General features: G+C 42.2%; 2 protein-coding genes across 2 annotated transcripts in view; both read right to left on the bottom strand.

The window, feature by feature from the left end:
- LOC308290947 (uncharacterized protein) overlaps nt 1-19,282 on the bottom strand; it is a gene marked incomplete at its 3' end in the record, with an annotated part of 25,263 nt that extends 5,981 nt beyond the window's left edge. Inside the window, exons 1-12 of the mRNA XM_080732862.1 lie at nt 19,237-19,282; nt 18,404-18,472; nt 17,872-17,991; nt 16,370-16,438; nt 15,806-15,874; nt 11,731-11,799; nt 8,595-8,708; nt 7,306-7,374; nt 7,065-7,133; nt 6,879-6,944; nt 6,690-6,773; nt 6,126-6,245 (exon numbers count right to left, since the gene is read on the bottom strand). Coding sequence (XP_080588988.1) covers nt 6,126-6,245; nt 6,690-6,773; nt 6,879-6,944; nt 7,065-7,133; nt 7,306-7,374; nt 8,595-8,708; nt 11,731-11,799; nt 15,806-15,874; nt 16,370-16,438; nt 17,872-17,980 — 838 coding nt within the window. The 5' untranslated portion in view covers nt 17,981-17,991; nt 18,404-18,472; nt 19,237-19,282. The remainder of the gene's footprint in view (nt 1-6,125; nt 6,246-6,689; nt 6,774-6,878; nt 6,945-7,064; nt 7,134-7,305; nt 7,375-8,594; nt 8,709-11,730; nt 11,800-15,805; nt 15,875-16,369; nt 16,439-17,871; nt 17,992-18,403; nt 18,473-19,236) is intronic.
- A 17,427-nt stretch (nt 19,283-36,709) lies between these two features.
- On the bottom strand, nt 36,710-70,757 carry LOC308290946 (uncharacterized protein; the record flags this gene model as incomplete). Its single annotated transcript, XM_080732861.1, has 18 exons — nt 36,710-36,813; nt 38,562-38,639; nt 39,059-39,127; nt 46,191-46,301; nt 48,531-48,650; nt 49,088-49,171; nt 49,277-49,342; nt 49,463-49,531; nt 49,704-49,772; nt 55,651-55,719; nt 56,006-56,074; nt 59,502-59,567; nt 63,905-63,973; nt 64,120-64,188; nt 64,343-64,399; nt 64,555-64,623; nt 66,669-66,805; nt 70,675-70,757. 18 exons carry the CDS (start codon nt 70,755-70,757, stop codon nt 36,710-36,712), a joined length of 1,458 nt encoding a protein of 485 aa, XP_080588987.1.
- Nucleotides 70,758-72,089: the final 1,332 nt, after the last annotated feature.

Genomic DNA, 72,089 nt, shown 5'->3' with positions numbered 1-72,089 from the left:
CCGTGGGCTTATCAAGTGGTCCATGGTCGGTTCTCAAAGTGAGATCGGGGGACCCTCAGAGGGACACTGTGGGCTTATCAAGTGGTCCATGGTCGGTTCTCAAAGTGAGGTACATCCTCAAAGTCCCTCCTTCCCAAACAAAGACGAACCAACCAAGGGTGCACAAGGCAGCGGTGTGCGATGGACTAGAAATATCCATTTAAAACTATTGGTCATGTACACACAAACTAAGGCTCCTGTACACAGTGTTTGGTCTCAATTGTGTGAGCAGCTAAAGGGCAGACAACGGCCTAGAACAACCTAATGGTGCCTATTAAGACTCTAGTACACCCTTTGGCCTCGACAAGCCTGATCATCCTACTATAGCTAGTACCCCCCTCACCAACTTTGTGCTCCCACTTGATAAGCCCAGTGTCCCTCTGAGGGTCCCCCGACCTCACTTTGAGAACCGACCATGGACCACTTGATAAGCCCATGGTGTCCCTCTGAGGGTCCCTCGACCTCACTTTGAGAACCGACCATGGACCACTTGATAAGCCCACAGTGTCCCTCTGAGGGTTCATGTAAAACTACTGGTGACTTTGTACACGCCTGTGTACATTTCCCATAGATTCTATGGGACTTGAACACTTGCTCCTGCCCTTCGTGTACACGGTCTGTGCCGTGTCCCCTCAGAGGGACACTGTGGGCCTCCCGACCTCACTTTGAGAACCGGCCATGGACCACTTGATAAGCCCACAGTGTCCCTCTGAGGGTTCATGTAAAACTTAAAACTATTGCCCGTGTACACAGTGGTTAATCGCATGTGCAAGGATCTACAGAGCTGGCTGGAGCAGCCTGGTGGAGTCTGGTGCAGTCCTGTCTACCCTGGTCTGGCCTATTCAAGCCAGATCTGGACAGTAATGGCCTGGTGGAGTCATCTAACTACCCCCTTTCCCCGGTCTATACTCCTACTCGGCAGGACTGGGCTGGACTTAGGTTTGCTGGACTCTGTTGGGCTCTGGGGGGCTGTATTGGGCTCTGGTGGGCTGTGCTGTTCTGTGCTGGGCTCTGTTGGGCTATACGAGGCAGTACAGTACTAAAGCCTAGACATGTTCATGTAAAACTATTGGCCGTGTACACAAAGTCATGTAAAACTATTGCCTGTGTACACAGTGGCTTTTTCCTTGACCTTTCGAGTTAGGAGTGTCGTAGAGACACGAGACCGGGTTTGTTGGATTCAGCGTCAAAAAGTAAGTCAGAATAAGTGTCTTTTATCCGAATGAATGTGTAATCGTGTTGGTGGCGTGCAAATTTCGTGTCTTTTTCGCAATCATAAAGGGTTCAAAGTGTCGGAGAGACACGAAACCCATTCCATCGGATCAGGCATCCTTCAAATATGAAAAGTGTTTCCTGCGTAAAACAAACAGATTTTTTTAGATTTTTTTATTGATTTTAAGGACAAAAATCCGGGTTTCGGTGTCTTTTTCGCAATCGTAAAGGGTTCAAAGTGTCGGAGAGACACGAAACCCATTCCATCAGATCGGGCATGCTTCAAATATGAAACGTGTGTCCTGCCTGAAACAAAACATATTTTTTTGATTTTTTTATTCATTTTAAGGACAAAGGGCCTGTTTTGACGCCTAAAACGACCCTTTTCCTTGACCTTTCGAGTTAGGAGTGCCGTGTACACAGGATCTACAGAGCTGGCTGGAGCATGGAGCAGCCTGGTGGAGTCTGGTGCAGTCATCTAACTACCCCCCTTCCCTGGTCTATACTCCTATTGGGCAGGACTGGGCTGGACTTAGGTTTGCTGGAGTCTATTGGGCTCTGGTAGGCTGTATTGGGCTCTGGTGGGCCGTGTTGTGCTGTGATGGGCTCTGTTGGGCTACACGAGACAGTACAGTACTAAAGCCTGAACATGTTCATGTAAAACTATTGGCTGTGTACACAAAGTCATGTAAAACTATTGCCCGTATATACAGGGGTTAATTATTATAATTGAATTTAAGGACACAACTGTTCAAGTGTGGAGAGCTACAGAGCTGGCGAGAGCCTAGTGCAGTGTTCCAGACGGATCCAGCCTCATATACTCCCCTTATAAGTCAGTGGTTCAACTATGGGACCCCTAGAGGGGTCTCCATACTCCCCTTATAAGTCAGTGGTTCAACTATGGGACCCCTAGAGGGGTCTCCAAATGATCTTGGGTGGTCCCAAATGTTTAGCTTAATGTGAAACATTGTTTTTCCACTCAACAGTATACAGAGGCTATCTGCACATTTCTAAAGAGACAATTTAAGGACTTTTTAATACTTTTAAAATGATAAATTAAATATTAGGGGCAGAAATTGTGAAAATATCAGATCTACATGCTCACGCCGCCCTGCGTTGTGAGGTGTTGTGAGCATGTAGATCTGCTATTTTCACAAGGCCGTGTTTTACAAAATGTAACGCCTCAACTCTTTGTCCAAACAGTGAGGCATTGTGAGCTTGAAGATTAGCTATTTTCGCTATTTCGCTATTTTTGCACTGATCTGAAACATTCTCTCCCAGTGAACTTGACTGACCAGGGAACAAAGACAGACTGGTGCCACTCATCAAGCAGAAGCCACTGATCAAAAGAAGGCACTAATTGACCACACCTGGCTTGGTGGCCTGAGTGGTGTAGTATAGTGTGTTGACAGCAAGGCTTATGCAGGCCAACCTACTCTGTCCCTGGCATGTGCGAGGTGCTTGTAGATCTGTGAGGTGCTTGTAGATCTGCTGTATTGGGTTTTTTAACTAGTTTGAAGTGTTGGTGCCGTGCTGTGACAGCTTGAAGCAGGGATGGCTCCCCACAAACCCAATTGTGATGAAAAATATGTGAAAGTGTGTGAAAGACAACTGACTTTTATGTAAACCATACTATATGGACAGTTTGTTCTGCATGTCACTATGCTGGAAAGTGTCCTAATCGGGAGATAAGCCCTGGGGGTCCCTGGAGGGGTGGAGGTTGTGGATTGGCAGGCAAGGAGTGTGTGTGCAAAGTTTGGCATTGAGTAATATGCTGGCTGTGTACACATGTTCACAGCGGCGTCAGTTCAGGAAAGGCTAAGGTATGGCAACATGACTGGTGTCTTGCAAGACACCAATCATGTTGCCATACCTTAGCAACAGGCACGATGAAAAGTACATTTAATTATTTCCCCCCTGTAGCCAACGTATGGATAAGCCCACAGTGTCCCTCTGAGGGTCCCCCGACCTCACTTTGAGAACCACCACGGACCACTTGATAAGCCCACAGTGTCCCTCTGAGGGTTCATGTAAAACTACTGGTCGTGGACACCACCTAGGGCCTGTGTACATATGGCTCTCTGCTGCCCCCCATTAAGAAACTATAGACGGCACAGACCGTGTACACGAAGGGCAGGAGCAAGTGGTCAAGTCCCATAGAATCTATGGGAAATGTACGAAGTCGTGTACAAAGTCACCGGTTGGTCCACGAGCCATAGTTTTTTCCATTGTAGCTCCCTACAGTGTACACGACTTTGATTATTATAATTATTTTACAAAAAAAACATGGGCTTCATTTTCAGAATAAATTATTTTGTACTAATATATGTTTTAATTGTTTATCCATTCTATGCAGCTCAACTCTGATGAGTTTATCCGAAGTGTTCCTCTCATCGCATCTGCGCTGGACCCCTGACACTTTCGCCAGCACAAAGAGTCTAAGTTACAACTAAATTGCATGAAATGGCAAAAGATGTGGATTCTGCAACAAGTGCAACAAGCAGTGGAGCGGAGGCCACTACTGCTGCTGGAGATGACGACGATGATGACGACACAGTGTGTGAGTGAGGGAGACCACCTTTACGCACAGATGACAACGCGAACAACAGTGCAATGCGACTGCTCCTTGGACATAATTACGCTACGTCCTCGGACAGTGGGTCAGCAAACAAAGTGGAGAGCTACTTAAGAGAATTCTGCTGACTTGGTAGTAAAATGGTAAATGGTGCATTTATATTGCACTTTTATCCAAGGCACTTTATAGACCTTTTCTCCGCAGCTAATTTGACAATTCACCGTTTGTCAGCCTTCTGATTGGTCCATGAGACTCCCTGACTGGCCAACCAGAAAAATACATTCACTTTTTGCAAGCGGGGGTGGAGTTCTGCAGTCGGAGAAAGTGGGAGCCGTCTTTCACCGGCTGTCCGCACTGCGGAGCACGGCCAGGCACTCGCGACCATAGCGTTTGCGATCATTGTAATGAATAAGCTTCAACAGACTAGTTCACATGGACCTTATCAATGGTCTAACTTGTTACGTTTGGGTACATATATTTTAAATGGGCAGAATTACGAAAAGCCAGCCTATTATGTGAGGAGATGTTGGAGGAGAACAGATTATAGTTCTCCTCTTCCTACCCAAGATGCAATGCGCGATTTCTATTCTCTCTCTGATCCAGAGGATTAAACTAATTAAAACATATATTTTCGGGGGGAAATTACTCTTTTGCTATGTAATTACTGTACCTTTTTCTTCCCTTTTTATTAATATCACGTAGATGTGTTTTTTTTGGTACTTTATATAGCTGTAATGAGGCTATGAAGGAAAAAAAAATCCCATCCACTTCCACTATAAAAGAATCTGCAATAGTGATTCTGTCCCACTGGGATTAAACAAATTAAAACATATATTTTCGGGGAAACCCCCTGTTTTGCAATGTAACTACTGTACCTTTGTCTTCCCTTTTTATTAATATCACCTAGATGTTTTTCCTTTGGTACTTTATATAGCTGTAATGAGGCTATGAAAAAATAAAAAATCCCATTCACTGCCACTATAAAAACAATCTGCCCAGGGTTAATGTCCCAGCCTAGTAACAGGGCAGAATGGGGCGGGATTTGCAAACTAGTGAATTAACAGACTGTGTACGCAACTGACACTAACTGTTTATTAACCAGATACTGCAATGCTGTCACTCCCATAACACACCAACTCCTCCAGCCTCCAGGTATCAACTAAAAACGGCAATGTTTCCCAGGCTCTGGAGTTGGATGTCGCTCATTCACTTTCTATTTTTGTTGACTCGTCGAATCTCGAGGGTCCGGTCATGCATAATTGGTTCTCAAAGTGGGTCCGGGACCCCCATGGGTCCTTGAGGGAGTTCCATGGGTCCCTAGCTAAGGTTAGGAAACAAATGGACCCTTATATGTAACTCAGAGTGTACAAATGGAACCACACTCTCAGAGTTAAATTAACATTGATTTTACAATATAAATTGGTCTCTCAGAGATAGAAATGCCATTAAATGGGGGTCTGTAGCGGCATGCATGTCAAACAGGGGGTAAAATGGTTGGGAATCACTGCTAAAGCCTTAAAAATATTATCTTATGGGGGACCTTGGAATATCTTTTGAAATGGGGGTCCGCGGGCTAATAAGTGTCAATTTGGGGGTCCTTGAAAAGTTTGAGAACCTTTGCTGCTTCACTGTCCCGCAATGAAGGAGAGAGAATCTTATCTCTATTGCATATTGTTTTGATTTTGTCAACATGTGTATATACTTAGATAGATACCTTTATTATCCCAAGGGGAGTCTGTAGGCCTAAAGGCCCATTCCCACTGGGCCAGATAACAGATAAAAAAATATATTTTTCTCCATTCAAGTGGATGGTAAGATACAGATAAAAAAAGATATCTGTCACAGATTAAAAAAAAAAACATATCTGTGACAGATATTCTTTTTATCTGTATCTTACACTTTGTATCTGGAGAAAGATTTTTTTTATCTGTTATCTGGCCCAGTGGGAATGGGCCTTAATGGATATAAAACCCTTGTTCTCCCTCTTTTTAAATGTAACTGTCCTATTGTAGCCTACAGTTTATTTAAAGTAATCGGACCCCTATTACTTATTCTGTAATTAGATTTGAATAAGCCATGACTTGACATGAATTGATGCAAGGACGCAGTATACACTCGTGCACTTGTCATGTTGCTCAGCAGTGCTCAGAAGGTTGGAGTGTTTGCTCAGACCGATGAAAATTTCGAGGGAACATGGTGTGTGTGTGTACATTTTATTGTAACAAAAACAACTTTATTGTTTAAGAAAGAAAGAAAGAAAGAAAGAAAGAAAGAAAGAGAGAAAGAAAGAAAGACATACTTAGGTCCTGGTGGTCTTCCACTTCCACTTCAACTTCAGCTGGTTCCTGTTTAATAGAAACATCGATAGCCGTCACAGGAGAACTCATCTTCACCTGCTGGCTGGACATTACAGATTGGTCTGGAATAGAGAGAAATGTGGTGCATTAATACAGTGCCTTTATTATTATTATTATTTTAAGTCTAGAATCAAGCCATCTAGGACCATGATAAAACCGTTGATTCGGTGAAGGAGAAGAAAAGGTAAAATAAAGAAAAACAAACAAACAAAGAAACACACACATATATAAGTATACTCTTTGAATGTTCTCTCTTGGTCAACACTAATGAGGGCATGATTGGTTCTGTAATACTGGTTCTGTGTGCAAGTGTCTAGTCAGTAACCCCAAAGAACAGAATAGAACCTATAGGGGTCAGACTTGGGTGTGTACCCTGATGGCTACTAGCACAAAGGACTGACCAAATCATGTTGTGCTGACCCAGGGAGGATGTTGATACAGTAAATGGCAATTTGTGTCAGGGAATACAATGGCGTGGGGGGTAATAGGATGACGTGCATAGTTACCTGAGGTTGAAGGCTGTTGCAGTGAACTTGTGTGTGTTTGAGTGTGGACTGTGTGGCACTGTGTGTCACTGCGGCTGTGCACAGCTGGAAATTGATATGGCAATTGTGACTTTGTTAGTCTTCTGTAGGTTTTGTTGGAAGGCTGTGCTGTGATTTTGACACTTGAGAGCGTGAATGGAAAGTAGTCACCTGTGTTTTGGGGTGACTCCAATGATGTGTGACTCATTCTGTTGAGACTGTTGTCATGGTGTTCAGCTGAGAAGCAAAGACAGTTGGGTTTGTCAAGTAATGTCTTAAATTAGCAATGTGATGTGCACAGTGCAAGTGTTATAGTAAGTATAATAGTAATGTAAAAAACACGAGTACTTATTGTACCTGAGATGTAGGGTGTCTCTAATGACCGTTTCCTCTGACGTGCCATTCGGGCCTTTTCAAGACGTTGAACTGAGAAATGAAGAGATGGATGTGAGGTCCTTGTGAGCAGCAATGATATGTATATGTAATCTATGTAAGAAGTAATGTGTGGTGTTGTTGTATTTGTATAGAGGTAATAAATGTGAAGATGTCAGTGTATTGAAGGCAATGTATAACAGAGTCAATGGGAAAGTATAGTCACCTCTGGCGTCTGCAGTTTCCAATGAGCGTTTGTGTCTTGCTGCCTTGCTTAGTTTCTCCAACCGTTGAGCTGAAAAGTTAAGACATTGTGATGTGAGGTACTTGTATGAACAGTATGATATATAGTATACGTAATCTATGTAAAAAGTAATGTATGTTCGTGTTATTGTGTTGATTTAGTAAATATCATTAAATGGTGATGGGTTTTTGGATTAATTCCCATATTTGTAATTCCTTTAGAAAGTTATCCTTTCACAGAAGACTCAGCTTCCACCCACAGTGTAAAATCACAGTTAGAGTCAGAGTCCAAGAAAGGAGACCACACCAGTGTACGTCGGTTTGAAATAATTGTAATAACAGGATAGTTCAGAGTTCAACGTACAGTACAGCAATTCACCCATAGTGCCTTCTGGTCTAATAGACAGTTGACATGATTTTATATAGTTACTGTAAGACAGTAGGATGGGTCCTGTCGTGATGATGTAATATCGTGACCAGTGATCACCTAAAAGGGCTGTGATGACCTTTATCAGTGGACAGAACACAACAGAGTTGTTGACATGGTCTAATATTGTTGTTGACAGCTTCCTGCCGTCACCTGCTTCACTGTCCCGCAATGAAGGAGAGAATCTTATCTCTATTGCATATTGTTTTGATTTTGTCAACATGTGTATATACTTAGATAGATACCTTTATTATCCCAAGGGGAGTCTGTAGGCCTAAAGGCCCATTCCCACTGGGCCAGATAACAGATAAAAAAAAATCTCTTTCTCCAGATATAAAAAATCTTTTTCTCCATTCAAGTGGATGGTAAGATACAGATAAAAAAAAATTATCTGTCACAGATAAAAAAAAAAAAAAACATATCTGTAACTGTATCTTACCATCCACTTTGTATCTGGAGAAAGATTTTTTTATCTGTTATCTGGCCCAGTGGGAATGGGCCTTAATTGATATAAAACCCTTGTTCTACCTCTTTTTAAATGTAACTGTCCTATTGTAGCCTATTGTAGCCTACAGTTTATTTAAAGTAATCGGACCCCTATTACTTATTCTGTAATTAGATTTGAATAAGCCATGACTTGACATGAATTGATGCAAGGACGCAGTATACACTCGTGCACTTGTCATGTTGCTCAGCAGTGCTCAAGTTGTGCTCAGAAGTTTGGAGTGTTTGCTCAGACCGATGAAAATTTCGAGGGAACATTGGTGTGTGTGTGTGTACATTTAATTGTAACAAAAACAACTTTATTGTTTAAGAAAGAAAGAAAGAAAGAAAGAAAGACATACTTAGGTCCTGGTGGTCTTCCACTTCAACTTCAGCCGGTTCCTGTTTAATAGAAACATTGATAGCTGTCCCAGGAGAAGTCATCTTCACCTGCTGGCTGGACATTACAGATTGGTCTGGAATAGAGAGAAATGTGGTGCATTAATATAGTGCCTTTATTATTATTATTATTTTAAGCCTAGAATCAAGCCATCCAGGACCATGATGAAATGTGATTATAATTACATCTAACGATGCTTCTCCATTCACGTTTGGTGAATGTAGCCTTGGCCAGGAAAATTTGATGTCTTCAGGTGGTAACCATCGATCATAGGTGGTGTTTCGACCCGCAAACCACAACACCCTCCTGATGGCCGGGTCGGCAGTGGTGGCCAAATCACTGCCCATCTCCTCCTCCTGACCAAGGCTAAACTCCCCTCTCCTGCTCTATTTTTTTCCCAACAAGAGGCTTCTCTGGGGAGGTATTGGGTGGGTCCCTCCTGAGGTCTTGAGGTGACACAGGTGCGTAGAGTTCTCCAGTACTGTGGGGTTATTCCTGCCTGGAGTTCTCTTTCGTCTCACCAACTCACCAACCAAGTTGTGCGCTGCACCTGTGACCCCTCTTCTCCACACTTGGTCCTGGCTTGATGTATTTTTACCTTTTGTGTTCCTGCAGATGTTCTCGCAGTGACACTTTACTTCCAATTTCTCCCCAGCTGATGTTGTTTAGGTGAGCCATCTCGTTAGCTGTGATTAGTTAAGGGCTGTTACCGTTATGTTTGTATTGTTGAGTCTCACATACTCCCCCCCTCTCGGGAGACTCTGAGGGTATCTGAATAAATGTCTGTAGCTTGAGTTGGTGCCCTCTCGCGAGTGCTGTGCATGAGGTTGCTAACCTCATACACCCACGCCAGGCTCTTCCTGGTGGTCATCTGTCTCTCCAGCGTCACCAATCTTCCTCGGTTTCCATCCAGACTTTCCTGGAAGTCACTGGTTGCCCAGAGTTCTATGATTATAATTACATCTAACGATGCTTCTCCTCCATTCACGTTTGGTGAATGTAGCCTTGGCCAGGAAAATTTGATGTCTTCAGGTGGTAACCATCGATCATAGGTGGTGTTTCGACCCGCAAACCACAACACCCTCCTGATGGCCGGGTCGGCAGTGGTGGCCAAATCACTGCCCATCTCCTCCTCCTGACCAAGGCTAAACTCCCCTCTCCTGCTCTATTTTTTTCCCAACAAGAGGCTTCTCTGGGGAGGTATTGGGTGGGTCCCTCCTGAGGTCTTGAGGTGACACAGGTGCGTAGAGTTCTCCAGTACTGTGGGGTTATTCCTGCCTGGAGTTCTCTTTCGTCTCACCAACTCACCAACCAAGTTGTGCGCTGCACCTGTGACCCCTCTTCTCCACACTTGGTCCTGGCTTGATGTATTTTTACCTTTTGTGTTCCTGCAGATGTTCTCGCAGTGACACTTTACTTCCAATTTCTCCCCAGCTGATGTTGTTTAGGTGAGCCATCTCGTTAGCTGTGATTAGTTAAGGGCTGTTACCGTTATGTTTGTATTGTTGAGTCTCACATACTCCCCCCCTCTCGGGAGACTCTGAGGGTATCTGAATAAATGTCTGTAGCTTGAGTTGGTGCCCTCTCGCGAGTGCTGTGCATGAGGTTGCTAACCTCATACACCCACGCCAGGCTCTTCCTGGTGGTCATCTGTCTCTCCAGCGTCACCGATCTTCCTCGGTTTCCATCCAGACTTTCCTGGAAGTCACTGGTTGCCCAGAGTTCTATGATTATAATTACATCTAACGATGCTTCTCCTCCATTCACGTTTGGTGAATGTAGCCTTGGCCAGGAAAATTTGATGTCTTCAGGTGGTAACCATCGATCATAGGTGGTGTTTCGACCCACAAACCACAACACCCTCCTGATGGCCGGGTCGGCAGTGGTGGCCAAATCACTGCCCATCTCCTCCTCCTGACCAAGGCTAAACTCCCCTCTCCTGCTCTATTTTTTTCCCCAACAAGAGGCTTCTCTGGGGAGGTATTGGGTGGGTCCCTCCTGAGGTCTTGAGGTGACACAGGCGCGTAGAGTTCTCCAGTACTGTGGGGTTATTCCTGCCTGGAGTTCTCTTTCGTCTCACCAACTCACCAACCAAGTTGTGCGCTGCACCTGTGACCCCTCTTCTCCACACTTGGTCCTGGCTTGATGTATTTTTACCTTTTGTGTTCCTGCAGATGTTCTCGCAGTGACACTTTACTTCCAATTTCTCCCCAGCTGATGTTGTTTAGGTGAGCCATCTCGTTAGCTGTGATTAGTTAAGGGCTGTTACCGTTATGTTTGTATTGTTGAGTCTCACATACTCCCCCCCTCTCGGGAGACTCTGAGGGTATCTGAATAAATGTCTGTAGCTTGAGTTGGTGCCCTCTCGCGAGTGCTGTGCATGAGGTTGCTAACCTCATACACCCACGCCAGGCTCTTCCTGGTGGTCATCTGTCTCTCCAGCGTCACCGATCTTCCTCGGTTTCCATCCAGACTTTCCTGGAAGTCACTGGTTGCCCAGAGTTCTATGATTATAATTACATCTAACGATGCTTCTCCTCCATTCACGTTTGGTGAATGTAGCCTTGGCCAGGAAAATTTGATGTCTTCAGGTGGTAACCATCGATCATAGGTGGTGTTTCGACCCGCAAACCACAACACCCTCCTGATGGCCGGGTCGGCAGTGGTGGCCAAATCACTGCCCATCTCCTCCTCCTGACCAAGGCTAAACTCCCCTCTCCTGCTCTATTTTTTTTCCCAACAAGAGGCTTCTCTGGGGAGGTATTGGGTGGGTCCCTCCTGAGGTCTTGAGGTACGTAATCTATGTAAGCAGTAATGTGTATTTGTGTTTATGTAGTCAAAATTAATGTCAATGTAGTGAAGGCAATGTATTAAATGGTTAATGGGGAAACCTGATTAATTACCTCTCGCATCTAGCGACTCCACTGAGTATGTCTGGCGTCGTTTCGAGGTGAAGATAGTTGGATGTGAGGTACTGTACGTGAGTTTTCAGTAACAATGTATATGTAAGAACTGAAGTGTGCTGGTGTTTTTTTATTGATGTAACAGATGTGAATATGTCATTGTAGTGAGTATTACAGTCGTCGGAAAAACAGTACCTTTGGCTTCTGCAGTTTCCAATGAGCGGCGCTGTCTGTCTGCCTGTCGTCGTTTTTCCAGCCGTTCAGCTGAGAAGTGTAGATAGTTGGATAATTAATATATATTAATTAATTAATATAGTGCCTTTATTATTATTATTATTTTAAGCCTAGAATCAAGCCATCGAGGACCATGATAAAACCGTTGATTCGGTGAAGGAGAAGAAAAGGTAAAATAAAGAAAAACAAACAAACAAACACACACACACACACACACACAGGGTTGTTAGGGTTACTTTTAAAAAGGAATCCCCTACAGTTACAAGTTACTTGCAAAGAAAATGTAGTCAGTAACGTAATCTGATTATCACAATTTAAAAAGTAACTGCTAGTTACTTTCAGTTACTTTTGGATTACTTTTTAGCAAAACTCTATTTAATTAAATAAAACAAGTTTTACCATTGATAACTAGACAAGAATATTGAGCCTATGAAATTAGGAAAAGGACAACAGAATTTTACTTAAACAAAGTGGCAGTACTTTACGTTGATTCGACTTGATTATTATTGTTTGGCGTTATAACTTATTTGTAAAATTGATGAGGGCAAGGGGAGAATGTAATCCAGCATGTAACCCCCATCATTCAGATCCGTTACTGTAATCCAGATTACACATTTTAAAATGTAACCTGAGACTTTACAAGTTACCAGTTTTTTGTAATCTGATTACGTAATCCCGTTACATGTAATCCGTTACTTAACAACCCTGCACACACACACACACACACACACACACACACACACACACACACACACACACACACACACACACACACACACACACACACACACACTCTTTGAATGTTCTCTCTTGGTCAACACTTCTTCTGTAATACTCTGTGTGCAAGTGTGCCAGAGAGACTAGCAGAAGTCAGTAATCCCAAAGAACTAAATATAACCTATGGGGGTCAGACTTGGTTGTGTACCCTGATGGCTACTGGCACAAAGGACTGACCAAATCATGTTGTGCTGACCTTGGGAGGATCAATATGTGGCTGACTGTGCTCCTCATCCCCACTAGCACATCATAGAACAGATGTGAGATAGAGCCTTTTTTGAGCGGTGGTCACACCGTCTCCATAGCGTGGCCGTGTGTGTGTGTGTGTGTGTCTGTCTGTATGTAGCCTGAGGAATGTGTAGCCTGAGGAATGTGTAGCCTGAGGAATGTGTAGCCTGAATACCACTGAGTGACCAGAGAGGTTGAGCATCAACTGCAATACACACACACACACACACACACACACACACACACACACACACACACACACACACACACACACACACACACACACACACAGGCCCCCCCCACCACCACCACCGCTCAGTTCACACGGGTGTGATTTTTAAATTACGGACAGCCATGAACCCTTTAGTGCAGGGGCCACTTTTCAGGCCAGGGACCCCCAAACTGATGGTGTATTATTATTACTATTATTATTATTTATTGTTATTTCAACATATCAAGACAAGCTCAAACGTGTAGGTAGGAGATAAGGGGACTGGTGTGATGTCACACCAGGGCGGTAGGAACTGTAGTGTGGTGAGGTTGTTGTATTGATGTAACTAGAGGTTCGCGGCCCTTCGGGCCGCTCACATCTAGAGATCGCGCCTGCTTTGCAGGCGCTCACAGCTACGTTGCAGCAGTGATCCACCCACATCCATCCATCCATCCATCCACATCCATCCATCCATCCACACATCCATCCATCCATCCACATCCATCAATCCACATCCATCCATCCATCCATCCATCCATCCATCCATCCACACATCCATCCATCCACATCCATCCATCCATCCATCCACATCCATCCATCCATCCATCCACATCCATCCATCCATCCATCCATGCATCCAACCACATCCATCCATCCATCCATCCACATCCATCCATCCATGCATCCATCCATCCACATCCACCCATCCACATCCATCCATCCATCCACATCCATCACATCCATCCATGCATCCATCCATCCACATCCATCCATCCATCCACATCCATCCATCCATCTGTCTGTCTGTCTGTCTGTCTGTCCATCCATCCATCCATCCATCCACATCCATCCATCCACATCCATCCACATCCATCCATCCATCCATCCACATCCATCCACCCATCCACATCCATCCATCCACATCCATCCATTCGCATCCATCCATCCATCCATCCATGCATCCATCCATCCATCCATCCATCCACATCCATGCATCGATCCATCCATCCATCCATCCATCCATCCATCCACATCCATCCATCCATCCATCCATCCATCCATCCATCCATGCATCCATCCACATCCATCCATCCACTTACTGTACTGTACTTTACTGTACTCTACTGTACTGTACTTTACTGTACTCTACTGTACTCTACTGTACCTTACTGTACTGTACTTTAATGTACTCTACTGTACCTTACTGTACTGTACTTTAATGTACTCTACTGTACCTTACTGTACTGTACTTTAATGTACTCTACTGTACCTTACTGTACTGTACTCTACTGTACCTTACTGTATTGTACTTTGTACATTAATGTACTTTAATGTACTCTACTGTACTCTACTTTACCTTACTGTCCTGTACTTTAATGTACTCTACTGTACCTTACTTTACCTTACTGTACTTTAATGTACTCTACTGTACTCTACTTTACCTTACTGTACTGTACTTTAATGTACTCTACTGTACTCTACTTTACCTTACTGTCCTGTACTCTACTGTGCTCTACTTTACCTTACTGTACTTTGCTGTACTCTACTGTACTCTACTTTACCTTACTGTACTTTGCTGTACTCTACTGTACTCTACTTTACCTTACTGTACTTTGCTGTACACTACTGTACCTGACTGTACCGTATTGTACTGTACTGTACTTTGCTGTACTGTACTGTACTGTACCGTATTGCACTGTACTCTACTTTACCTTACTGTACTTTGCTTTACTCTACTGTACCTGACTGTACCGTATTGTACTGTACTGTACTTTGCTGTACTGTACTGTACTGTACCGTATTGCACTGTACTCTACTTTACCTTACTGTACTTTGCTTTACTCTACTGTACCTGACTGTACCGTATTGTACTGTACTTTGCTGTACTCTACTGTACCTTGCTGTACCGTATTGTACTGTACTATGCTGTACCTTGCTGTACTGTATCTTACTGTACTGTAATCTACTGTATCTTACTGTACCGTATTGTACTGTACTCTACTTTACCTTACCTTACTGTACTTTGCTTTACTCTACTGTACCTGACTGTACCGTATTGTACTGTACTTTGCTGTACTCTACTGTACCTTGCTGTACCGTATTGTACTGTACTTTGCTGTACTCTACTGTACCTTGCTGTACCGTATTGTACTGTACTATGCTGTACCTTGCTGTACTGTATCTTACTGTACTGTAATCTACTGTATCTTACTCTACTGTACCTGACTGTACCGTATTGTACTGTACTTTGCTGTACTCTACTGTACCTTGCTGTACCGTATTGTACTGTACTTTGCTGTACTCTACTGTACCTTGCTGTACCGTATTGTACTGTACTATGCTGTACCTTGCTGTACTGTATCTTACTGTACTGTAATCTACTGTATCTTACTGTACCTCTCTCTCTCTCTCTCTCTCTCTCTCTCTCTCTCTCTCTCTTTCTCTCTCTCTCTCTTCTCTCTCTCCTCTCTCTCTCTCTCTAACCCCCCCCCTTCCCTCTTGAAACCCGATACTCTTGTGACCATGATGACAAACTCACTCTACAGAGGATTGCGCAATAGGTATTGCGAAATAAGCATACAAACACAAACTGTACGGTAAATATGCATTTTGAAAAGATGACACTAAGTGGATTACGTTCAGCATAGCATGCAGTATATATTTCTGTAATAATGGTGACTTCCAACACGACCGAATGTCGGGAACCGCCGAACAGAATCCGTCTTTGGCCGTTTTGAGTTGGTGTGGCTGAGATAAATGTGAATATGTCATTGTAGTGAAAGCAATGTATTACAGAGTTGATGGGAAAACAGTAGTTACATGTGGCCTCTGCGGTTTCCAATGAGTGCCTCTGTCTCTGTGCCTGCTGTTGTTTTTCCAGCCGTTGAGCTGAGAAGTGTAGATAGTTGGAATGAGGTACTTTAATGAGCAGTAATAATATATACTGCACGTAATCTATGTGTGTTTGTGTTATTGTGTTGATGTGGTCAATATCAATGTCAAAGTAGTGAAGGCAATGTATTAAATGGTTAATGGTAAAACAGTATTGTGTGTTTGTGTTATTGTGTTTATGTAATAAATATCAATGTCAATGCAGTGAAAGCAATGTGTTACAGAGTTGATGGGAAAACAGTAGTAACCTGTGGCCTCTGCAGTTTCCAATGAGCGCCTCTGTCTCTGTGCCTGCCGTTGTTTTTCCAGCCGTTGAGCTGAGAAGTGTAGATAGTTGGAAGTGAGGTACTTTAATGAGCAGTAATGTTACATACTGTACTTCATGTATGTAAGCAGTTATGTGTGTTTGTGTTATTCTGTTGATGTAATAAATATCAATGTCAAACTAGTGAAGGCAATGTATTAAATGGTTAATGGGAAAACAGTAGTTACCTGTGGCCTCTGCAGTTTCCAATGAGCGTCGGCGTATCTGTGCCTGCCGTCGTTTCTCCAGCCGTTGAGCTGAGAAGTGTAGACAGTTGGAAGTGAGGTACTTTAATGAGCAGTAATGATATATACATAATCTATGTAAGCAGTAATGTGTGTTTGTGTTGATGTAGCACATATCAATGTCAATGTAGTGAAGGCAATGTATTAAATGGTTAACGTGGCATCTGCCGACTCCATTGAGCGTGCCTGCCGTAGTTTCTCCAGCCGTTGAGCTGAGAAGTGGAGATAGATATGATGTACTTTAACGAGAAGTAATGAAATATATGTAATGTAAGAGATAATGTGTGCTGTTAACCCAGCCCAGCCCTAACAAGTAGCATCAGTTTAGGCCCAAAGCCCTAAAAAGCCTGAGCGAATAAAAAATAAATGAAATGATAGCTGGATGCGAGGTACTTAAATGAGCAGTTATGAGTGGAAGCTGCACTGAGCTGAGGGAGTTCCATGGGTCCCCAGCTAAGGTTAGGAAACAAATGGACCCTTATATGTAACTCAGAGTGTACAAATGGAACCACACTCTCAGAGTTAAATTAACATTGATTTTACAATATAAATTGGTCTCTCAGAGATAGAAATGCCATTAAATGGGGGTCTGTAGCCTAATGCATGTCAAACAGGGGGTCCTTGACATTAAAATGGTTGGGAATCACTGCTAAAGCCTTAAAAATATTATCTTATCGGGGACCTTGGAATATCTTTTGAAATGGGGGTCCGTGGGCTAATAAGTGTCAATTTGGGGGTCCTTGAAAAGTTTGAGAACCTTTGCTGCTTCACTGTCCCGCAATGAAGGAGAGAATCTTATCTCTATTGCATATTGTTTTGATTTTGTCAACATGTGTATATACTTAGATAGATACCTTTATTATCCCAAGGGGAGTCTGTAGGCCTAAAGGCCCATTCCCACTGGGCCAGATAACAGATAAAAGAAATCTCTTTCTCCAGATATAAAAAATCTTTTTCTCCATTCAAGTGGATGGTAAGATACAGATTAAAAAAAATATCTGTCACAGATAAAAAAAAAAAAAACATATCTGTATCTGTATCTTACCATCCACTTTGTATCTGGAGAAAGATTTTTTTATCTGTTATCTGGCCCAGTGGGAATGGGCCTTAATTGATATAAAACCCTTGTTCTCCCTCTTTTTAAATGTAACTGTCCTATTGTAGCCTACAGTTTATTTAAAGTAATCGGACCCCTATTACTTATTCTGTAATTAGATTTGAATAAGCCATAACTTGACATGAATTGATGCAAGGACGCAGTATACACTCGTGCACTTGTCATGTTGCTCAGCAGTGCTCAAGTTGTGCTCAGAAGGTTGGAGTGTTTGCTCAGACCGATGAAAATTTCGAGGGAACATTGGTGTGTGTGTGTGTACATTTAATTGTAACAAAAACAACTTTATTGTTTAAGAAAGAAAGAAAGAAAGAAAGAAAGAAAGACATACTTAGGTCCTGGTGGTCTTCCACTTCCACTTCAACTTCAGCCAGTTCCCGTTTAATAGAAACATTGATAGCTGTCCCAGGAGAAGTCATCTTCACCTGCTGGCTGGACATTACAGATTGGTCTGGAATAGAGAGAAATGTGGTGCATTAATATAGTGCCTTTATTATTATTATTATTTTAAGCCTAGAATCAAGCCATCCAGGACCATGATGAAATGTAATGATATGTACGTAATCTATGTAAGCAGTAATGTGTATTTGTGTTTATGTAGTCAAGATTAATGTCAATGTAGTGAAGGCAATGTATTAAATGGTTAATGGGGAAACCTGATTAATTACCTCTCGCATCTAGCGACTCCACTGAGTATGTCTGGCGTCGTTTCGAGGTGAAGATAGTTGGATGTGAGGTACTGTACGTGAGTTGTCAGTAACAATGTATATGTAAGAACTGAAGTGTGCTGGTGTTTTTTTATTGATGTAACAGATGTGAATATGTCATTGTAGTGAGTATTACAGTCGTTGGAAAAACAGTACCTTTGGCTTCTGCAGTTTCCAATGAGCGGCGCTGTCTGTCTGCCTGTCGTCGTTTTTCCAGCCGTTCAGCTGAGAAGTGTAGATAGTTGGATAATTAATATATATTAATTAATTAATATAGTGCCTTTATTATTATTATTATTTTAAGCCTAGAATCAAGCCATCCAGGACCATGATAAAACCGTTGATTCGGTGAAGGAGAAGAAAAGGTAAAATAAAGAAAAACAAACAAACACACACACACACACACACACACACACACACACACACACACACACACACACACTCTCTGAATGTTCTCTCTTGGTCAACACTTCTTCTGTAATACTCTGTGTGCAAGTGTGCCAGAGAGACTAGCAGAAGTCAGTAATCCCAAAGAACTAAATATAACCTATGGGGGTCAGACTTGGTTGTGTACCCTGATGGCTACTGGCACAAAGGACTGACCAAATCATGTTGTGCTGACCTTGGGAGGATCAATCTGTGGCTGACTGTGCTCCTCATCCCCACTAGCACATCATAGAACAGATGTGAGATAGAGCCTTTTTTAAATTACGGACAGCCACGACCCCTTTAGTGCAGGGGCCACTTTTCAGGCCAGGGACCCCCAAACTGATGGTGTATTATTATTACTATTATTATTATTTATTGTTATTTCAACATATCAAGACAAGCTCAAACATGTAGGTAGGAGATAAGGGGACTGGTGTGATGTCACACCAGGGCGGTAGGAACTGTAGTGTGGTGAGGTTGTTGTATTGATGTAATAAATGTGAATATGTCATTGTAGTGAAAGCAATGTATTACAGAGTTGATGGGAAAACAGTAGTTACCTGTGGCCTCTGCGGTTTCCAATGAGTGCCTCTGTCTCTGTGCCTGCTGTTGTTTTTCCAGCCGTTGAGCTGAGAAGTGTAGATAGTTGGAATGAGGTACTTTAATGAGCAGTAATAATATATACTGCACGTAATCTATGTGTGTTTGTGTTATTGTGTTGATGTGGTCAATATCAATGTCAAAGTAGTGAAGGCAATGTATTAAATGGTTAACTCTCCCAACGCTTTGAACGTTCACGTTCGCCCGATTGCGCAAGACCTCTCCGCCAATACGGCGCTCGTTCGGTTCGTTCGTCTGATGACTGTAAGCTGATGAGGGGTCGCGCGGCCGTCTACTGTAAACACATTTTCCGCGGTGATGGTGTAAAAAATCCATTATGCGTTAGATCAACGGAGAACAATTCACTTCCTTGTTGATTCCCTCAGGCTGTAAGGCTCTGTGACCAGTGACTGGTCTTCTTCTTCTTCAACACATAACAGGCAAATTCACATTCATTCTCGCATGACGCCGCCCTCTGCTGCCTGGCAGACCAAAGTGCACTATTGCACAACCCAAAAAAATAAAAATAAATAAATAAATGTCTGTCTGTCTATCTACTATAACGTCGCAAAGGTAAGCCGCTTTTTGATGGCACCAGACCCAATAAATAAATAAATAATCTGGCAGTAGGTGAGTTAATGGTAAAACAGTATTGTGTGTTTGTGTTATTGTGTTTATGTAATAAATATCAATGTCAATGCAGTGAAAGCAATGTGTTACAGAGTTGATGGGAAAACAGTAGTAACCTGTGGCCTCTGCAGTTTCCAATGAGCGCCTCTGTCTCTGTGCCTGCCGTTGTTTTTCCAGCCGTTGAGCTGAGAAGTGTAGATAGTTGGAAGTGAGGTACTTTAATGAGCAGTAATGTTACATACTGTACTTAATGTATGTAAGCAGTAATGTGTGTTTGTGTTATTCTGTTGATGTAATAAATATCAATGTCAAACTAGTGAAGGCAATGTATTAAATGGTTAATGGGAAAACAGTAGTTACCTTTGGCCTCTGCAGTTTCCAATGAGCGTCGGCGTATCTGTGCCTGCCGTCGTTTCTCCAGCCGTTGAGCTGAGAAGTGTAGACAGTTGGAAGTGAGGTACTTTAATGAACAGTAATGATATATACATAATCTATGTAAGCAGTAATGTGTGTTTGTGTTGATGTAGCATATCAATGTCAATGTAGTGAAGGCAATGTATTAAATGGTTAACGTGGCATCTGCCGACTCCATTGAGCGTGCCTGCCCTAGTTTCTCCAGCCGTTGAGCTGAGAAGTGGAGATATATGACGTACTTTAACGAGAAGTAATGAAATATATGTAATGTAAGAGATAATGTGTGCTGTTAACCCAGCCCAGCCCTAACAAGTAGCATCAGTTTAGGCCCAAAGCCCTAAAAAGCCTGAGCGAATAAAAAAGAAATGAAAAAAACACCTCCAGGTGGCGCCACATCGTGGTGACCATGCTATGTGGTTCCCTTAAAATTAGCGGAGTAGTAGTAGAGACTGAATAGAGACCTTCCACTTTTGGTTTGTCAATGTTAGCATGCAAAAGTTTTTTTTTCTCATGCAAAGTTGTTCACATCATGCAATGCATGCATCTGTCAGCAATCTGCATTTCTCTAGCCCTCTGTCTCTCAACTCTCTCCGTCGAGTTCTCTTTCTCTCTCCTTCACTCTTTTGTTTTGTTTCTGAGTCTTATCTGACCTGTAGTTAATCTATAGCTTAACATCAGGTCCTGGTGGTCTTCGACTTCAACCTCAACTTCAGCCGGTTCCCGTTTAATAGAAACATCGATAGCAGTCACTGGAGAACTCATCTTCTCTGCTGGCTGGACTCCACAGACTGGTCTGGAATAGAGAGAAATGTGGTGCATTAATATGTGAATGTTTAATTATATGACATTACTACATTTAATAAATACCCTTTGTTTAGTGGTTTTACATGGGTTTTCTTTTCAAAGAATCAAAGGTTTTATGGTCATGATTCGCCAGGATCCTGGATGGCTTGATTCTAGGCTTAAAATAATTGAAATACATATTTGTGTTAATCTCTATGGGGAACATGGAAGGCGGATTGTTTAGTAGCATCAGTAAACCACGCCTGTGTGTTATTGCCTTCATCCAATCTTTTAGTCTTCATATTTGTGGGCCACTGCAAACTCCTTGGAGAACGCTCCCACCTAATTAACCATATGTCATTAAGCTGCAAGCATATTTTGAGATGCGTTTTGAGATGCGTTTTTTAAAAAACAATCATTTGTTATTTTATGGTGCAATTTTGGGCTAAAATAAACTAAAATAAACCTTAAGTATGAATTATAAGTGATATATTTTGTAATGATGACTAGACATTTTTGCCATGCAACTTTGATAAGGACAGAGAGAGAGAGAGAGAGTTGCACATATTCTTATCTACTATCACATAGCATGTGTTTTGTTTACCTATGCCCTATATTTGAAAACAAAGTAAACGATTACATTGTATTTCATTCGTATGAATATAAAATGTAATTCTGTGTAACACTTAAATACAATTAAATGATGTCGCTTTCTTATAACCTCATGGTTACTATATACTCACACATTTTAATAGCCAGAAAACTTCCACTAGAGTCAGAAAATTTCGTTTTTTGAGGGCGCCTTTTGAGGCCATTTTGTGCACCTGGCTGCACTGGAAGGCCAGCAGCACTTGCAATGCCACCTCTCCCGCTTAGCAGAGAGTGTGGTGTGGAAGAGGAGGTCTCCCCGAACACGTGCGTGTGTGCCGACGCAAAGAGACGCCTCCCATCCAGCGCCCACTAGAGTCCAAAACCGTCCAGCGCCCACTAGAGTCCAAAAATTGTGTTTTTTTGTGAGTGTGGTCGCACTAGAAAGCCAACAGCACTTTATTTTACACCTCTGCCGCTTCGTGGAGAGTGTGGTGTGATAGAGGAGGTCTCCCCGAACGCGCGCGTGTGTTTAAAGTGCCGACGCAAAGAGCCGTCTGCTCTCCAGCGCCAACTAGAGTCTGAAAATGTCACTTTTTGAGCGATTGGCTGCAATGGAAAGCCAACAGAAATTGATTTTACACCTCTCCTGCTTAGCGGAGAGTGTGGTGTGATATAGGAGGTCTCCCAAACGCGTGCGTGTGTTCAAAGTGCCGACGCAAAGAGCGGCCTCCCGTCCAGCACCCACTTTTTTTGTGAGTGTGGTCGCACTAGAAAGCCAACAGCACTTTATTTTACACCTCTCCCGCTTAGTGGAGAGTGTGGTGTGATAGAGGAGGTCTCCCCTAACATGTGCATGTGTTCAAAGTAGGGTTTTTCGATTAATCGATTTTTAATCGAAATCGGGATTTCTTCCTTTGGACGATTTAAAAAATACGAAATCGAGTTTCACTTTAATTAGGGTAATTCTTACTCATTGGAGCCTTGCAAGGGGCAAAACGTACACAGCCCGGTCCTCCTAAAGCAGGACGACAAGGTCCGACACCAAATTAATACTAATTTCTCTCTGATGGGTAATTTCTTTGATGTGCACGCAGCGCATGTCAGACTGGGCAGAGCTCACCACAGCACTGCGCTCACTCGCGCTGGTACAGGCAGCAAACAGAACAAACGCTGCTGAGCTGGTAACTTACTTGTTGTTGTAGTTTGAAAGAAGCTTATTAATTCTGTGTTACCCACCTACTGTAGTCCTACTGTCCCTGTCACTGTGTTAATTTTGCGTCGGGAGACTCAGGAAGCAAAGTGCTTCGGCTCCGTTTACAATCAACATCTCCGTCACGGAGACTCTGTGCATGAGCAGTGCAGGGGCGGCCTTAGCTCTGGTCCATCGCGTCTCCTCCCGGAGACGCTCTGACAGACCCGTCGGGAAACGCATGGACTCGAGATTGTCGGCCCCTCCGAGCGCTCAACATCAGTCAAAATAAACTAAACTACTTCACTACTCACCAAACCAAAGGTAGTTTTGCGTTGTTGAAAGTCTATTCTCCGCAGTGGTAAACCTCTCAGCACCCCACCTACTCTGTAAAATACATTATTTTTGTCATGAAATAAAACGCACACACCTCAGGCCACCTAGCGGCCACAGCAGATACAATGGTTCACAACCCGGAAATAAGCGGCGGTCGAGTTGGATGCACTTTATTTCATGCCAAAAATAATGTATTTTACAGAGTAGGTGGGGTGCTGAGGGGTTCACCACCGCGGAGAATAGACTTTCAACAACGCAAAACTACCTTTGGTTTGGTGAGTAGTGAAACAGTTTTGTTTATTTTGACTGATGTTGAGCGCTCGGAGGGGCCGACAATCTCGAGTCCATGCGTTTCCCGACGGGTCTGTCAGAGTGTCTCCGGGAGGAGACGCGATGGACCAGAGCTAGGGCGGCCTTAGCTATTTTTTCACCCGTTTCACCAGCCTCCAAGAGCTGGCTTGTTTTGGCTGTTTTGTCACTCACTATTGATAAGGAAACACTAAGGACGCTAAGTTAACTTCTGTATGTGATTGTTGCGCAACTAAAGTAATTATTATTAGTATTACCCTTATTGTTTTATTGCATTTCGCTATTTGGCTATATAAAAAAATAAAAAAATAAAAAATATATTAAAAAAATAATCATTTCCTTGCATTTTTAAATGAAAACAACATAGTTGAAACAATGTATTATTCTTTTACCAAAACAATTGTAATTGAAAATCGAAAATCGAGATTTTATTTTTAGGCCACATCGAACAACCCTGGTTCAAAGTGCCGACGCAAAGAGCCGCCTCCTGTCTAGTGCCCACTAGAGATTTTGGGGGCATTTTTTTTTTTTACATTTAACTCCTTATCCTTGTTCCATCTTTTACTTAGTACATTTTACCTTTCACTCTGTACTTGGTCTACTTTTTCACTTCTACACCAAACCTATTTGCCAAAAATAGCCGATCTACAAGCTTGTAGATCTGCTATTTTTGGCTAAAGTTTTCCTCAGAAAAGGGATGAGAGGGTTGTTCATTTATTCTAAAAGAATGGTCCTATCACACATTGAGTTAGTGCCTTCCCTGTAGTAATTCTGAGGACCCCTATAGGGGTCCTGCACCCCCTGTTGAAGACCCCTGGTGTACATGCACACAAGGTGTATTTTCATTACTTACAATAATATAGCCTATAGTAGCTAGCCTACCATACATTACACATCTGCCCAATCTAAAATAAACAGATAAAGTAAAATTGATAATTAAGTAACTGGACCTCATTAGGTGTAGCCTACTTGTGTCAACAACCGATTGATAGCTCTTCTATGGAGAATGGAATTAACATGTTAAGTGGCCTTTAATAGCTTGCATACCACGAATTTAACCTTACATTAAGACGAACCTGCAGTTGCTTCCGCATTGATGCCGTCTCAGACGTCATCAATAAGGAAGCAACTGCAGTCACGTCTTAAAGGACCAGGTCACCTCTGGGACAACCAGATCTTATTGTATTAATTGTTTGGGACACGATCAACACAATCCTAAGTACTTTTTTGTGTTCAATCTGTGTTTTTAGATATTTTAGGATTTCAGCATCATATGACCAGTTGTAGCATGTTGAAATGCTAAAATATCTAAAAACACAGATTGGACACAAAAAAGTACTTGTGTTGATCGTGTACCAAACAACAATAAAATAAGATCTGGTTGTCCCAGAGGTGACCTGGTCCTTTAATGTAAGGCTACCACGAATTTCAATCTGAAAGAACCTGGAAAATGTTTTAGGACAATTAGAAGTACACTAGTATAGATGTTACAGTATGTTCAAGAAACCAGTAAAAGTTGTCAAGGAGCACTCGTTTTGACGTTCACCACACACTAATCACCACCAGATGGCGACGTCAGCCACTGGATAAGAGAGTTACGTCACGCTTTGAACTCGCCGCAGACCGGAAGTGTTTACTCTTTATTTACTAGCCTAGCCTAGCCTAGCCTAGCCTAGCCTAGCCTAGCCTAGCCTAGCCTAGCCTAGCCTAGCCATTAGCTCCATTGTAGTCACTTGGACAGGGCGTTTAACGTGCGCTTGCCCAGGCCTTACGGCCTGGGCATAAATATAACGATTGCATTCACCACGGCTTCGTAACTCGCGCGGCGCTCCGCCGGCCGCGCGGCCCTGGCCCGCTCTTCGCGGCCACTCGCGCCGCACCAAGGTCCGCTGGCCTTCGCGCCGCTTGGGGCTTCGTGGACCCAGGGGGGCCTCGTAACTCGTTTGGGCTTCGTGGATACAGGGGGGCTTCGGTAGCCGCTCGCAGTGTCGTGGACAATAGAGCGGCGCACCGCCTGGAATACGTTGTTGTGGCGACCGCTTGCTCCGCCCCGTGCCGCATCACGAGTGCTCCGCGTCTCGAATGTGCTGGTTCTCTTATATCCGGTGACATAGACATACATCATATAGTCAGGTTCACTATGATTTTTTTGGAGATTTGTAAAACTATACATTTTTGGAATCTTCAGAGCATGGGGAATCCAAAAATCTTTGTTGGCATTTGCACGGACATGTGCAAAGCAGCCAATTTGGACGTTCAAAATGGCCAACATAAAATACATAATTTGTGCTATCTTGGCTTCTAGAATATCTAACAACCTTGGAAATTTGTCAGTACATGTTAAAGCAACCGTTAGAAACCTTGGTGTAATCCTTGACCCGGACCTCAATTTTAATAAGCACATTAGTAATGTCACAAAAATAGCTTTTTATCATTTAAGAAATATTGCTAGAGTCAGATCCTTCCTCTGCCTAGAGCATGCCAAGAAATTGACCCATGCCTTTGTTTTATCCCGACTAGATTATTGCAACGCACTTTATACAGGCCTGCCAAAGAAAACTATCGACCGGTTACAGCTCATTCAGAACGCAGCTGCTAGAATTTTAACAAACACTAGGAAAAGGGACCACATCTCCCCTGTACTTGCATCTTTGCACTGGCTCCCAGTTAAGTTTAGGATAGATTTTAAAGTTCTTTTACTTGTTTTTAAAGCCTTAATGGGCTTAGCACCTTCATACTTGAAAGACTCTTTAGAGAGATATGTCCCAGCCCGCCCCCTTAGGTCACTTGGTGCTGGACTTTTGACGGAGCCATCAATCTCAGTAATCACTCTGCTCCTGCTCTAGAACAATTAGATAATAATTTAAGCATAAAGGTTGTTGTAGGTGAGCTCTTAAAAGAAAAATGAGTAGTAGCAAATACCTCGGGGGGTCTGGGACCCCGGGGGGTCCTCAGAGTTACTACAGGGGGCCCGCCAAATATTGATGGGATCTTTTTTTCTTTATTTTTGTTACATTTGAAACTGAAACTTTGAATGCTTTTATGTGTCCTGGGTTTATTGCGACCATAGGTCAGAACCATGGGTCAGAACTATCAGAACCGTCACATCTTGACCGTATCTGTCTGTATGTCTGGACGGGTAACACTTTTCTTTTTTGCTGATTGACTCTCACACTCTGACATCCCACTCTGACAACACTGTGATGTCAGGGGAACCAAATCCCCTTTATGCCCATATATGGAGATCCCTGTGATGCCAGGGGAACCAAATCCCTTTTATGGACAACTAGGTAGTCAACCGGCAACAGCTCACAGCTGTGAAGCCGGGAGGAGTTCAGATTGACAATCAGGTTCACAGGAGGGGAGGTTGGCGAGCAAAGTGTGGTAGAACAGGGGAAGGGCAAGGGCCAGACCCAGCATTTGACATAATGAAGGTTTTGCAACTTCTCACTTTGGGTGCGCAGAACAACATGTCCATTTATTGCACTGCACTCACAACACACACACACACACACACACACACACACACACACACACACACACACACACACACACACACACACACACACACACACACACACACACACACACACACACACACACCCCTTTGTTATTGTCACCCCAAAACCCTCACCCTATGGTGAAATGGCCCATGGTCAATTATGCCCAAAAAGATTCACTACAATGGAGTCATTTCAGACATGCAGGATCTATTTGTCTTCATCATTGTCATCTTCAATGTCCAACCTAATAGTGTTGACAGTGTCTCCACCATAGCATAGAGTGAAAGGCAGCTTATTTGAGCAGCTGGACCGTCCCTTGCAAACTGCTTTGCAGCCATATTTGATGAACTCAAGTACTGCGTTAGGAGCAGGGAGGGCAAGACACCTGACTGGAACATACCCTCCACTCTCTGAATTCCATCTATTTTCTTTGATTGGTGGAAGCTCAGAGCAATTCATCAGGTATGATTTATGCCACATTGTGACATAGTTGGCACAGAGGATTCTGTGGTAGCAGTGCAGCACAAGTTGGAGGTAGCCTCTCACCCTCCAAGTTCTTTGACAGAAATAGTTACCATCTGAGTAATCGCAGGGTTGTTGGATCTTTTGAACCGTAAACATGGCATACAAAATGCTCCAAAGACTGCAATGTTGAATAAGCTTGGGAGGAATGGAAACCTTGCCAAGGTCCTTGAAGTGGATAATGGCTTGGTCAACATCATCAGGCTTCAAGTAGGCATTGACCCATGTCTTTTTGGAGATTCCAACAAATGCTCTTCCCCAGCCAGCACCAGAAAAAATGTGTAGGCCAAGGAACCCTTGACATTTGTGACACTTGAAATAGCTCGAATATATCTATTTCTTTTTTCCAGTAACAGCAGGAGGACATCGGTGTTGGGTGACCAAACACATATCATTTTCATCATTTTGTGCAATTGATGAAGAGGAACTTCGTAAAACCATATCGCAAATGACATCGTCTTCTTGCTCGCTGGATGTAATACCCACGCTGTTTCTTAAAGAGGTTGTAGACTGTGTTATTGAAGATATCCTAAAAATAGTAAACAGCTCTATACAATCAGGCGTCTTCCCAGACTCACTTAAAACGGCCGTAGTTAAGCCCTTACTCAAAAAACCCAACCTTGACCCGTCAGTGCTGGATAATTATAGACCCATCTCTAATTTGCCTTTTCTGGGCAAGGTCCTAGAAAAAATTATCTTTCATCAATTGGATGTGTTTCTGCAGAACAATAAGGTGCACAACAAATTCCAATCCGGTTTCAGGAAAGGACACAGCACAGAAACTGCACTTTTAAAAGTTATTAATGATCTTAGGGTGGCTGCTGACAACAAAGATGTGTCCGTTCTCCTACTGCTGGACCTATCGGCGGCTTTTGACACAATTGACCATACAATTCTAATACAACGTCTCGAACACTGGGTAGGACTGTCAGGGACAGCTCTGTCCTGGTTTTACTCTTACCTAACAGGCAGAAGCTACTCTGTTAATCTAGCTGACTTTGAGTCAAACAAACACAACATCTGCTCTGGTATTCCACAGGGCTCGATTCTTGGTCCTTTATTATTCTCCCTCTATATACTGCCGCTGGGAGAACTTATTTCCGCTCACGGTGTGAATTTCCATTTCTATGCTGATGACACCCAGTTGTACCTTTCGGTGGCTCCGGATGACCCCTGTGCTCTAGACCCATTGCTGACGTGTGTGTCTAGCATAAAATGCTGGATGAGTGAGAACTTTCTCAAGCTAAATGAGGACAAGACAGAAGTTCTCATAATAGGTTCTACTGCCCAGAGAGAATCAATAATAAGTAGACTTGGTAACCTGGCTAAAGAAAGTAACACCTCTGTAAAGAACCTGGTGGTGATCATTGATGCTGAATTAAATTTTAATACACACATTAATCATGTCACGAAGATTGCCTTCTTTCACCTTAGAAATATTGCGCGAATTAGAGCCTATCTGTCGCTGAACGATGCAAAAACGCTGATCCACGCTTTTGTTTTCTCTCGGCTTGATTACTGCAATGCACTTCTCTCCGGTCTGCCAAAGAAATCAACTGACAGACTACAACTTGTTCAAAATGCAGCAGCCAGAGTTTTAACTAAAACTAAGATAAGAGAACATATTACTCCAGTTTTAGCGTCGCTACACTGGCTCCCGGTTGTTTTTAGGATTGATTTTAAAATTCTTTTACTTGTTTATAAAGCTCTAAATGGTCTGGCACCTTCGTACCTCTATGACTGCCTGCATAGATATGTTCCAACCCGCCCACTCAGGTCCTCTAGTGCAGACCTACTTGAGGCGCCAACAATGACATATAAAAAATATGGTGAAGCAGCTTTCTGCTTCTATGGACCGACAGCTTGGAATAAACTCCCACTACACCTAAGACAGGCAGCCTCGGTGGATAGCTTTAAAGCACAGCTCAAGACCTATTTCTTTATTCTTGCTTTTAGCTGAATGTTTAAATCCCTGTGCTGCTACTGACGTCCGCACTGCTCTGAAATTGTTCTTCAATGTTTTATGTTTTTATTTTTCTGCTTTATTGTAATCATTTTAATTATTTATTTTTATTATGTATTTTTTATTTTATTTTACTTTTCTCTGTTAAGCACTTGTGCTTCATTTTATGCTCTGTAAAGCACTTTGAGCTGCATTTCATGTCATGAAAGGTGCTATACAAATAAAGTTTTATTATTATATGTCTTGCAAAGCACCATAAGCCGCAGAGGCAAGGACTTGATGAGGAATCAGGGTATCAGCCTCTTCATGTGTGTGCACTTCCACAAAATAATGTCCCTTGATGAAGGTATCGTATTATGATGACTACTTCGTCATACTTGACAAAATGCCACAAGCTTCGATCAATCGAAGAAAATAGATGGCATTTAGAGAGTGGAGGGTATGTTCCAGTCAGGTGTCTTGCCCTCCCTGCTCCAAAGTCAGTACTTGAGCTCATCAAATGTGGCTGCAAAGCAGGCTGCACTTCTCCCTGCAAATGCTATGGTGGAGAACACAATTAGGGAGGACATGTAGTGAATCTCTTTGGGCATAATTTACCATGAGCTCTTTAAGAGGATAGGGTGCTTTGGGGTGACGATTAACAAAGAGGTGTGTGTGTGTGTGTGTGTGTGTGTGTGTGTGTGTGTGTGTGTGTGTGTGTGTGTGTGTGTTGTGTTGTCAGTGTGAGTGCAGTGCAATAAATGCACACGTTAGTCTGCACGCTCAAAGTGAGAAGATGCAATACCTTAATTCTTGAAATCCCTGCAGTAACACCTGTCAACCATAACTGTCTAACACAAAAATGTTATAAATAATACTGAGAATACTAATAAATCATCGGTGTACAATACATAAACCCTGGATACATAAAAACAAAGTTTCAAATGTGAAAAAGAAAAAGAGAAAATCCTTTCCCATCAAGAATTGGCGGCCCCCTGTAGTAACTCTGAGGACCCCCGGGGGTCCCGGACCCTCTGAGGAAGACCCCTGGCCCTGGTATTTTGCTAACCCATTTTTGTTTTCAGAGCCCAGCTACAACTTTTATGCTTAAATTATTATCTAATTTAACATTGTTCTGGAGCAGGAGCAGAGTGATTACTGAGATACTGTAGGCTCAGGGGTCTGGGGGGTCCCGGGTGAGGAAAGGTCCCAAACAAAAGTCAGAAAGGTTATTCTGGCTGCTTTAAAAGTCTACTGAATGAACTCGGGATGTTTTAAAACCTACAAAACAACTCTAATATTATGGAAATCAGACATTAATTGACTGATACTGTTTTGGGAGGTCCCAAACTAGATAACCCACAGAAAGGGGGAGGGGGTCTGGAATATTTTACACCCATCATGTACTCAAGTCGATTCCTTGACCCAGAAAACATAGGATTGGCATGTTTAATTAGGTTTTTAGGTTGTCTAGAAGCCAAGATAGCACAAATTATGTATTTTATGTCGGCCATTTTGAACGTCCAAAATGGCGGCTTTGCACATGTCCGTGCAAATGCCAACAAAGATTTTTTGGATTCCCCATGCTCTGAAGATTCCAGAAATGTATAGTTTTTCTAATCTCCAAAGAAATCCAACAACAATACATAGTGGACCTGACATATTTTTTAAATACATTTGTGTCTTTTAAATAAACATTATTTAGTCTGCTTATTGCAGCCAGCTCCCAGGCCGGAAACGCTAATGCAGCTCACTTCAAGGACCTAGAAGCAACAGCAACACAATTGTGGCAACAGAGACCGAGTGGCTACGGTTATGGACAATATTTATTATTTCAGATTGAACCAATTCCGAAAAGAGATTCATACCTTACTGTTTACATGGAACCTGAATAAAAGCCTCCGCGCGCGCGCACACACACACACACACACGCACACGCACACACGACTAGTATATAGTCTGATCCTAGCCGCAAATTGCAACACTAGATTTTTTTATAATCTGATGAATCTAGGGTTGCAATACCTCCCATAGGCAGCCAATGCATCAAAACGTTATTTTGCGATCTGATTGTATTAAACGACGTCAAACTCACCAATACTGCGGCTCTATGGAAAGCTTGGAATTTGTTGCAGAAAGATCCACCATAGACATGTTATGAGCCAGTTTCTATCAAGAAATTTGGTTCAGGTGATTATTTTTTCAAAGTCCTGGAGTTTGGAAGCGCTTGTGGAAAATCGCTCAGCGGTCCTATAACCACCTGGTTCTAAATGTCACATAATGCAGGAGGCAGCGGGACGTTGCGTTATAGAAGACGAGCGCTTCCGAAGTTCAACACTTAGAAAATAAACCATGTCTGCTGGGATTTCTTGAGCGAAAATAAATCATAACATGTTTACGGTGGATTTTTCTGAAACAAACACTTTGCCGATAGAAAGAGTAAATTCCAAGCTTTCCATAGAGCCGCAATATTGGTGAGTTTGACGTTGTTTAATACAATCAGATAGCAAAATAACGTTTTGATGCATTGGCTGCCTATGGGAGGTATTGCAACCCTAGATTCATCAGATTATAAAAAAATCTAGTGTTGCAATTTGCGGCTAGTCTGATCCTGATATGAAAGAAAATATGGTTATGTATGTGGACAGGTAGAAACATTTAATTACTTTGTTGTTGTTTGAGCATGTTTAGAGGTAATTTCTAAGAACATCTTCTTGTTCATAGTTTAGGATAGAGTAGGATACACAGACAGTCACAGATTAGAGTGCAGGGGCAGAAATGCACAAACAATACTTGAAGCAGAGAGAGAGAGAGAGAGATTGTGTCTCACACACACACACACACGTACGTTTGCGAGAGAGAGAGAGAGAGAGAGAGAGAGAGAGAGAGAGAGAGAGAGAGAGAGAGAGAGAGAGAGAGAGAGAGAGAGAGAGAGAGACGCGCGCGCGCGCACACACACACACACACACACACACACACACACACACACACACACACACACACACACACACACACACACACACACACACACACACACACACACACACACACAGCGCGCGCACACACACACACACACACACACACACACACACACACACACACACACACACACACACACACACACACACACGTTTGCACAGAGCGGACACACACAGTGACTGGATTGGAAGCAGTACAACAATAAACGATTACCTTTTTTTGCTGAAGCAGCAAGCTCCTCATTGCAGGATGGGAACTGAAAAGTGATGAAGTCACACTAGGTTGTTGTGAAGTGTGAACTGTTTTCTTGTGTGTGTGCGTACTGCGTAGCTTCGTGTGCCACCATAGGAGAGTTCGTTGCATAAATTAGAAGGCGCGGCTTGTGATTGGCTGGAGCGGAGGTCTGGAGCGCTCGGCTGTGGTCACTTGGACTGCGCGGGCGGGTGTGAATGCGTTTATCGTGGGCTTGCCCAGGCCATAAATATAACAATTGCATTCACCACGGCTTCGTAACTCGCGCGGCGCTCCGCCGGCCGCGCGGCCCTGGCCCGCTGGCCTTCGCGCCGCTTGTAATGTCGTGACAATAACTGTGACATTTAACCATAAAACGAGCGCTCCTTCAAACGAACTCTCCTACGTTTGGAATATCAGCCTACTGCAAGACGTGCAAGTGAGCATAGGAAGTGAGCAGGAATAACTTTGCAGCAATAAGACTTCCGGTGGCCGATCTCTTCAGAATAAGAGTAAAGCCATTGAAAAACTATTAATTTTGCCATGATATGCACATTAAAAATATAGATTAAGTAAACGAACATAAAATTGCAAATTTGTACGTGGGCCAGTGTGTTCTTCTTCTTCTCTGGTTTTATTGGCGGATCGCAAACAACTTAAAGGTCCATACCGCCACCTACTGTACAGGAGTGTGTAGCATTATGTCCTATATCTCGCTGGGCTGACCATCAGAATGTATTTAAATTCTGTTAATCAGCCTTGTGTAAACTACACACACACACACACACACACACACACACACACACACACACACACACACACACACACACACACACACACACACACACACACAATCCTCTTTTTTTGCCTCTCATTGACACTCCCAAAAGGGGCACCTGTCTGTTAGCCCAACCTGACAATGCGTTTTCTGTTTACTAAAAAGCTGGAGAGACAGAGACCTTACTGGAAAAAGCTGTTTAAAGCAATGATTATCAGCAGAATCTATTGAGCAATTTAACATAGAATTATCTTTATTAAAACCACATCAGTAAATGTGTACAACCTCCATTTGGCCACAAGATGGCCTCATATGACCACACTTATATTTGTCACCGATGAAGCAGCCTGTGATTAGGCCTATACTGTATACTGTTGTTTTTTGTTTTGTTTTTTTACATTACAACTCAAGTACTGTACATCCTCTAACTAAGTAAAATTTTTAGGTGTTTTTTTATTTGTCAATAATGTATACTTCTACTCTACAAGGTTATGGTTGCAGATTTCATTATAATTACAACAAAACATACATTAACCACTTAAAAGCCCTATTTTATACTTGGTTATTCTAAATTAGCCACTCTACTGGCTCACAAGTAAATCAGCTCTATTTGAAAATAATTTACACATTTTGTGCTATTTTGCGTATAGCCAGACTCTGTATAGAAATGATGACTATGCTTAGTTCAGTGTGGTATCAAGCACCGAAAATAGCCGACCTCCGCTATTTTCGATGTTTTCACCTAAAGGCCCTTTTAGAAATGTCAGCTACTGCCTCTCTAACATTCTCTGCACGTCCCTGTCTCCACCCACACATTGTACCAAGAATTAAGACACTGATTGGTTTAATACTCAAAAATACACAAAGCGAAGCCATCATGTTTGTAGGTTATAGTACACATTCCCAACTGTGTTGCTGCATAAATATTGGTATGCTTCTGACCCTTTCCAATTTCCCATCAATTCCACTAAGTATGAACACATTTAGCTGCAATTTATTTTAGGCCAATTCACCACATTATCCTCCCAGTTGCGTATTACGGCTGGGTGTGGGATAGACTCAACACTTTCCAATATCGGTTGAGTGTAGTCACTGAATATTCCCATTTGAAAGGCATTGGCAGTTAAAAGCAAAATTATATATCTTTGAGTCAGTAGCAACAGGATAGAATCAGGTTTCAAAGCCAAGGAAAGTCCAACTATAGTATTGTATTGCACATTTCCCAGAAGAGGGGGAACAACTCACAAGATATACACAGCCTCAGGTAATATAGAAAAGACATATTTTTATGTTGATTTGAATCAAACAGATACAAACACTATGATGGCTGAAAAGATTATTCACACACATGGGAAACAAATCACATCATTACAAAATATATATATTTTCTAATGTTGACTTTAGTTCAACATATAAAACAAAACCTAACTACTATGATGGCTGAAAAGAGTACATTGATTTTATATTGAGATTTATATTTGCAAGAAAACATTAAAACCAGGATGAATATACATAATGTCCTCACAAAACATTGGTTTACATTGACATCGGTCAATGTTTGTCCACACCTTTGACTAATTATGAATGTAATGTTGACTGATACATGTGATGCTAGTAGGAAACCCATTAAGTGGAATTATGTTTTGCAAGTCTGGAGTGCTATGCTGGATTAGTGAGTCTAATAATGTCTATTTATCAAGTTCATGTACGATTTCAATGTTTGAGCAAATGAATTTATTGAATTAGGTTGGCATTCACCAGCGGTAGTTTTACTGAGGTTAGGGTTAAGGTTAGGTTTAGGTGGTTGGGTCGGAAGAATGGGAGGTCAGAACTATGACATGGCACCACATAGGGTGCAGATGCCAGTCCAGGCATGAAATGGAATTAAGTGAACGTTATTGTCATGCAGCCTAATGAAAGGATAAGGCACAACTATAGAGACAGTCATGGACTGAGATATCAAGCTACATCTACTAAGAAAGAAATAACATAGAAAAGCGTCAAATTCAATATTTGTGTTCTTTCAGCTTGCCCTGTGTATTGTAGATTGTAATTTTCTCTAATGGCATCTTAACCAGGACACATTCAGTTCATGCGTCCATGGATCGTGAAGATAAGGCACCACTATAGACTATAGGCTAAGCTTCTTCATGATGAAATGATGACATTTAGTGAGAAGCATTTCAAGAATTCCAATACACATTTTCATTGAAAGATAGAATTAAATGTGCATATTGTGTAGCAACAGAGAGTGTGTATCACTACACTGTGTTAAGTATCTTACAGTCTGGCATAGATTGAGGTGAGCATTAAACAGACATGCAAACAGGCCCAAGGTGAAAAAGGTGACAACTTTTCCAGGAACAAAATGTGCGCCACGCACAGCGCGGTGCGAAATATTTGATCTTTTTTGGGTCGGGTCGGGTGAATTTGCACGATTCTAACTGGGTAAAACAGTGACTTACTCATATACAATACATGCAGCAAAAGTGGACTTGTTGCTTACCACCGATTGTTCTAGATATAATGATGAAAATTACAAATATAATATAGCCTACAGATAGTTAGAGGAATATCCTATATTTAGGGACTTGTCTTTAATAGACAGAGGCACAATGCACGCTGTGAGCTTGTAGATCGGCTATTTTCAGTACTTCTTAAATAGGCCTGTGTTTTCTAATATCATTTCTTAGATTTTTATTTTATTTATTCATGAAATTAGAAAAAAATCTTATTTATTTTAAATCATGAAATGTTTTTCTTTTTAGGGGGGAATGTTTTTTGAAAGTTTTTAAATGATACAAAACGAAATGTAGGAAACCAAACATTAAGAGACCCATAAAAATGTTTTCGCGACCCACAAATGTGTCCCAACCCAGTGCTTGGGAAACAGTGTTGTAAAATCAGATGATTATTGTATTCTCCGCTTTGAGAACTGTCTGTGACTCTGCCTCATTTTCTCTCTCTCTCTTACAATAAATGCGAGAAATCTCTGTTCTGTCTAATAAGAGGCAGATGGAACGGCATGATAGGTCCGGTTGATTTAGAGCTAAGCTATCGCATCACCGTTGAGGAAAATCAACAAACGTAGGCTATAATCGATTATGTCACGTCACCGCATCGATGCAGAATAGCAACCGCATCGCGATGCAAGCGAATTAAAAAAGTCCAATCCACAACTACACCACACAATCAACGACAACCTAGCCAAGTGTATTTACTATGACTATGTGCTCCGTTTGAGCCCTATGGTTTGAGCTCTCCGCTCCGTCTGTGGCTGTGTGTTGACTGGCTGCTGAGCGCTCCGCTCAGCGCTGCACGGCAGGGCTACTGGACAGAGAGTCAAGCATCGGTGTTGATGTCACAGGCAAGAGAAAGCGAGTGCTTGATGTGTTAAAAAATAAAACAACCATATTCCCCATCCACCTTCACCACTACTGCACTGACAAAACGGACGGAGCCAAGAAGTGAAAAAGGTGCTCCTCTTCTCACTGCTGCTCAACGCAGCCTAGATGACACAACACCCCCCCACCCCCCCTGAACATTTTTACATAGAATCTGAACGAATCACACAAAGGATCAATTTGGATTCAAAACTGCGATTTTTCGCCGAAAAGCTACAAGTTTGCATGCCTGATTAAAGCTTTTCCTATATGGTTAATGATTGTAAGGTTCGTCCTCTTTAGTTGCACTGATGAGTCCTAAAATTTTGTTTCCATCTAAACGTTTTTCCACATTTGCATTCAAAAGGTTTCTCTCATGTATGGTTACGCTGATGAAGTTTTAATTCTGAACGAGATCCAAAATTCTTTCCACATAAACAATTAAATGGCTTCACTCCAGTGTGAGTGCGACGGTGAGATTTTAAGCTTGCAGCAACAGTGAAACCTTTCCCACACTGGTCACAGACTTAGGCGTTTTCTTCAGTGTGAATTCGCTTGTGAAAGTTTAAGTTCCCAGCTTTCGTGAAACACTTTCCACATTGGTCACAGCGGTAAGGTTTCTCTCCTGTGTGAATTCTTAGATGTGTTTTTAAATCACCTGTTTGACAGAACGTTTTACCACATTGATCACACTGGTATGGTTTCTCTCCTGTATGAGTTCTCTGGTGGACTATGAGAGTAGACTTCACTCCAAACCTTTCCCACACTGCACACATAGGTAGGGTTTCACTACAGCATGAATGCATTTCTGGTGTGATTTTACAAGGCTCATTGTTCTGAACCTTTTCCCACACTGGTCACAGATGTAGGCGTTTTCTTCAGTGTGAATTAGCTTGTGAAAGTTTAACTTCGAAGCGGTCGTGCAACACATTCCACATTGGTCACAGCGGTAAGGTTTCTCTCCTGTGTGAATTCTTAGATGTGATTTTAAATCACTTGTTTGACAGAACGTTTTACCACATTGATCACACTGGTATGGTTTCTCTCCTGTATGAGTTCTCTGGTGGACTATGAGAGTAGACTTCACTCCAAATCCTTTCCCACACTGATCACATAGGTAGGGTTTCACTACAGCATGAATGCATTTCTGGTGTGATTTTACAAGGCTCATTGTTCTGAACCTTTTCCCACAATGGTCACAGATGTAGGCGTTTTCTTCAGTGTGAATTAGCTTGTGAATGTTTAAATTCCCAGCGGTCATGCAACACATTCCACATTGGTCACAGCGGTAAGGTTTCTCTCCTGTGTGAATTCTTAGATGTGTTTTTAAATCACCTGTTTGACAGAACGTTTTACCACATTGATCACACTGGTATGGTTTCTCTCCTGTATGAGTTCTCTGGTGGACTATGAGAGTAGACTTCACTCCAAATCCTTTCCCACACTGATCACATAGGTAGGGTTTCACTACAGCATGAATGCATTTCTGGTGTGATTTTACAAGGCTCATTGTTCTGAACCTTTTCCCACACTGGTCACAGATGTAGGGTTTTTCTCCAGTGTGAATTTGGTTGTGAGTCTCTAAGGTATGAGCAGTAGTGAAATACTTTCCACATTGATCACACTGGTAGGGTTTCTCTCCTGTATGAGTTCTCTGGTGGACTCTAAGATGATACTTCTCGACAAATCCTTTACCACACTGATCACAATGGTAGGGCTTCACCCCAGCATGAATCATCTGATGACGCTGGTCATGGTAGGGATGGTTCTTCACTGGTAGTTGGGCAGGATTGAGAATGGGGAGAGACAAACAAAAAAAGGAAAACAATTCAGGAACAACATGCATATTTAGATAGATTATATTTATTACATTTAGAAATAACATGTAAGTTTGGTTCTACAGGGTGAACTCCGAGCTCATGAGGTTCATACGGCCATAGCTGAAAGGGGCGAAGAGTAGTTTATATTGATCAAAATCCCCAGTTCACAGTTTCACACCCCAGTGACAGACCTCTAACATCATGTGTCACCATATAAGGAGTTCTGAATGCAGCTACGCCCAAATATGGAGTGTGTTGTCACGACATCAGGCGCAAATAAATCAGTCAGCTCCATACTGTATACAGGTACAAAAGAGGGCATTCCCATATATGGGCATTTACTGATAATATGAGGACAACATAAGTCATTACCTCTGGGGTCAGGTGGCTCCAAAGGAGGGGTCTGGGCCATTCCTTGTGGACTGGCGTCATTGTGCTCAGCTGAGAAGTGACATGGAATGTATATTAATCCTGAAGAAATGTATTTAGGGCTGAATGTCATGCAACTAAAGGTATGTTGCCTCCATTGGTGTAACCCTAACCCTAACCTCAGTAAAACTATGCCTAACCTATGCCTTACCCTCCGTGGGGTGAGGCGCTATCATTCATTCTTATATATATAAGAGGTGGGCAACGATAAAACATTTTTAATCGCGATTAATCGCACTCAATCCTGGAGTTAATCGCGATTAAAATGGCTCATTTTAAGTCTGCCGAAGGCATTCAAAATAGAGGCCAATGATCAGTGGCGTCCCTGAAAATCGCGGGCCCCCCTGCAAGGAAATGGGGCGGGGGCCCTTTTGCAAATGATGATGGAGTTCTATTCGTCTGTCATTCAATGTTATATGAGATACATAAAGGTTTCCTGTGTAAATAAGGTGAAAAGCTTACTAGGGTCTCCTTTTAGTTGATCTTGTACCAGTGAACTGTACTGTCATGAAACTACTTTTTCCTTTGCAAACTTCTAATAAAGTCTTCAATCAATCAATCAATCAATCAATCAATCAATCTCTCTGGAAGAAGTTGCACATGAACTCTGCAGCCGCACTGAGGCGCTCCAACAAGACCACTCTGACAAGCTAAATGCTGGGTGCAGTAAATGTATTTGTCTGCAAACAGCCCAATGAGCCCATAATATTAACAGCTACATTGTTTGTTTATTTTATTTGTAGGCTATTTATTTATTTTCAAAAAAATAAAAAATAAATAAGAAAGAAAACCGTAATTCTTAAAAGATTTTTTTGACAGTGTACTCAGTCTCGTTTTTGCCGTGGTCAGAACAAGAAGGCACAACGTTTTTTTTACAGTGTAGGCTACTTTGTGCTTCCTTGTGGTCGGAGCTGCTGCTGCACTTCTATCAACGGATTTACACACGTTTCTTTTTTTTTTACCGCCGACAAGAGTCTCGCGTTAACGCAGCACGTTAAAGCCGTTAACGGCGCAGGTATAAAAAAAAAATATATATATATATATATATACATACATACATACATACATACACACACACACACACACACACACACACACACACACACACACACACACACACACACACACATACACACATACATACATACATACATACATATACACATACATACATACATACATACATACATACACACACACACACACACACACACACACACACACACACACACACACACACACACACACACACACACACACACACACACACACACACACACACACACACACACACACACACACACACACACACACACACACACACACCGGTATATATACATATACATACATACATATACATATATACACATTAGGGCTGTGAAAATGTGCCAAAAATAGCATTCGAATATTCGGCCGAAAATCCACCGTTGATTCGAATAAATTCGAATATTCGAAAATATCGAATAATTCGAAGCATTCGCAATTCGAAGCTGTTTATTCTAATCTTTTTTTTTTTTTAAGAAACCTTTTTCTTTAATTATTTATTTTATTTGCATTGTTATATTGCTGTTGGTGTACTGACATATTAACGTGTTTATTATTGTGATGTGTTATCTGCTTATTGTAAATCGCTTTGGATTAAAAGCATCTGCTAAAATGCCTAAACTGTAAACTGTAGAGACAGTCGCGGTCGTGCAGCCAGGTCCGCGTTGGTCAGGGACGTGCCGTGCAAAGAATGTTAAGAGAGGCAGGGGCTGACATTTCTAAAAGGGCATTTTGGCGGACAATTCTCTCTTAAAAGGGCAGGGGCTCAAGCCCCGTTTGATGTCTGTGTGCACGCAGCTGCCAGCATAGCATCGTCGTTGCGAAGCGTCACACTCACAGCAGCAGCCTGTGATGATGGAGTTGGAACAGCCACGACATGAAACGAGCAATTATAATCACACCAATGGAGTATGTTTTGGTTTGAACCAAATTAGGTAGTCTACAACTTCTACAAGAGTGTGACGGAGGGAGTTTTACCGGTTACACCCCGCCATTCCGAAACACCGCTATTCCGAACGTTGACTTCTAACCCTAACCCTACCCCTAACCCTAACCCTAACCCTAACCCTTACCCTAACCCTAACCCTAACCCTAACTAACCCTAACCCTACCCCTAACCCTAACCCTAACCCTAACCCTAAACCTAACCCTAACCCTGCTTCGGAATAGCGGTGTTTCGGAATGGCGGACTGTTGCCAGTTTTACCGTGGCTGCGTGCGGGGAGAATAACTCGTGAGAGAAGAAATCCATGCTTTGTGTTTTTCGGTGGAGAAGTCTCGTTGTCCGGCTTCCCGTCACTACCAAATGCGTCGCCCGTTTCAGATAGACTCGTTAATCATTCTGAATCAAGTTTAAAAGCACTGCAAGGCGAGTGCATCTCTCCACCGTCGGAATGGAGAGAGCTCCCCTCCCCTGCGCGGAGCGGACGACGGCCATGCAGTGACAGTGTGAATGGAAAGTTAAGCAGCTGGAGGTTTATTCTTCGCCGTATGACGGTGTTGCTAAATAGGCACCCTTAATGTACAAGCCCACAACGTATTGGATCAGCGACGCATTGTGGACTTGTAGATCAGCCCACTTTTGCAGCAGCTAATGGAGACTTCTGCCTTGCGAGACCAGGGACCTTTTAACGTTCCATGCGCCCAGAATCTCGCGAGAAGTGCGGTAGATTTTTTTTAATTAAATATAAATTAATTCGAAGCTCAAGATTTTACTTTCGAATATTCTTTTATTGTTAACATTCGAACGAATATTCGAATAAAGAATATTCTTTCACACCCCTAATACACATACATATACATACACAATACATATATATATATCAGTGGCGATGCGTGCCCCAAGGGACCGGACCTTCGGGGACGCACCCCCCCCCCCCCCCCGCCCGCCCGCCCGCACGTGCACATGCGCGCAAATTGTATGCCTTTTTCATTCTTCTTTTTGTTTTACAAAACTGGTTAACAATGAACAGCAGACTGTGTACAAGGCAAGCACGCTGGGTAGGCTTAACCTACACACATACTCCAAACCAAGACTTCCAAACCAATGCCAATATAAGGATTAAATAGATGTGCGCTGCTGACAGACAGAGCCACACAAGACACAACCAGCGCAACCAATCGAAACGTCCATTTAACATAGCGTGCTTTACAAAGCAAAACGCACTGTCCACCATCATGTAACAACACCAGCTATCAATGTAAAGAAAGACCACGTCAAGAAAGACCCACATTAAATAGACAAAAACAGGCCTAAGTGTATCAATCTGTCTTTCAATGTTATATGAGATACATAAAGTGGTTCCTGTGTAAATAAGCTGTAAGGTTTACTAGGATCTCCTTTTAGCTGACCAGTGATTTGTACTGTCATGAAACTGTACCTTTTCCAATTGCAAACTTCTAATACATTCTTCAATGATCAATCAATGGAAATTAAATGCACAGCGGCATATCCAGCAATATAAATTAATTCAGTTTCTCTCACCAATGAAGTTGTTCACTTGAAGAAAAGAAAAACATCCTCCTGTCCTTTTGGGTGAATTTCTCAAAGATGGGTTCATAAAGCTATCTATCATTCCTTTTAAGTTCTGTCCATCTTTTCATAAAACAGTCTTCTTGAAAAAGGCAACGATAATAATAAATCCACAGCGTTCACTCCAGCTGCAGCCATGTCGCGTCTGTTTACTTTACAAGTTTCACGTGTAGTGCATAGTGAGTGTGAAACATGCTTGTTGTTCCACTCCAAGTCCCGGAAAAGCTGTGTTGTGATTGGCCAGTAGTCACTTGACTCATTTTGATTGGTGGTTGAACGTGGGTGTTCCGTATACCCTTGACCAGAGCCCTCAAAATATGATTGGTTGATCAAACTGACAATCCACACCAAGGCTTGTATTATGGGGAACTGGCTCAGGGAATTCTGGAAGACCTGCGAGTGAGAGTAATCTGCGCAGAGACTCAGTAGAAAAAATCTCTCATTGGCTGTTATTTTCCCCAGCACACAAGCACTCCCTATGCACAGAACTTGGGGAAGAAACAACTACAACGAGTATAGCGAGCGAAACAGTGCAGTTTAACAGATTACCAACACAAATAATTGTAATTATTTTAATAAAAATAATAAAAAATAAAAATATATTTTTTATTTAAAAATAAAAATATTATTTTCTTTCTTCTGAGGATCCCTGGGTCTTCTCTGAATACCCTGAAGGTCCTGAAAATTCGCCACTGATATATATATACACACACACACACACACACACACACACACATACACATACACATACACACACATATATGTATATATATATATATATATATATATATATATATATATACATATACATACATACATACATATACATATATATATATACTAGGTCCTTACCCGTCCTCCTTACCCGTTACCCTTTGAAATAGTTAATATAAAAAATAAAAAATAAATAGGTAGGCTAAAATGTCATGCATTGTTTCACCAATCAAGAGTTCAATCAAGGGTTAGGGTTAATCAATTATCTGCTCTTCCCCTTCTTCTCTTCAACCTCCCTCTTCTTCCCCATCTCTTCCTTGGTGTGCCCCTTCTTGGGAGGAGGAGATGCTCCTGAAGTTTATTTTTCCATCACCGGATACATCATCATCTCCCCTTTCTTGGAAGCAGGAGATGCTCCTGGACTTTAGTTTTTCACCATCTTTATAGTTTGCTTAGAGCCATGTGTGTTTGCATAACCTCCAGTATGTGTGAGGTGATTTCATTCATATCCTCCAGTGGACTAATGCTGAACACCACCACAGACCGGATGTCCTGGGGGTCCCCTCCTCTACTTCTTCCTTTCCTCCTCCTCCTCTTCTCTTCCCTCCTCTCTTCCCTCCTCTGACATCGCTAATGACATTACTGATGAAATCACTGGTTTTCTAACTATTATATGACATCACTGATGACATCATCGATGACATCACTGATGAAATCACTGGTTTTCTAACTATTATATGACATCACTGATTACATCACTGATGACATCACTGGGTTTCTAACTATTATGACATCATTGATGACATGATGACATCATTGGGTTATAACCATTATATGACATCATTCATGACATCACTGATGGCATCACTGGTTTTCCATCTATTATATGACATCACTGTTGACATCACTGATGACATCACTGATGACATCCCTGGATTTCTAACTATTATATGACATCACTGATGATATCATCGATGACATCACTGATGACATCATCAATGACATCACTGGATGACATTTCCTTGTGGGGACTGCCCCATAGGTCGAACTCCCGTTGGGTCGAACAGAGTCGGCAGGTTAGATAAACACCCGCAAGCGTCGGCAGGTTAGATAATCACCCGCGTCATGGTTACTGAGGTCAGGTTTAGGGTTAGGCATAGTTTTAGGGTTTGGGTTAAGAGTTTGGTGGTCGATCCAAAGGGTGTTCATCACTAATGACATCACTGGGTTTCTAACTATTATATGACATCATTGATGACATCACTGATGACATCACTGGATATTATATGATATCACTATCATCGATGACATCATTGATCACATCACTGGGTTTCTAACTAATATATGACATCATTGATGACAACACTGATGACATCATTGGGTTATAACCATTAGTGACATCATCGATGACATCACTGATGACATCACTGGTTTTCTAACTATTATATGACATCACTGATGACATCATTGGGTTTCTAACTATTATATGACATTACTGATGACATCACTGATGACATCACTGGGTTTCTAACTAATATATGACATCATTGATGACAACACTGATGACATCATTGGGTTATAACCATTAGTGACATCATCGATGACATCACTGATGACATCACTGGTTTTCTAACTATTATATGACATCACTGATGACATCACTGGGTTTCTAACTATTATATGATATTACTGATGACATCACTGATGACATCATTGGGTTTCTAACTAATATATGACATCATTGATGACAACACTGATGACATCATTGGGTTATAACCATTAGTGACATCATCGATGACATCACTGATGACATCACTGGGTTTCCAACTATTATATGACATCATTAATGACATCACTGATGACATCATTGGGTTTATAACCATTATATGACATCATCGATGACATCACTGCCCCATAGGTCGAACTCCCGTTGGGTTGAACAGCGTCGGCAGGTTAGATAAACACCCGCGTCACGGTTACTGAGGTCAGGTTTAGGGTTAGGGTTAGAGTTAGGCATAGTTTTACTGAGGTTAGGATTAGGGTTTGGGTTAGAGTTTGGTGGTCAATCCAAAGGGTGTTCGACCTAATGACATGTTACCTTCCTCGTTTATAGTATGACATCACTAATGATATCACTGGGTTTCTAACTATTATATGACATCATTGATGACATCACTGATGACATCACTGGATATTATATGACATCACTATCATCGATGACATCACTGATGACATCATTGGGTTATAACCATTATTGATGACATCATTGATGACATCACTGATGACATCATTGGGTTTATAACCATTATATGACATCATCGATGACATCACTGATGGCATCACTGGTTTTCCATCTATTATATGACATCACTGATGACATCACTGTTGACATCACTGATGACATCACTGGGTTTCTAACTATTATATGACGATGGCATTACTGATGACATCACTGATGACAGCACTGGATATTATATGACATCACTGATGACATCATCGATGACATCACTGATGACGTCATCGGTGACGTCATCACTGATGATGTCATCGATGACATCACTGGATGGGACGGACGGACGGACGGATGGACGGACGGACGGACGTACGGACGGACGGACGGACGGACGGACGGACATTTGCTCGTTTATAGTATGATATATATATATATATATATATATATATACATATATATACAACATATACATACATATACATACATATACATTGTATTGTGTTGTGTATTTATATGTATGTATATGTATGTATATATATATATATATAGTACATTTTTGGGTTAGAATAAGAATATTTATGAAAAAGTACGTGCCTTTGTCCTGGGGTGGCTCCAATGATGGGGTGTGGCTCATTCTCTGGCTACTGTTCTCATGGTGTTCAGCTGAGAAGTAAAGACAGTTGAGTTGGATAATTATGTAATTTGTCAAGTATTGTCTTTATGAGCAAGCAACTGATAGAGCAATGGTGGGCAGTAACAGCCGTGTTGTCAGACCGCACTGTAACTAAACTGGCGCTCGCCAGGGTGCTTGATCTCTTCAGCAGGCACGGGGTCCGTTGGAAGAGATGCTACCAGTGTTATTATCAACACTTAAAATTGCCATCAAGAAATCTTGTGAAATAAAATGTCGCCAACCAATCATCAAGGACGATGATACACAAAAGAACCACATGTCTTCGGCGCAGAATGACTCGGTCTCAAACACCTAACCGATTACGTTCAGTTCCCTCCAAATACCAAATCCCTGAGGAGGATGAAGGACGAAGAGTGGCGGAGTTCATAAAAAAGTCAGTGCATCTCTGGCAAAAAGCATTAAGATTAACGTTATTATTATTATAATTATTTTACAAAAAAACATGGGCTTTATTTTCAGAATAAATTATTTTGTACTAATATATGTTTTAATTGTTTATCCATTCTATGCAGCTCAACTCTGATGAGTTTATCCGAAGCGTTCCTCTCATCGCATCTGCGCTGGACCCATGACACTTTCGCCAGCACAAAGAGCCTAAGTTACAACTATATTGCATGAAATGGCAAAAGATGTGGATTCTGCAACAAGTGCAACAAGCAGTGGAGCGGAGGCCGCTGGAGATGAAGATGACGACGATGATGACACAGTGTGTGAGTGAGGGAGACCACCTTTACGCACAGATGAGAACGCGAACAACAGTGCAATGCGACTGCTTCTTGGACATAATTACGCTATGTCCTCAGACAGTGGGTCAGCAAACAAAGTGTAGAGCTATTTAAGAGAATTCTGCTGACTTGGTAGTAAAATGGTAAATGGTGCATTTATATTGCACTTTTATCCAAGGCACTTTATAGACCTTTTCTCCGCAGCTAATTTGACAATTAACAGACTGTGTACGCAACTGACACTAACTGTTAATTAACCAGATACTGCAATGCTGTCACTCCCATAACACACCAACTCCTCCAGCCTCCAGGTATCTAAAAACGGCAATGTTTCCTAGGCTCTGGAGTTGGATGTCGCTCATTCACTTTCTATTTTTGTTGACTCGTCGAATCTCGAGGGTCCTGTCATGCATAATTGGTTCTCAAAGTGGGTCCGCGGACCCCCATGGGTCCTTGAGGGAGTTCCATGGGTCCCCAGCTAAGGTTAGGAAACAAATGGACCCTTATATGTAACTCAGAGTGTACAAATGGAACCACACTCTCAGAGTTAAATTAACATTGATTTTACAATATAAATTGGTCTCTCAGAGATAGAAATGTCATTAAATGGGGGTCTGTAGCGGCATGCATGTCAAACAGGGGGTCCTTGACATTAAAATGGTTGGGAATCACTGCTAAAGCCTTAAAAATATTATCTTATGGGGGACCTTGGAATATCTTTTGAAATGGGGGTCCGCGGGCTAATAAGTGTCAATTTGGGGGTCCTTGAAAAGTTTGAGAACCTTTGCTGCTTCACTGCCCGCAATGAAGGAGAGAGAATCTTATCTCTATTGCATATTGTTTTGATTTTGTCAACATGTGTATATACTTAGATAGATACCTTTATTATCCCAAGGGGAGTCTGTAGGCCTAAAGGCCCATTCCCACTGGGCCAGATAACAGATAAAAAAATCTTTCTCCAGATAAAAAAAATCTTTTTCTCCATTCAAGTGGATGGTAAGATACAGATAAAAAAAGATATCCGTCACAGATAAAAAAAAAAACATATCTGTGACAGATATTCTTTTTATCTGTATCTTACCGTCCACTTTTTATCTGGAGAAAGATTTTTTTATCTGTTATCTGGCCCAGTGGGAATGGGCCTTAATGGATATAAAACCCTTGTTCTCCCTCTTTTTAAATGTAACTGTCCTATTGTAGCCTACAGTTTATTTTAAGTAATCGGACCCCTATTACTTATTCTGTAATTAGATTTGAATAAGCCATAATTTGACATGAATTGATGCAAGGACGCAGTATACACTCGTGCACTTGTCATGTTGCTCAGCAGTGCTCAAGTTGTGCTCAGAAGGTTGGAGTGTTTGCTCAGACCGATGACAATTTCGAGGGAACATTGGTGTGTGTGTTTTGTTAATTGTAACAAAAACAACTTTATTGTTTAAGAAAGAAAGAAAGAAAGAAAGAAAGACATACTTAGGTCCTGGTGGTCTTCCACTTCCACTTCAACTTCAGCTGGTTCCTGTTTAATAGAAACATCGATAGCCGTCACAGGAGAACTCATCTTCACCTGCTGGCTGGACATTACAGATTCGTCTGGAATAGAGAGAAATGTGGTGCATTAATACAGTGCCTTTATTATTATTAATTTCTAGAATCAAGCCATCTAGGACCATGATAAAACCGTTGATTCGGTGAAGGAGAAGAAAGGGTAAAATAAAGAAAAACAAACAAACAAAGAAACACACACATATATAAGTATACTCTTTGAATGTTCTCTCTTGGTCAACACTAATGAGGGCATGATTGGTTCTGTAATACTGGTTCTGTGTGCAAGTGTCTAGTCAGTAACCCCAAAGAACAGAATAGAACCTAAAGGGGTCAGACTTGGGTGTGTACCCTGATGGCTACTGGCACAAAGGACTGACCAAATCATGTTGTGCTGACCCAGGGAGGATGTTGATACAGTAAATGGCAATTTGTGTCAGGGGATACAATGGCGTGGGGGGTAATAGGATGACGTGCATAGTTACCTGAGGTTGAAGGCTGTTGCAGTGAACTTGTGTGTGTTTGAGTGTGGACTGTGTGGCACTGTGTGTCACTGCGGCTGTGCACAGCTGGAAATTGATATGGCAATTGTGACTTTGTTAGTCTTCTGTAGGTTTTGTTGGAAGGCTGTGCTGTGATTTTGACACTTGAGAGCGTGAATGGAAAGTAGTCACCTGTGTTTTGGGGTGACTCCAATGATGTGTGACTCATTCTGTTGAGACTGTTGTCATGGTGTTCAGCTGAGAAGCAAAGACAGTTGGGTTTGTCAAGTAATGTCTTAAATTAGCAATGTGATGTGCACAGTGCAAGTGTTATAGTAAGTATAATAGTAATGTAAAAAACACGAGTACTTATTGTACCTGAGATGTAGGGTGTCTCTAATGACCGTTTCCTCTGACGTGCCATTCGGGCCTTTTCAAGACGTTGAACTGAGAAATGAAGAGATGGATGTGAGGTCCTTGTGAGCAGCAATGATATGTATATGTAATCTATGTAAGAAGTAATGTGTGGTGTTGTTGTATTTGTATAGAGGTAATAAATGTGAAGATGTCAGTGTATTGAAGGCAATGTATAACAGAGTCAATGGGAAAGTATAGTCACCTCTGGCGTCTGCAGTTTCCAATGAGCGTTTGTGTCTTGCTGCCTTGCTTAGTTTCTCCAACCGTTGAGCTGAAAAGTGAAGACATTGTGATGTGAGGTACTTGTATGAACAGTATGATATATAGTATCTAGGTGAAGGCAATGTATTAATCTATGTAAAAAGTAATGTATGTTCGTGTTATTGTGTTGATTTAGTAAATATCATTAAATGGTGATGGTTTTTTGGATTAATTCCCATATTTGTAATTCCTTTAGAAAGTTATCCTTTCACAGAAGACTCAGCTTCCACCCACAGTGTAAAATCACAGTTGGAGTCAGAGTCCAAGAAAGGAGACCACACCAGTGTACGTCGGTTTGAAATAATTGTATTAACAGGATAGTTCAGAGTTCAACGTACAGTACAGCAATTCACCCATAGTGCCTTCTGGTCTAATAGACAGTTGACATGATTTTATTGCGACCGTCAGGGAGCAGTTTACTACCAGTAAGACTCCCTAATCGGGAGATAAGCGACCGTTGGTCGCTTATCTCCTGTCACACTGCTGACATCAGTATGACATCACACCGTACACAAATGACCCTTATATAAGACCGGCATTATCTACCGACAGATTAGTAACAAGATGTCAAAATCATTGAAGGTTTACCCTACTAACCAACTGTTTACCATAGCAACCATGTTTTTTACCTTAGCAACCAACTGTTTACCCTAGCAACCAACTTTTTACCACAGCAACCATGTTTTTTTTACCCTAGCAACCAACTGTTTACCCTAGCAACCAATTGTTTACCATAGCAACCATGTTTTCTTACCCTAGCAACCAACTGTTCACCCTAGCAACCAACTGTTTACCATAGCAACCATGTTTTTTACAGGGCCTGGGATTGATGACATCAGAAATCTCCATATATGGGCATGAAAGGGATTTTGTTTCTGGAAATATGTCTGTGGGGTGCCACATTTGGAATAAAACACTTACATCACACATCTGGATATCCATACAGCCCATCTAGTTTGCCTGTGTCCATTTATGCCCATATATCTGATGACATTGGGACAATGATCTCCATATATGGGCATAAAACTTATGTTAATTAGTAAAGCCTGGGGATCTCCATATATGGGCATGAGGGGTACCCTAAAAGGGCATCATCTGGGAATAGCAAATATAGTTATCCTAGAAAGTGAAAATCTTACATCAAAGGCCATAACTACCTACCTACCACCATACTGCATTCCTCATTAAACTACCTACCAGTAAGATGCCTAAGGGAGAAAAGCAAAGGGCGAGGTTGCACCATTTCTTGGTCTTCTGGCCAGTGATGTATATCGGACCATTTAACCATATATGGAGACATCTGGTACCCAAAGATATTCACAGATATGGGCTTAATATTGATGACATAAGGGATCTCCATATATGGGCGTAAAAGGGATTTGGTTCCCCTGGCATCACAGGGATCTCCATATATGGGCATAAAATGGATTTGGTTACCCTGGCAACACGGGGATCTCCATATCTCCATATATGGGCATAAAAGGGATTTGGTTCCCCTGGCATCACAGGGATCTCCATATATGGGCATAAAAGGGATTTGGTTCCCCTGACATTACAGTGATGTCAGTGGCTGGTTCTACAGAGGGGATCTCCATTTATGGGCATAAAAGGGAATGTATGTATGATGATGTCAGATATCATAGACGTCATAGGACTTTCACATAACGAATAACTGAGTAAGCATGTAAACCCGTAAAATCTATATTTGGGCATGGCTGATTTATGACCTCATCATGATGACACAAGCAAACACAGCTGAATTGTATAAATGATCAGTGCAGAAACCAACAGAAGTATTTGACCAAGACTCTTCGATTTAAACATCAACAAAGGTGTGACGTTTGTTGATGGTCACGTGTGACGTGTGACGGACGGACGGACGGACGGACGGACGGACGGACGGACGGACGGACGGACCGACGGCCGGTGGAGGTTTTCATTGCGACCGTAAGGTCGCAGTTTAGTATCAAAACCTCCACCGGCCGTCCGTCCGTCCGTCGGTCAGTCGGTCGGTCGGTCACACGTCACACGTCACACCTTTGCCCTGCTCATATCTGGGCTCGTTTGTGTATTGTATGACATCACGCCACATCATCGGCTGAGGACTGTGTGATGTCATCATATCTCCATATATGGAGACATAAGTTGCTCATGCCCAAATATGGGCTGGTGAGGTCAGACTTAGTGTGATGCGTAGGTTATCTCCATATATGGAGATTCAACTTCAATGAGTAACCATGGCAAATCACACCGTACACAAATGACCCTTATATAAGACCGGCATTATCTACCGACAGCTGCTATAAGCCAACCCTGGCGATAAGGTCTGAGTCGAAGAAATGCTTCTTTCCTGGTATAAGACCGGCATTGTCTGTCGTACATTTCGGTCAATTCCAGTGGGGATGCCATTGAAAAGTTAATCTAGTTGTACAAAGTAATCAAAGAATGGGTTGACTGGTAGGCTGGTTGACTGCTTTATCTGTGGAGAGTGTATGTCACTGAGAGTCCTTTTATAGCGATTGAAATCATGATGAGGTCACGATGAGTCATCTATGCCCAAATATAGATTTCTAGGTCAGATGGCCCATGGAGTTTGTGATGTCAAACCTAGCAACCCAATATAAACAAACCTGATGTCAGACCTGAAGTATCCTTTTATACCCATATATGGAGATACAGAGATCTCCATATATGGGCATATTAGAAAGCCCATATATGGGCATATACGGATGACATCAGGGATATCCATATATGGGCATAAAAGGGACAAGGGCTTACAGTTAAGAGATCTCCATATATGGGCATATCAGAAAGCCCATATATGTTCATATACTGATGACATCAGGAATATCCATATATGGGCATAAAAGGGACAAGGACTTACAGTTAAGAGATCTCCGGGCATAAAGGGACAAGGACTGTTACAGTAGATATAGAGATGTCCATATATGGGCATAAATGAACAAGGACTGACGAACACTGAGATCTCCATATAACCTATGGGAATATAAGGGACGAGGACAATGCGTAGCATTGTGAGCTTGTAGACCTATTTTCTAAATATTGTTGTACATTAAAAACTTGAAATGGGTCGTTCTGCATAGTACTTGGGATTTGTTGATGTAAATGTTCACATAGAGTGTAATAATTGCGACCGTCAGGGAGCAGTTTACTATGAAAACCTCCACCGGCCGTCCGTCCGTCCGTCGGTCGGTCGGTCGGTCGGTCACACGTCACACGTCACACCTTTGCCCTGCTCATATCTCCGCATCAGTATATAGGGCTTGTTTGTTTATTGTATGACATCACGCCACATCATCAGCTGTGGACTCTGTGATGTCATCGTATCGCATCAGTATATAGGGCTTGTTTGTTTATTGTATGACATCACGCCACATCATCAGCTGTGGACTCTGTGATGTCATCGTATCTCCATATATGGCCATCTCCGTATATGGAGATATAAGTCGTCCATGCCCAAGTATGGGCTGGTGAGGTCAGACTTTGTGTGATGCGTAGGTTATCTCCATATATGGAGATTCAACATTCCAGGCAATGCTCTCTTCCCTGGTGAGAATTGCCCCTTTATATAGGGCTTGTTTGTGTATTGTATGACATCATGCCACATCATCAGCTGTGGACTCTGTGATGTCATCGTATCTCCATATATGGCCATCTCCGTATATGGAGATATAAGTCGTCCATGCCCAAGTATGGGCTGGTGAGGTCAGACTTTGTGTGATGCGTAGGTTATCTCCATATATGGAGATTCAACATTCCAGGTGTAACTATGGCTACCCGTATGACGTGAGAGGTGGAGGTTGTGATATTTGTGGAGATAAGCGACCAACGGTCGCTTATCTCCCGATTAGGGAGTCTTACTGGTTGGTAAAACAAACTTTTGGCCTATTTGTGGAGATAAGCGACCAACGGTTGCTTATCTCCCGATTAGGGAGTCTTACTGGTAGTAAACTGCTCCCTGACGGTCGCAATGAAAACCTCCACCGGCCGTCCGTCCGTCGGTCGGTCGGTCGGTCACACGTCACACGTCACACCTTTGCCCTGCTCATATCTCCGCATCAGTATGACATCACACCACATGTGTACACAAACCTTTGTGTACGTTGCTTTGGCAACAGTCTGTTGTTGCTGGTTTGTTAGTGTACGTTAGCAACCACCTTAGCAACCATGGTTTTACCCTAGCAACCAACTGTTTACCCTAGCAACCAACTGTTTACCATAGCAACCATGTTTTTTTTACCCTAGCAACCAACTGTTTACCATAGCAACCAGATACGCAGAGCAGGGATCTCCATATATGGGCATAAACAGGTGACATGTCATGTACGTATATTTTTAACTTTTCTTTTCTAATGTAGGGTACTGTTAGTAATATGTGTCGTTTTGTCGTTTTCTCTTGGTTGAGGAAAATAGTATTTGTATGTATGTTCTTAGGCGCCCTCTCCTAATGTAGGGTTACTGTTTGTTGGTATGTATTGTTTTGTCTTCATGTGGGGACTACGGATGAAATTTAGCATTCTTGCTAATTCCGGCTTATTTACATTGCTTTCATGTAGTGTTCATTAATATGCATTGTCCCGTCTAAATAAACAAATAAAGTAAAGTAAAGTACATCACACTGATGTCAGATACTCAGAGCAGGGATTTCTCCATAATATATGGGCATAAAAGGGATTCTGTTAGGGATCTCCATATATGGGCATAAAAGGGATTCTGTTAGGGATCTCCATATATGGGCATACAAGGGATTCTGTTAGGGATCTCCATATATGGGCATAAAAGGGATTCTGTTAGGGATCTCCATATATGGGCATAAAAGGGATTCTGTTAGGGATCTCCATATATGGGCATAAAAGGGATTCTGTTAGGGATCTCCATATATGGGCATAAAAGGGATTCTGTTAGGGATCTCCATATATGGGCATAAAAGGGATTCTGTTAGGGATCTCCATATATGGGCATGAAAGGGATTCTGTTAGGGATCTCCATATATGGGCATAAAAGGGATTGTATCCCAGATGATGCCCTGTTAGGAGATCCACACTAACAGAATCCATATATGGTCCTACCGACAGCTGCTATAAGCCAACCCTGGCGATAAGGTCTGAGTCGAAGAAATGCTTCTTTCCTGGCAAGAATTGCCCCTTTATACTGTAGGGCTCGTTTGTGTATTGTATGACATCACGCCACATCATCGGCTGAGGACTGTGTGATGTCATCATATCTCCATATATGGAGACATAGTTGCTCATGCCCAAATATGGGCTGGTGAGGTCAGACTTAGTGTGACTGTGATGCGTAGGTTATCTCCATATATGGAGATTCAACTTCAATGAGTAACCATGGCAAACTGTCAACTGCCCGTATGTCTTGATAATTGGTAAAACAAATTTTTTGGCCTATTTGTGGAGATAAGCGACCAACGGTCGCTTATCTCCCGATTAGGGAGTCTTACTGGTATAGTTACTGTAAGACAGTAGGATGGGTCCTGTCGTGATGATGTAATATCGTGACCAGTGATCACCTAAAAGGGCTGTGATGACCTTTATCAGTGGACAGAACACAACAGAGTTGTTGACATGGTCTAATATTGTTGTTGACAGCTTCCTGCCGTCACTCCATAAGGCTAAAGATTGTTTTTAGCCGTTACCAGTTAAATATCATGCCCTTGTACAGTGTCAAGGCTGTTGGAATGACAATGTTAGAATAACAGGGTTTGTTTTGGAACACAAAGTGGCAAAGAGAACAATTAAAGAATTATGATATTTGACCGTTATACACAAATTGGTACACACTACTATATTAATATTATATTAATAATATTAACCAAACCGGATCTATCAAATCGTTAATGGGAAAACAGTTACCTGTGGTCTCTACCGTTTCCAATGAGAGTCTCTGTGTCTTTGCCAGCCATACTTTTTCCAGCCGTTGAGCTGAGAAGTGTAGAAAGTTGGAAGTGAGGTACTTGAATGAGCAGTAATGATATGTACGTAATCTATGTAAGCAGTAATGTGTATTTGTGTTGATGTAGTCAAAATCAATGTCAATGTAGTGAAGGCAATGTATTAAATGGTTAATGGGGAAACCTGATTAATTACCAGTAAGTTGTCAGTAACAATGTATTATGTAAGAACTGAAGTGTGCTGGTGTTTTTTTATTGATGTAACAGATGTGAATATGTCATTGTAGTGAGTATTACAGTCGTCGGAAAAACAGTACCTTTGGCTTCTTCAGTTTCCAATGAGCGGCACTGTCTGTCTGCCTGTCGTCGTTTTTCCAGCCGTTCAGCTGAGAAGTGTAGAAAGTTGGAAGTGAGGTACTTGAATGAGCAGTAATATGTACGTAATCTATGTAAGCAGTAATTTGTATTTGTGTTGATGCAGTCAAAATCAATGTCAATGTAGTGAAGGCAATGTATTAGATCAGCGCTACTCAACCCGCGGCCCGCGGGCCGCATGCGGCCCGCACCGCCTGTCTGTGCGGCCCGTCATGACCATACCAATAAAAATATGATTTTTCTAAGCCTGTCAAAGTTAACGTGCAACGCAAAATGCAGTGATGTTTGAGCCTCGGTGGACTCCGTAGTCAGGAAGCGAATGCAGTCAATGCACAGAACACAGCCTGAACACAGCAGTGGTGCGGAGATGCTGGCGGCTACACTAGACCTATTGTACAACGAGACGGTCAGACAGACAAATCTGCGGAGATTTTGCAGCAGACAACCACAGTCGGGCTCACTGGAGTGGAGACGCATGACGGTCGTGCGATATGAACGCTCGTGACCGTCATGTTTTAGGCTAGTGAAGAGTGAAGACGTCGTCCTTGTCTGTGCTTGTCTCTGCCTCCGCGACTCGGCCAGTCAGCACCGACAGACAGTGCACACATTCCAACAGATCGTAGCAGCCAGGGAACTATGCTTGTACCCCAAATGGGGAAGTTTTCTCATGCCAATAACGCTCCTTTTCATTAATAGGACGGATTTAAAAATAAATAGACGTTTATACTTATTATTCAATCACTCAAACCCCAGCATCCCTATTCTTGGGGGACATTCACCAAAAATAGCCGATCTACAAGCTCACCACAAGATGCATTGTGAGCTTGTAGATCGGCTATTTTTGGTTAAGAGTTGTTTTATGGAAAAATAACTAAAGTAAAGTTCAACTCAGCCAGTTGTACTGTACTTGTAAAACAGTTCGATGCTTTGAGCTTTGTAATTTAAACACAACTAACTGCTCATTGAAGGAGATTGAATAATAGGAGTTTGAGTGATTGAATAATAAGTATAAACGTCTATTTATTTTAAATCCGTCCTATTAATGAAAAGGAGCATTATTGGCATGAGAAAACATACCTTTACATTGCCAAAGTTCACTAGCCTTGCATACCCAGACAGCAGACACACGGGCGGTTACAAAACGATTGAACCAGTTCTGTAAATTTTCACTTAACATTTTGTGAATAAAGCCTAATTTGATCAAATTCGATAATTTCTTCATTCCATCCGTAATCTTTTACCTTCAATGAGGTTTGGCCTGGCTTATATAGATGGAAATGTGGCTGTTTTCTGTGTGTTAACTTAATTATTAAGCTTGTCATGAAGCCTGTTACAAAATCATTGTAAACGTCCAAAATAGGACCGTCATTTTTAGGTCGCGGCCCTTTGGACTTTTGGTATTTTACTGAGTGGCCCCTGAGCCTTCCTAAGTTGAGTAGCCCTGTATTAGATGGTTAATGGGGAAACCTGATTAATTACCTCTCGCATCTAGCGACTCCACTGACTGTGTCTGGCGTCGTTTTTGGCGTCGTTGAGCTGAGAGGTGAAGATAGTTGGATGTGAGGTACTGTACGTGAGTTGTCAGTAACAATGTATATGTAAGAACTGAAGTGTGCTGGAATCAAGCCTAGAATCAAGCCATCCAGGACCATGATAAAACCGTTGATTCGGTGAAGGAGAAGAAAAGGTAAAATAAAGAAAAACAAACAAACACACACACACACACACTGGTATTTATTCACACACACAGGCACATCAGAGCAGCTCCTGTGTTGGTTTTTAACAGTTTCCCTCATGGGGACCTGATTTTTGGTCCCCATACCGTACCTGGTCCCCATGACGTGACTGTGTATACAGATTTTGGTCCCCACAAACATATAAAAACCAGTGCACGCACACACACACACACACACACACACACACACACACACACACACACACACACACACACACACACACACACACACACACACACACACACACACACACACACACACACACACACACACACACACACACACACACTTTGAATGTTCTCTCTTGGTCAACACTAATGAGGGCATGATTGGTTCTGTAATACTGGTTCTGTGTGCAAGTGTCTAGTCAGTAACCCCAAAGAACAGAATAGAACCTATGGGGGTAGGGTGGCCACCAGCAAGACCTCAGAAAGGAGGACACTTTTCCGGGGCGCTGTATGGGACCCCCAAAATGATATGTAGGCCAAAATAGGTTAAGTGGTTTAAACTTAGACTGGGTGGCCAACCTTCCTTTATTTATGCACCCAAAGACCCTTCATGAATTATGTTATTTTATGATGGGCCTACAATGTATATAAATAGTTTTTTTTGCAATTAATCTTGGGTTAAATTGTCCCATTAGAAATCGAATCCACGTGACTGGCATATCAGAAATAATATAACAGAGAGAGGAGAAGAGAAGGGGAGACTTGTGGATACATGGGTACTGCTGCAGCTGCAGTTATTTTGAACAGGCTAGGGATCCGACGGGGGGGAAAGAAGACGAGAGAAAACCTTCAGCACATTGAGTCATTGCCTGTCAGGCAGTCAAAGCATGTCATTGCGTCCTACCTTCCCAGCTTCCCTTTGCTGACATCAACCCGTTACACACAGCAGTGCAAAGTGCATAATACTCGTCAATTCTGTGCTTCTTTATTAACTTATTGACCTTGCTCCATTGTTTCATTTCGGCGTATTTGGCAAACCTTGACGTCGGTTTGCATCTAACAAGCGTGGGAGGAGCGACTGTAGCGTCTAGTGTAACAGTTGGGAACGAGCACTAAACAAAATGCCCTCACGTAGCACGCGACACGTTGCGGTGCGGTGTTGCGCTGTGACCGTGAGCTTGTATATCTGCTATTTTTCTATACCAATGAATAGGCTGGCTGCAAGCTGTTTTAGACCAAAGAAACGTGAGAATTACCGTGATATGTAAATGTAAGCTAGTAGGCTGGCTGATAGATGCACTGCACTGGCTGCGCAGAGTCAGACCTGTATTCTAACGGGAGATTTACAAAAGCCGGACAATAATGCGTCCGGCCACAGGTTGAGCTGGGTGGAGGACAGCAGGGTCAAAAACCGGACTGTCCGGCCAAAATCCGGACGTATGGCCACCCTATATGGGGGTCAGACTTGGTTGTGTACCCTGATGGCTACTGGCACAAAGGACTGACCAAATCATGTTGTGCTGACCCAGGGAGGATGTTGATACAGTAAATGGCAATTTGTGTCAGGGGATACAATGGCGTGGGGGTTAATAGCAGTGAACTTGTGTGTGTTTGAGTGTGGCGCTGGGTGTCACTGCAGCTGTGCACAGTTGGAAATTGATATGGCAATTGTGTCTTTACTAGTGTTCTGTAGGTTTTGTTGGAAGGTTGTGCTGTTATTTTGACACTTGAGAGCGTGAATGGAAAGTAGTCACCTGTGTTTTGGGGTGACTCCAATGATGTGTGACTCATTCTGTTGTGACTGTTGTCATGGTGTTCAGCTGAGAAGCAAAGACAGTTGCGTTTGTCAAGTAATCTATCTATAAGAATCCCATTGTTCCGAAGTTCTCAATTCCGAAATCACCGGGGTTTCATTGGGCCAACGATGTCAAAGGGCGCTCTCCATGGTGCCAAACGAAGAAAAAAAAAAGAACCTTGGCAGTCAGTCACCAATGACTGAAAGCCCTATACCCTGTTTTAATCCATCCGATCTGATCGTGGGTATTGTGCCTTCGCCTCTGTTGCGCGGCACGCCTCGATCAGCAGGATGCGCAAAATAAAAGAAAAAAGATCTGTAAGTGGTAGCCCATAATGACCGTTATTGTGGCGATATCGCCAACATTCCCACTGGGCACGACTCTATGCATATATAGCCTATTATAGACATGACAAGGTTCATAAGTTGACACATTTGGAGCTGAATTATCAGTTAATATGCAGCTCTTTGTTTCATTAAATGACACAATGCGACATAGTTCTCATATGCTTTACCAATGTATGTTTTCTCATGCCCAGTAAAGCTCCTTTGAATACCCTCTTCTGTTTGACGTTTCTTTAAGCGTGGCTGTGGGTCGCTATAGGCTTCGGGTTTCATGCAAACACCAAATAATGTAATGGCCCATTGACCACGCACAGTGTGTCCTTGCTATGATTTTAAATAAAACACGTTTCTTCTTTACACTGAGCTACCTTGGATCCTTTAAAAGATCTCCTCACTATTTCACTCTTTTGAAACGCACGGCACCGTAAATTAACTTGGAACGTTTGTCCTGTAACTAGCAGCGCTTTTTCATCTTATCACATAACGTAGTCTTACCATCTGATGAGGCTGAAGTGGCCTATGGATGAAATCTAGGCCTATCGTGTCTCCATATTAGCCGGTAAAGGTGAGTGAGCAATTGTTCAGTATAAGGAATCATGTATATATTCAATAATATATTTTATTAGCCCCTGGTTGCGAGGTTGAATCTCATAATTTAACCTCTTATTTATACGTGCCCATTTACGGCGGCATTCACACAGGCACGTTTTATTGCGATTAAAACGAATCCTCTAACGTATTGTCGGAAAATACACAACGTCTGGGCATGTGTGAAGACACATCCGTATTCTTTTTCGAATCAAAGAAACTAATGCAAATCCACAAAAAAAACGGTGGTTTCGATTCGCTACAGCAAACGCTTCACTGTTGGTGTGAATCCATCCGTCTCAAATACAGGCAATATATAGAGCCATGTGCGGGTTAAATCCATAGTTATTTATAAAAGGTTAAATCCCCCTCCAGACCGTCCGCTCTCATTAGATTTCTGACCATTCTGGCCGCCTCCTCCCCTCATTGATTTAATTTCTGATCACCGCTCCCTCGATCGCACATAGTGTATTATTTGTCAGGAGTTGCTCACAGTTAGATGAAAGGAAAGTGCCACTGGAGTCACTTGTATATCATATATAGGCTATAGGCCTAATATAATGCCGATGTGTGGGTCTCTCGCCCTTACTCGCGCGCGCGCTCTCTCTCTTGCTCTCTGTGCCAAATCATGTCCAAATGGAGACGCTTTACGGCGCAGAGAGGGAGCCAGCGGAGGGCAAGACGAGGGGCAGAGAGAGAGAGAGAGAGAGAGAGAGAGAGAGACACACGTTGACGCTGTCCTCTTCGTAGATATTCATATCTTGCTAAAGTAGGCCTATTTGCTGTCTGGTTTATTGCTGGTAGATTTTGCGAGTCCCTCCCGCCGCCGCATGGTTTTATTTTTTTGATCGCCCGTTTACGACCGTCGACCGCAGATAAATATTTGCGGTGGTCCTGTGGTTACGTTGTGAGTTGAACTTGAAGAATTAATAAACACAGGGAGATGGAGGAGGCATTATTATGCAGCTTGGATACATACATGTCCCGTGGACAGACGTGGACTCAGCATTCCTTGTTTCGGATGACAATGTGTGTGAGCGCAAACGTATCAATTAAATATGCAAGAATGTGGCAACTTCACCCCTCCCATTCGCACGACTAAACCAAATTATGAGAATGTGGCCAGACGCGCAGTGGATCCATTGCATGAGAGACTTGCTTGCCAAAATAAGCTGATCTACAAGTTGTCAAGGCAATGCGTACATGACCCGTTGTTAGCTTTATAGATCTGTCCATTTTGAGGAGTGATGACGTGATATATAATAAGTCACGTGAGACTTGTTGCGCCTTCTGCGAAAGATTTGTATGGTATTTCTCTCTGCTCAAGTCACAGGGCCTAATGCAAGATAATGCAAAATACACTAGTTTTTATCTATGCGTGCATGTTTCCAACTCAGGCTACTATTATAATCTATATGCTGCAGATTTAGTCCACAAATCCGCCTAACAAGAAACGGATGTGCATATCCTATAGGCCTATATACTTTATTAACATTTCACACGTTTGTCTGTGTATGAAGGAGCTTTCCAAATTCTGTGCCCAAGCTGGCAGCGAGGCGTCCCCTGAAGATGCTATTCATATAGACATTATATTATATAGGCCTACATTCTATATCCTGATCTATAAAACGTATAGTAAAAGATTTGGTTAATAATAGGTTTGACAAAGTATACGTTGTCACTTTATATACCATGATTATTCAATCTGCAGCATATAGATTATAATAGTAGCCTGAGTGCGATGGATCCACTGCGCGTTATAAATGGGCACGTAAATAAGAGGTTAAATTATGAGATTCAAACTCGCAACCAGGGGCTAATAAAATATATTATTGAATATATAAATGATATCATATAAACCCTATACTGAACAATTGCTAACTCACCTTTACCGGCTAATATGGAGACACGATAGGCCTAGATTTCATCCATAGGCCACTTCAGCCTCATCAGATGGTAAGACTACGTTATGTGATAAGATGAAAAAGCGCTGCTAGTTACAGGACAAACGTTCCAAGTTAATTTACGGTGCCGTGCGTTTCAAAAGAGTGAAATAATGAGGAGATCTTTTAAAGGATCCAAGGTAGCTCAGTGTAAAGTAGAAACGTGTTTTATTTAAAATCATAGCAACTTGCTATTAGCAAGGACACACTGTGCGTGGTCAATGGGCCATTACATTATTTGGAGTTTGCATGAAACCCGAAGGCTATAGCGACCCACAGCCACGCTTAAAGAAACGTCAAACAGAAGGGGGTATTGGTATTCAAAGGAGCTTTATTGGGCAAAGCAATTGTCAAAATAAAATGAAACCCTTAGAAAATGGGGACCATATAGATCGAGAGCTATGTCGCATTGTGTACTTTTTTAAACAAATAGCTGCATATTAACTGATAATTCAGCTCCAAATGCGTCAACTTATGAACCTTGCCATGTCTATAATATGCATAAAGAGTCGTGCCCAGTGGGAACGTTGGCGATATCGCCACAATAGCGGTCATTATGGGCTAAGGAGAGTCGACCACTTACAGATCTTTTTTTCTTTTATTTTGCGCATCCTGCTGATCGAGGCGTGCCGCCACTGCCGCGCAACAGAGGCGAAGGCACAATACCCACGATCAGATCGGATGGATTTAAACAGGGTAAAGGGCTTTCAGTCATTGGTGACTGCCGAGGTTCTTTTTTTTTGTGCTCATTTCGGCGGCACCGGCACCATGGGAGAGCGCCGATTGACATCGCTGGCCCAATGAAACCCCGGTGATTTCGGAAACAAAGAACCTTCGGAACAATGGAATTCAATGTTCGGACCAATGGGCTGTCGGAACAATGAACCCTGGGCCCACGGAGCCCATTTTCGGAATATAGAACCTTCGGAATTTAGAACCGTCCGAAAAAGCATGTGAGGGGTCAAACATTCCTTGGGCAAAATATTGGCCCCAAAAATCTGTGAAAAGTGATGAGTCATCACTTTTTTTCCACTTTTCACAGTTTTGGGTGGCCATAATGTTGCCCAAGGAAAGTGTTTCATGCAAAACAAATGCTTGCAATGGATTCAGAATGATGAAGAACCCCTAGTTTGACCCCTCGCATGCTACTTAAAGCAGATTTATTTTATTTTTTTAATATTTCTAGTGGAGTCAATGGGACAGTGAATATACAAATGGCCATAACCTTTTTGCGCGATGTTTCCGGCAGAGCAGGCCTCTCATTCTGTGGACCTTAATGACCAAACTAATAGATAAAACAGAAATAAAAAGTGCGGCAGAACATCACAGGTCCTCTCCCATTTTGAGGGACTGGATCCCCGGCTAATATGTAATCTGTGTAAGAAGTAATGTGTGGTGTTGTTGTATTTGTATAGAGGTAATAAATGTGAAGATGTCAGTGTATTGAAGGCAATGTATAACAGAGTCAATGGGAAAGTATAGTCACCTCTGGCGTCTGCAGTTTCCAATGATCGTTTGTGTCTTGCTGCCTCGCGTCGTTTCTGCAACCGTTGAGCTGAAAAGTGAAGACGGTGTGATGTGAGGTACTTGTATGAACAGTATGATATATAGTATACGTAATCTATGTAAAAAGTAATGTATGTTTGTGTTATTGTGTTGATTTAGTAAATATCATTAAATGGTTAATGGGAGAACAGTTACCTGTGGTCTCTGCCGTTTCCAATGACAGTCTCTGTCTCTTTGCCAGCCGTACTTTTTCCAGCCGTTGAGCTGAGAAGGTTGGAAGTGAGGTACTTGAATGAGCAGTAATATGTACGTAATCTATGTAAGCAGTAATGTGTATTTGTGTTGATGTAGTCAAAATCAATGTCAATGTAGTGAAGGCAATGTATTAAATGGTTAATGGGGAAACCTGATTAATTACCTCTCGCATCTAGCGCCTCCACTGACTGTGTCTGGCGTCGTTTTTGGCGTCGTTGAGCTGAGAGGTGAAGATAGTTGGATGTGAGGTACTGTACGTGAGTTGTCAGTAACAATGTATATGTAAGAACTGAAGTGTGCTGGTGTTTTTTTATTGATGTAACAGATGTGAATATGTCATTGTAGTGAGTATTACAGTCGTTGGAAAAACAGTACCTTTGGCTTCTGCAGTTTCCAATGAGCGGTGCCGTCTCTCTGCCTGTCGTCGTTTTTCCAGCCGTTCAGCTGAGAAGTGTAGATAATTGGAGGTGAGATACTTGAATGAGCAGTAATGTTGCATATGCACTCTATGTGAGAAATAATGTGTGCTGTTGTTTTTGTATAAATGTGAAGCTGTCAGTGTAGTAAGGCTGTAACCGAACATTCCTAGGTTTGTTCGTTCGTTACGTTAGGAAAAAATAAAAACTATGAGTCAATTATGGGACCGGCACATGGCATTCCATGTGGCACAACTAATCTGAGTGCTTATTAACAAATGTAAGTATGAACGCTAATTAGAATTACGTTTCGCCGGCCGGAGCTGCGAATTGAAGATAGCTGGATGCGAGGTAGTTGAATGAGCAGTTATGAGTGGAAGCTGCGCTGAGCTGAGAAAGGAAGATAGTGTGGGTATAGAGTAAGGCTGTGACAATTTTCGATTCAAACCGAAAGTAATCAAAATTGGCGTTTGATTCAGTGAATCAAAATCACAACCTGAATCAGAGCATCAGTCTCCAGAAGTTTTTTCCCCTCTCTCTCTCTTCCCAAAATTGGCCTTGTTCTCCTAGGCCTATATCTTGTAATAGGTTAATTGTTTATGTCACACTGTGTTGTCTGAAAATGAAAATGAAAAAAATGAAAATGACAATATCTCTATTTCCATCCACTGATAAAATGCGACCCTCGCTCAAAAAAGACAGCGCTTCCCACAGTTGGTCCTTTGAATGAAAAAAAAAATAATAAAATAAACTCAAAATAGCCTGGATATTTGGACCAGCCGATCAAAGTTGGACTAGTACAGACTTGCTATTGGTAGCCTTTACTTTTTAGAAATACATTTAGGAGACTACTTTTCCCATGCTGGCTACTTGGGAGTCTCCAGACGTTTTTTTTTCCCCTTCTCTCTCTCTCTTCCCAAAATTGGCCCTGCAGTCACACTGTGTTGTCTGAAAATAAACCCCAAACATGAAGCTATAAACTGCATACTGCAGCCGAGTACAGCCGGCCAATCGCGACGGTCAGGGGCGTGGTCTGCGAGCGAGAAACGGGGAGGCGGGGGTAGCGGGGGGCGATCTGCCTCATGCAGTCCTGTAGACACATACAAACACTGGGGCTTATCCTCTCACTCATGCTAGACTTCCACTTCTTTTATTTTCCATCCTGGATGACAAGCATTACGGCATTTCGGGGCTGGCACTTCGCTGGCATTTCGGCTGGGATTACGCCTACCCCGACTCTCATTCCTGGATACGCCACTGAATGTAGTGAAGGCCACATATTAAATGTGGCATCTGCCGACTCCATTGAGCCTGCCATGGTTTCTACAGCCGTTGAGCTGAGAACTGTAGATAGATATGAGGTACTTTAATGAGAAGTAATGATATATATGTAATGTAAGAAATCATGTGTGCTGCTATTTAAGCAGTAAATGTGAATATGTCAGTGTAGTAGTGAATACAATGTATTATAGGGTTAATGGGAGCAATTGAGTACAGGTGCCGCCGTTGTGTCTCTCCAGCCATTGAGCATGAGCATGCCGCAGCTGCCGCTGAGCTGAGAAATGAAGATAGAAGTGTGTGTATAGACACAGAAAAACATGCAAAACATGAGTGTGTGTGTGTGTGTGTGTGTGTGTGTGTGTGTGTTGTAGAGTTCTCAACAGGCCTGACAATTAAGGCCCTACCCTAACTGGGCCCGACCGGGCCGGCCCAAGGCCCAGCCCAGCCCTAACAAGTACTATCATTTTAGGCCCGAAGCCCTAAAAAGCCTGAGCGGAAAAAAAGAAAGAAAAAAAAAACACCTCCAGGTGGCGCCACGCCGCCATCGCGGTGACCATGCCATGTGGTTCCCTTAAAATTAACCGAGTAGTAGTAAACTGAGAGCGAGATTACCTTCCACTTTTGGTTTGTCAATGTTAGCATATGTTTTCTCATGCAAAGTTGTTCACACCATGCAATGCATGCATCTATCAGCAATCTGCATTTCTCTGGCCCTCTGTCTCTCAACTCTCTCCGTCGAGTTCTCTTTCTCTCCCCTTCACTCTTTCGTTTTGTTTCTGAGTCTTATCTGACCTGTTGTTAATCCTAACACCAGGTCCTGGTGGTCTTCGACTTCAACCTCAACTTCAGCCGGTTCCTGTTTAATAGAAGCAGTGATAGCTGTCACAGGAGAACTCATCTTCACTGCTGGCTGGACTCCACAGACTGGTCTGGAATAGAGAGAAATGTGGCGCATTAATAAATATGTATGTGAATGTTTAATTATATGACATTTAATAAATACCCTTTGTTTAGCGGTTTTACAGGTTTTCTTTTCACGGGAGAGTATTTTCTGCAGGTCTTTCAGCCCCAGTGTATCAAAGGGTGCGTTCGGAAATGCGCACCGGGTGTGGTTAGGGTTGGGGTTAGTTTTAGGCATAGTTTTACTGAGGCTAGGATTACGGTTGGGTTTAAGCATAGTCTTACTGAGGTTAGGGTTAGGATTAGGGTTGGGTTTAGGCACTCATTTCCGAACACACCCTTTGATACACTCGGACTGAAAGACCTGCAGAAAACACTCTCCCTTCATCTCAAAGAGTCAAAGGTTTTATGGTCATGATTCGCCAGGATCCTGGATGGCTTGATTCTAGGCTTAAAAGAATCCCTGGCTAATACGACAAAAATGCCTTAATACATTATAGTTGTCCTCTATAAATACAATGTAAAATTAAAAATACCTTTAATTATTTTATTTCTTCTAGAAATAGCTAATCTTTCACTCAATAGGGGAAATGCCCGTCGCAAGTTGATGTGATAAATGTACTTTGTGATCTATCCCTATGGAATTTATGGCATGCATGTGGCAAATAAAAACAAACGTAATACTTCCTATGGTTAATATGATTGTGTTTTATTTTGCACATGCTTGCCATAAAAATGACACAACATTGATGACATCATCAACTTGCGATTATAATGTATTATAATGAGCACAATTATAATGTATTAAGGCATATTTGTCGTATTAGCCAAGTCATTATTAAGGATGTCTTACTTTGCTTCAGTCATCAAATTTGTACACCTACATTTGGCATTTTAAGGCTGAAATTATACCCATGCTAGTAAAGCAAGCCTGATAAAAGTATCAAACATGCACAAAATTTAACAGACACAGGAAAATATATCTGTTAAGAAGTTTTGGGGGGAGGACCACCAGACCCCTGTTGGGGAGTTCCCCGCACCCCCTAAAAAATACATCTCCTGGATTCTCCTGTGGAAAGCCTTACCGAAGGCCATACAGGAGTGTGGATCACTAGCATCCTTTAAAATTGCCCTGAAAAACCACTTAGGCGCCGTACAGACATCTGCGTGAAATCGTCTGAGAATGGCCACTGGAGGCGCCGTACTAATGCATTCTCAATGGAAGGTTGTTTGGTGTTTTGTCGTTACCGTGTCTCTTGGCCAAAAGACAGGCTGCGGTTGAGCTTGAGACACAAAACCAAACAACCTTGCATTGACAATGCATTAGTACTGCGCCCCCAGTGGCCATTCTCAGACGATAAGATTCGATGCGTGACACACATGTGTGAGTCCGGCCTTAGGCGCCGTACAGACATCTGCGTCACGCATCATCATCTTATCGTCTGAGAATGGCCACTGGGGGCGCCGTACTAATGCATTCTCAATGCAAGGTTGTTTGGTGTTTTGTCGTTGCCGTGTCTCTTCAAGAGCGTACTGGCTGCGGTTGAGCTAGAGACACGGCAACGACAAAAAACCAAACAACCTTCCATTGACAATGCATTAGTACGGCACCCCCAGTGGCCATTCTCAGACGATAAGATGACGCAGATGTGTTAGCGCGGCCTTACAGGCAGCAGCCGTTCGCAACTGGTAAAAAAACAATCCTAGCTCAGCCCTAGCCGCAAATTGCAACACTAGATTTTTTATACTTGGATGAATCTAGGGTTGCAATACCTCCCATAGGGATCCAATGCATCAAAACGTTTCTTTGCTATCTGATTGTATTAAACGACTTCAAACTCACTAATGTTGTGGCTCTATGGAAAGCTTGGAATTTACTCCTGCTATCTGCAAAGTGTTTGTTTCTGAAAAATCCACCGTGGAATTGTTATGATTTTATTTTCTGTCAAGAAATTCATTTCGGGTGATTATTTTTTCTAAGTGCTGGAGTTTGGAAGCGCTCGTGGGAAGTCACTCAGCAGTCCTGTGTACCAGGTGGTTCTGTCACATAGCCTAATGCAGGAGGCAGCGGGACGTGGTGTTATAGAAGACGAGCGCTTCCGAAGTTCAAGACTTTGAAAAAAAACATGTCTTCTCGGATTTCTTGACAGAAAATAACATCATAACAATTCCACGGTGGATTTTTCAGAAACAAACACTTTGCAGATAGCAAGAGTAAATTCCAAGCTTTCCATAGAGCCACAATATTGGTGAGTTTGAAGTCGTTTAATACAATCAGATAGCAAAGAAACGTTTTGATGCATTGGATCCCTATGGGAGGTATTGCAACCCTAGATTCATCCGAGTATAAAAAAATCTAGCGTTGCAATTTGCGGCTAGCTCAGCCCTACCATCCCCTGCCCCTTCTTTGTATATAATTTCTGTTTGTTTAGACTTACTGTTTTCTTTATTTTGTTGTTCTTTCATTTTATCTTCCTTACATATCTACTGCATAGTACTGTGTTCTATTCGTCTGTCATTCAATGTTATATGAGATACTTTAATGGGTTCCTGTGGAAAAAAGCTTAGTCTTTTCATTGTACCAGTGAACTGTACCGTCATGAAACTGTACCTTTTCCTATGCAAACTTCTAATAAAGTCTTCAATCAATCAATCAAAGCCTAACAATTTGGCAATTGTTTGCACTTGTTTCTCCCTACTAATGGGGTGACAGAGTCTATTATATTTATATATTAATTGAGCAACAGGGATGCATTGATATAGCACCCAGCTGGTCTCTCACAACTGAATTAAATTGAATTAAGGGGGCCGTACATAATTCTAAACATCCGTGGCCATCGGGTAAGCACTTTATATTTACAATCTGATCGTTTAGAATGGTACCTATATGCTATGGACTCCAACGGAGTCCGTAGGTAGTATAGGTACCATTCTAAACGTTCAGGCTACGGACCACGACAAGTGAGAAAGTGCAAAGACTAGGCTACTTTGAACTCCAAGACGGTCATTACATTATTATGACCGAAGAGTCGAAGATCCAACTCTACCTGCCACGCGCCTCTTCCGTCTTGATAATATCCCTGTTTATCGCACAACTACTGTTGCAGGCAGCATGCCTGTAAGAAGAACGGGTAGCTGCTACTGTTGCTAACGCTTAGCTGTGTGTGTGTGTGTGTGTGTGTGTGTGTGTGTGTGCGTGCGTGCCTGTGTGTGTTTTTTCTTCTTCTTCTTCTTTTGGTTTAATGGCGGATTACTACCTAAATGGTGCATACCGCCACCTACAGTATAAAGTTGATATCTACTACAATAATAATATTTCAGTCTCTGTGCACGATATAGTGTCCCATCCCAAAAAATCCCATGCATTATTGTCCGTTCTATTCAGACACTTTCTGAGTTGAGGCAAACCCCCCTCTCAGAGGAATACCAGTAGAGTCGCCGAAATGAAGCTCGCCGAGAAACGGGGGGTGCGTTCGGAAATGCACACCGGGTGGGGCAACGGTGCGCTTTTTCAGTCTGAACTCTGAAGGTAAACTTTCTGAAAAGCAGCAGTTGCTAACCTAACGTTGCTATTGATGTTTATAAACGAGGGTAAATTATAATAGAATATTAGAATATTAATTCATGTTGATACTGAAGAAGGCATACTGTGATTGTGTGTCCTACTTTACATGTTTGTTGTTGCTAGCATTAACATTTATGATACTGTGAGATTAAGACTATAACCATAATTTACCCTAGTTTATAAACATCAATAGCAACATTAGGTTAGCAACTGCTGCTTTTCAGAAAGTTTACCTTCAGAGTTCAGGCTGAAAAAGCGCTCCGTTGCCACACTCGGTGTGCATTTCCGAACGCACCCCCCGTTTCTCGGCGAGCTTCATTTCGGCGACTCTACCTGTTACCTCTCAGAGTGTCATCCAAGTCTTCTCCACTGATATCCACAATGTCCAAGAATCTTGTTGCAGCATCGAGAATCATCTTTATTCTTTCTGATTTACTTTGTATTTCTACAGCACAGTTAATAACCATTGCTATAAAAGCAAGGAATCTCTTTTTATCTAGGCAGATACTTTGGTCTGTACTGATCACTTTTTCAACTGGTTTCCTTTGCTCGGTTCCATTCTTCTCCAGTCTCTTCACCGCTTCCGCATACGACACTCTTTCTTCCTTCCTGATCCTTTCCACATTCGCTTCCATGACTCTTTTGGGGCATTCTGCTGCTCCTGCATGGTGTTTTCCTGCACAGTTACTGCATTTGACCGGCACTTGCTGTTGTTCACATTGCCTTTTCTTGCACTCTTTATCTCCACATCTGCCGCATGTGCGGTCTCCTCTGCAGACGGCAGCGACATGCCCGAAATCCTGGCAACACTCATAGGGCCTGACTCGGTAACACACATACTCAATGAAAACCCTTTCAGGCAGCTCCTCATCAAAAGTTAGACACACAGATTTACTCAGCTCCTTCTTCCCTTCTCGGTATCTATTCATGCGTCTGGCCTCGTATACTTCACCTATATGTGTGTGTTTTTACCATAGAGCTATAATAATAAGGTTTTTACGGGCACCCGTATGAGCCCGGCGCGTGCGCACTGGGCTTCTCTCTCTCTTTCTCTGTCTGTCTGTCTGTCTGTCTGTCTGTCTGTCTGTCTGTCTGTCTGTACTGTTTGTTTAGACTTACTGTTTTCTTTTTTGTTTTTCTTTACATATCTAGCCTATCTACTGCATAGTACTGTGTTCTATTTGTCTGTCATTCAATGTTATATGAGATACTTTAATGGTTTCCAGTGGAATATTAGTCTTTTCATGGATCTCCTTTTTAGTAGACCTTGTAGTGAACTGTACCGTCATGAAACTGTACCTTTTCCTATGCAAACTTCTAATAAAGTCTTCAATCAATCAATCAATCAATCAATCAATCAATGTCTGTCTGTCTGTCTGTCTGTCTGTCTGTCTGTCTGTCTGTCTGTCTGTCTGTCTGTCTGTCTGTCTGTCTGTCTGTCTGTCTGTCTGTCTGTCTGTCTGTGTAGGCCTATGCATGTCTCTCTCACTCTCACGGGCTTCTCTCTCTCTCTCTCTCTCCCCCCTCATCAATTTTGGCAAAATATATTATAGTGATTATGAAAAATATAGGCTATACGGTACTCTCATTGACACTCCCAAAGTAAATTTTCCCCTGACAATGCGTTTTCGGTTTACTAAAAATTGATGAATCTATAGGCTAGTTATTTAACATAGACTTATCTTTATTAAAACAACCTCAATTTGGCCACAAGATGGCCTCATATGACCACACTTAGATTTGTCACC

The sequence above is a fragment of the Nannobrachium achirus genome, assembly GCF_963921795.1.
Source record: "Nannobrachium achirus genome assembly, chromosome: 9".
Taxonomy (NCBI): Eukaryota; Metazoa; Chordata; class Actinopteri; order Myctophiformes; family Myctophidae; genus Nannobrachium; species Nannobrachium achirus.
Note: the sequence above shows the minus strand (reverse complement) of the source record. Positions and strands in the feature narration are given on the sequence as shown.